This window comes from Cetorhinus maximus, chromosome 10 (assembly GCF_964194155.1).
Source record: "Cetorhinus maximus chromosome 10, sCetMax3.hap1.1, whole genome shotgun sequence".
In the NCBI taxonomy this organism is placed as follows: domain Eukaryota; kingdom Metazoa; phylum Chordata; class Chondrichthyes; order Lamniformes; family Cetorhinidae; genus Cetorhinus; species Cetorhinus maximus.
The window spans coordinates 96,350,417-96,422,505 of record NC_135888.1 but is presented as its reverse complement, the minus strand read 5'-3'; the positions used below and the strand labels follow the sequence as shown (position 1 = coordinate 96,422,505).

The 72,089-nt window shown below is 44.0% G+C and overlaps 1 protein-coding gene and 1 pseudogene across 1 annotated transcript; both read left to right on the top strand.

Annotated features, from left to right (window-relative positions):
• Window positions 1–24,944: 24,944 nt before the first annotated feature.
• LOC144685855 (uncharacterized) lies at window positions 24,945–53,581 on the top strand. The gene is made up of 4 exons (XM_078550808.1): window positions 24,945–25,439; window positions 26,026–26,700; window positions 49,094–49,172; window positions 52,154–53,581. Exons 1-4 carry the CDS (start codon window positions 25,388–25,390, stop codon window positions 52,236–52,238), a joined length of 891 nt encoding a protein of 296 aa, XP_078406934.1. The 5' UTR covers window positions 24,945–25,387; the 3' UTR covers window positions 52,239–53,581.
• A 7,358-nt stretch (window positions 53,582–60,939) lies between these two features.
• On the top strand, window positions 60,940–61,150 carry LOC144685272 (small ribosomal subunit protein uS14 pseudogene; annotated as a pseudogene).
• The last annotated feature ends 10,939 nt before the right edge of the window (window positions 61,151–72,089 follow it).

Below are 72,089 nucleotides of genomic sequence, written 5' to 3'. Positions count from 1 at the left end.
GCTACTGTCGTGCATTACACTAGCATATAAAAAAAAGGAAGTAAAGTATAACCAATATTTTAAAAAGAGGGAAGTAAAGGAAAATGACAGACTGGCAAATTAAAGGGGAAAAATTATTTGGATAAGATTAAATTCCAGTAGTCGATGGTTTGAACAAAGGACTTCCACTCCATATAAAAGCAAAATACTGCAGAAACTGGAAAACAAAATAAAAACTGAAAATGTTGTAAATACTCAGCAGGTCAGGCAGCATCTATGGAGTGATAAGCAGATCTTTGACAATCCCATTTGTCTTAATTGTTGTTCCCATTCTTTACTAACTTGTCACTACCACAACTTTACTCTCTTATGTTTCAATTATGTTTCAATTCAATGGGTTCTGATGAAAGGTCATTGACCCAAAACATCAACTCTGTTTTTTTCTCTACAGATGCTGTCTGACCTGGTGAATATTTCCAGCATTTTCTGTTTGTATATCAGGCCTCCACTTCAACATCACTATGTTCCAATCAAAGAAACGTTGCAAAATCTGAAATTATATGAAGTTCCGGCAGTAATAGTAGATTTGACTTTCCATCCTTCCTCATCCAACGTAATAATATTGCATTCCTGTAAGTAAATATTTTTTGATGGAAAATATAAATGTTTATTTTGACAAATGCACAAAATGCCCATGGCTTGGACATTCAGGTGCAAATTTATTTTTTAAAGTTAAATTAATTAGCTTCTGTTGTTGCTGAAGGGTGAATAGCAAGAAGATTAAGAAAAGCTTTTGCGAAACCAGAAGCAGTGCTGTCTTCCAGCAGAATTGTAACATTTGTTCTTGTTGTTATGGGGTTCCAGTGATTTAGGCAACATTCTAAAAGAGGTCAGTAGCTGGTTCGTGATTCTTGGTGCTGCTCTCTGGATGGGTAGCTATAACTCCAATGGTCAGTTATGAATTAGGAGAGTGAAGTGGTAGTAGTAACAAGCTAGTAAAGAATGGGAACAACCATTAAGGACACTGGGATTGTCAAAGAATGTGGTGAAAATCTGTCAAACCTGAATGGCTAAAGTATGTGGAAACTGCAAGATGTGGGCGTGAGGCTTGCAGCAGTGGCAAGTTTATTAGGGTGACGTGGAGTATAAGAACCCTAGTTATGTGCCCTGATTGCTAGAGATTGCTGGATGGGTAACTAATAGGGGTGTGGTGCACTAAGTGGTGTGTGAGGTTAGTTGTGCAGTGGGTAGAAGATGATAGCATTTGAAGATGTATTCACTGATCTTGACCACTTATGTGAGTGTATTGAATATTTTTTTCAGCACTGCAGCCAAGTCCTTGGGGCCATATTTGTTGCATTGGCCTTCATGGTTTATCTGCTTCATTTTCTTTGCAGTGAATGCCTGGAGGGCCTCTTGGCTCCCTGCAGAATCATGATGTCTCTCCACATTTCTAGCTCCTGGATTAAGAGCTACAGTGCTGTACCAGAGAACCTGGCAGTCCTCTCTCTTGTCTGTTGCTCCATTGTTCCTCTTTCATTCTTGTAAGAGACACTTACAGAGACAGTTCCAATGTCTGCTGCAGCCAGAATGCATCTCCCCTATCAGAGGAGCAGGGTCACTTTAAGAAGTGCAGGCTGACTTCAACTTGGGCTAGCTCCCCACATACATGGGGAGTATGCAGCCACTCAGTAGTATGTTTAATGCTGGGCTGCATGCCACAATCAAAAAGATGTGCAGACAGCATGAAGTGTGTGTTCTGCCTGCATCACCTTGATCAGATGTGGGGTAATTGTGCATCATGATCCCAGAACTCATAGATCAACCATATCCAGTGTTTAGGCATCCATCTCTTATTACTTCATAGCCAGTTGTTTTTTTTTCACTCTCTGATCATATTTTTTCTATTTATTTTAGCTCAGGAAAGATAACTAGTTGACAGGAATTTAATTTTGTTAATTTATTGATGGGATGTGAGTGTCGCTATGTGGGTGTCGCTGGCTAGGCCAGCATTTACTGCCCATTCCTAATTGCCATTGAGAAGGTGGTGGCTCACCACCACCTTGAACTGCTGCAGCCCATGTGGTATAGGTACATCCACAGTGCTGTTGGGGAGGAAGTTCCAGGATCTTGATCCAGTGGCACTGAAGGAACAACGATATATTCCCAAGTCAGGGTGGTCTGTGACTTCGAGGGGAACCTGCAGGAGGTGGTGTTCCCATGTGTCTGCTGCCTTTTTCCTTGTAGGTGGTAGAGGTTGTGGATTTGGAAGGCAGTCAAAAGAGCCTTGGCTGCAATGCATCTTGTAGACACACTGCTGCCACTGTGCATTGGTGGTGCAGGGAATGATAGTTTATAAGGTGATATAGGAATTACTTCAGTTGGAGCATAAATTTTTGTATAAGTTAGATGATGATCACATAGGACAAAATTTTCCAGTCCCAAGAATGGCAGGTTTTATGGTGGATTGAGGAGAGGGGGTGGGGGGGTGGATGGGCGGGAGCAATGAGGTGAAAAATTGTTTCCGCCCATTATGGTGGGTTGCCATTCCTGCCAGGGGCCAGCACGTAACCATTTTGCATCCTGTTAGAGTGATGTTGTTGAAGGCCCGACTGGAATAGCTCCCCCTCTCCAAACAATCAAACTGCCAGCGGGATATCATGTCAGTCTGGAACACACCTGGACCAACGTGGCGTGAACATATCGGGGCTCTCCTGGAAGAAGGCCTGGGGCAGTTTGTGGAGAGTGGAAGATGGACCTTGGAACACCATGTGCAGCAGTGGGTGGGTGGAGCATCTACTACATGGATCTTGGCACTGCAGCAACTTCCAGGATGTGGGTCTTCAAGCTGCAGGCGGAAGACAGCAGGAGGTACAGTTGGGCGGCGATAGTCTGTGCTGGAGGTGGGGGGGAGGGGCAGATAATTAGCCGAGGAGAAGAGGAATGAAGAGATGGGGCGGGTGTGGAGGCCTAGAAGGGGGGTGGAGGAGTTTGCGGGTGGTAGGGGAAAGAGAGAGAGAGATGCTGCATGGGTCATGAAATGGGTAAGCTGGTATGGAGTGGGAGGGTGGGAAGGGTCACGGTGGAGTGCAGGCAGTGGGGTAGGGTACAAAAACAGAATTACCTGGAAAAACTCAGCAGGTCTGGCAGCATCGGCGGAGAAGAAATCAGTTAACGTTTCGAGCCTTCATGGCCCTTCTGCCGAAGGGCCATGAAGGCTCGAAACGTTAACTGATTTCTTCTCCGCCGATGCTGCCAGACCTGCTGAGTTTTTCCAGGTCATTCTGTTTTTGTTTTGGATTTCCAGCATCCGCAGTAGCTTTTAGCTTTTTGTTTTTATCTTTGTGGGGTAGGGTATGCAGGTTTGAACAGGCATGGGGGGAAGAGGGGCCCATGGTGTCAACTGATGAGTCCTGGGCGGCATACTGAGGGAATTGTCGAAAGGAAGGGATAGTGAGGGTTAAAGGAGGGAGTGGGAGCCGGTAGGGAGGTGGGGGTGAGGTTTTGTCGATGGTGGGTGAGGGGACGCTGAGGGTTGTCGAAGGGGATACGGAAATAGAAGCGGATTCTGGGGGTAGGCATGTCTATTGTGACGGGGGGGGTGGGCTCCTCGGGAAGGTAGTGGATGTGGACATTCACTTGCATGGGACGGAGGGTAATGGGGGAGGGTTGTAGGGTGACTGTGGGAATGTCAAATGTTACACATGGTGGGGTCAATGGTTATTGAGGGGAGGGTGTGGGTCACAGGGGAAGGGTTAAAGGTATTGGACTGCACATTGAAGATAACATGAACCATGGCCGCTTGCAACTATCCTCGTGGTGGAGATCTCGAGATGCTGCTTGGGAGTTGGGTCATCGGGGAGGTGGGTGGAGATGCAGGTCATCTCAACTAGACAACTGAAGGGGATTAACAACCATAGTGCACCCGTGCAACCACATGTGAAATCAAAATTTCTCAATCTTGTGTTCAGTACCACTTCCAGGTGCTCCCCCAACATCCTCAGCCTGATGACCAGTTTGCCCTGTTGTCTTGGATGACCTCGGCGGCCAGCCTCTGCAGACCCGAGGCCCGGAGGGCTCCCGCTTACTTTGGCTGTGGGCAACTGCTCCCTCTGCGGTCTCAGAGGACAAAGCCGATGGGGTCACAGGCAAGGGGGATTGGAAGTGCCAGACACCCTCAGAGAGTCCGGAGTGGAGGTCCCAGGGCTGTCCAACAGCCGCTCATCCTCCCTTTGGGTGCCTGAGGGCCCCGGGAAGGGGCACCTGGAGGGAGGTTGAGGTACTTCGACCCCCCTCTCGGTTTAGCCACAGCAAGATCTCACCCATGGCTACAGCAATGGAATGCAGGTCTGCGCACATCTCCAGCGGAAACTGGGCATTCTGCTGAACCAGGTTCTCCATGGTATCTGCCACCCTCCCCATAGAGACCTCAATGTGCACGCAGGTCAATGCCACTTCATCAGAGAGCAGGCAGATGGACTCCTCTGCCTCACGCGCAACTCTGTTGAGGGCATCCACCACCTCTACCTGATGTTCCCCCCGCCTCTCGCTGCATCTCCAGCATCTCGGTCAGGGTCAATCCCAAAGAACATAAGAACATAAGAACTAGGAGCAGGAGGAGGCAATTCAGCCCCTCGAGCCTGCCCCGCTATTCATTACGATCATGGCTGATCTCATTTCGGCCTCAACTCCAATTTCTCGCCCTCTCCCCATAACCTTTCAATCCATTACTAATTAAAAATCTGTCTATCTCCTCCTTAAATTTATTCAGCAACCCGGCATCTACTGCACTCTGAGGTAGTGAATTCCACAGATTCACGACCCTTTGAGAAAAGTAATTCCTCCTCATCAGAGGCTCACCATCCGACTTTGAAGTTGTAGATGCCTCTTCCCCAGCAGCCCTCCGAGTGCCACTGAGCTTGGCTGAACCTGCCTCCTCCTACTACGCTACAGACACATGTCCATGCGGTGAACACCAGAATGTGAGACCCTGCCTGAACTACATCTAGTACCCACCTAGGTGTGTGTCTCTGGGCTGGTGGAGGGTGCAGGTGACTGCTGTGATGGCTCTACAGGTGCACTTTCTTCCTCCTCCCCAATGTCCTCTGTCCTCTATGGGCTGGAGGTACTGCTGAACAAGGCTTCCTCTTCTTCCCTTGCCCTCTTCCTTCTGGCAGATGTGAGAGAGGAGAGAGCGAGTGACTTCATGAGCTGCCTCCAACATGGAGGAACACATGACCCTTAAGTTTCTAAGTGACTACATTATGCGTGGATCCTTACTGGATGGGGGCTGCCCACTGACCTCTCCATCTGCATACCCTCGGTCCTGTTCCTCCCCTGCCAGCTGGGCTGTCCACTCCTTGAACTCTGTAAGGTTCATGAGATCAGGCTGGCCTCATCCCGCCTTCTCTCTCTCTCTCTGTCCTGTTGTGCCTCAATGTTTCCTGTTCAAAGAGAGAAGATGGGATTGAGAACAATTGGATTTCAGGTATCTTTCTCATGCTTCCAGTCTTACAAAAAACCCACTGGATTGTGTGCCATGTGATTGATGCACAGCAGGTTGTCCACAAAGGTTCTTGGGCAGCATCCACCAGAGTGGTGAGCCCATGCAGGTATAAGGATAAGGCTCACAGAGGCATGTCATTGGCAGTGCTTGCTAGTGCCCTCAACACCTACCCCCCTTCCCTCCACCACTCTTAGACAGCATCTGAGCTCCCTGTGTGGAAGGGTCAAGGACCCTCTTTGCCTGCAGACTAGATTGACTGCAGTGGGGCTATGAGACATCACATTATCACATTGAGTGAATCTTTTCTGCATGGACTGCATGGATGGTGCCCTAGGCACTGAGGCCCATGTCCTCTCTACTGTTCAATGAGTTGAGTGTGAGCAGTTGAGGGTTCACTTACCCTGGTGGCATGGATGAGGCCATTCACCCGTTTTCAGCAGTGCAGGGCAATCCGCTCCGTTAGAGGCCGTGGGCACTGACCACCCTGGCAACTTCCTCCCATGCAGGATTAGTCACATGGCTTAACCTCCTCCTTCCATCCTCAGGATACAGGACGACCTTCCCGGCCTCCACTGCATTGAGCAGCATATTGAGGGAAGCCCCCACTGAATCTGGGGGCTGGAGCTCCCTGGGATCAGCGGGCATCTCCTCCTTCAATGGTGGGTCAGCTGATGTCCAGGCACCCTTTAAATATAACGTTTGGATATGACGGCGGGGCATGTGCCATCCAGCCCACCCCGCCATGCAAAACATTGGCGAACCCCCAACTGCGGAATTAATTAGGCCAGCATTGTGCGATTCGGCACAAATTCTCACCGGCCTCCGCAGTGGGAAAGACTCCCGGTTCCCACCCCCACCACGGGATGTAGCCCCGGAATGGAAAATTCTGCTCTTAATTTTTTTTTAGTGATGCTGATTGAGGGATAACCAGGTCCACGAGCAGCTTAACCAGCGGTCACTAAAGGGATTGTGGTAGGCCATTATTATAGAGCTAAGTTGAAAAAAATATTGACCTGAACGTGGGGCCAGGAGGTACTGAAGTCCTCCTCCCACCAACACTGCAATACCACAGGCATTTGGTGGTTCAAAATATTTTTGCAACAGCTGCGATATGCTGTAGCTTTAATAGCTAGAAACCACTTCTGACAATTCAAAGTTGAAATTTCTTGCTGACGGAGGGTTAAAAGGTAACCTTTGGCAAATATTTTCAAATAACTTGGCAAACAAATACGATATGAATGCTGGGAACTATTTATAGCTCTTTGGGAAAATTTTTAAATGCTATTTTTAGCTTTTTCTAAGTAGGAACAACCTAAAGTGGCAAGCTAAATATGAACAATCCACTTGTGCTCTTAATAATGAACTTTATTTCATTTTCGGATTGAAAGATGGAAGGATTGTGATCCTGATGCTGAATGTGTCATCGAAGCCCATTCTTTGTGAAACTGAGAACAAGAAATCACACTTTATATTCAATCTTGGTACAACTTGCAACTATAAATGTGAAAACATAGGTCTGTGCAATATCTGGACTTAGCTTTTAGCTGCATTTTGTTGTTACTTAAGCTTAAGCTAAGTCTGACCCACACGTCTAAAATAGCATGGAGTTGGATGAAGCAGCTATTTTACAACCCACATGATTGTTCAAAAATGTCAGCATGGCTTTGTATCAAAGAAAAATATAGCTTTTATTGTTCTTTTGATTAGCTTCCACTATTTTCTCTTCGCTTCTTCTTTTCTGTGTGGTCGTCATGCTCAGTAATTGTTAAATTTGGTGCAGCTAAAACAACTTCCTTAGCGGAGGTGAAAGGTGACGTGACTGTGTGCAGTGTCTGCATCAAGTGCTGTATAACCATTTTTGAGCAATTAGATTGTCAAGAGCTGGTGGCAGTAATTGTCTAAAACTTTCAGAACTAGCCACATATTGTGATTCTGCAGAGGCAAAATAAGCCACCTGGGCTGACACCCAATTAGAACAAATTTCAGGGTATGAGGTATGTGACAGTATTATAGTACATACCTCCCAACCATTGCCCGTTATACGTGGCTACCTGCAGAATGCAGATTTCTAGAAGATTTGCACTGCAATCTGATCAGATTCATTATTGTCTTGACCCGGGTATCAAGAAATAAATATAATCTGTTACGGTCACACTCACTTCAGCATCTAAAATTTCTCAAATATATCCTCCTGTCATTTTTGGTTATTAGTGGCATGTGAGTATAATGATGAGAAGAAAATTGCTCATATTTTATTGTAACAACCATCATTATAATGTCTCTGTGTTTACCTTTTTCTACTGGAATTTTCCTTCTACTAAGATGGACAAATTAACAGTGTCTTTTACTTCCTTTTTTGATACAAGATTTGGTTATGAGAAAGATCAGATGTTTTGTTCCACTTAAGTTCTTCTGAAACTGTTGTTCCTCTCAGAGATTCAGCAAAGAGCAAGTTTAACCTTTTTCTGAGGAAGCAGGCACTCTTGCCGACACTTTCAAAGTTGGCTCTTGGGGATCACAGCCCTGCACGTACATCCCTGCATAGAGTTCTTAGCAACGGAAATGCAGATTTGCAGTTTGCAGCATAAACTATTCAGCCACCATCTTAGACTTATGATGTAGCAGAACTGTAATTTGAATGACTTTAATCTAATTCCTCGAGAGGTGACCATCCAGGAGCCCTCGAAAAATAGGATCCTGTAATAGCCCAAAAAGTTTCTTTAAAAAACTGACATACTTTAGATTTTGTCTCCTGTATTCTATCCATGATATTTGCAGTTGACTGTTATTTAAAGAATGATAACTATTAAACCTAAAGATGAGCAATCTACCTTTAAAAATTTACTATTTCCTCTACCTCTCTACTTCCCCTACTGAAAAGGATGCAGACATTTGCTTACAAATATAATCATGATGAGGTTAATTATATTGAAGTGTATTGTCATGCCAATTATGGCCTGAATTTTTCAGATGGCGGGGTCTCGCTTCCCACCATCCGGAGAGTTAGCAGGGAACGCATCCCCGCTGACTCCAAGTGCCCTGCAGCTACTTCACGCTTGAATGAGTGTGAAATCTGATTGGCAAGCAGCTCTCCATTCCCTGCAGTGACAAGAGCTGCAGTGGACTGCTGAGGAAATGCAGAAAGACTCTTGAGCCTTGAGCCTATGTCCGGAGGCCCAGGTTAATGTAAAGAGTCCCAGGGTCAGAATTTTACGCTCTCCCACCAGTGGATTTTTAGACAGGTCGGTGGGGGGGGTGGGGGGGGTGTGAAATTGAAGGGTTGGGATTCCTTCTGGGTTCCTGCCACCCTGACCATGCAGCAGTTCTACACTGGGATGGGTAAGGCCTCAGATTGAAGCCTACCCTTGTCCCCATTGAGGCCCTTAAGGGCCATTTCCCGCCAAGCAATTTTTAGTCTGGTGGGGAGATTAAAGCTGCGTGGGGGAAGCCTGAAAATCAATGGAGTTAGATCACGGGCTGGAAGCGGGGGACGCCTCCATCAGAAGCCCCTTTCTGAAGTTGGGTGCCCCTCCCCCCCCCCACCCCTTTAAGGTCCAGTGGCCTCGGGACCTCCCTCCACCCCCCTGGCCTCTCTCCTGAGATTGCTTCCTTCACGTTCCTCCAGGCCTTAGTTGCTACGATTTTTGTGGAAGAAATTTGGACTCATCATGGCACGTACAAGGGCTCCTAGGTTTATGGATGCAGCTGTGAAGAGGCATTATTGGTACAGACCAGGACTTGCAGAGAGATCTTGACCCCTTGACTTAGAGAAAAGTGACAAGACAAACTCCACAACAGGCCTTGGAGGAGAGTGCAGAACGTGTCAATTCTGCCATCAATCATCCCCAGGATAGGGATTAAATTCAGGAAAAAGTTCAATGACCTTGCCCATCCTGCCAAGGTGAAATTCACTTCTTGCTCTGTCTCTTTCTGTGCATCTGATCTCGTTAGAGCAATTCCATCCCCTTTACACTACAATCCAAGGATATCCACTTGCTCCTCCTCCCAAGATCATAGCAAACTGCATCCATTGTCCTTTTTATTAAGTCATTCTCAGGAGCTGTCAGCAGACACTTACTCTACTTTCACCAAGTAACAGCTGGAAAGGTTTTCACTCTTCTCCTAACTGCTATCATGTGTCACCCGCCCACAACTTTCCTGCAGTTAACCACCTCCTCATTATGTGCAATATTTGCTAAATTTCACTCTCAGCATTCACAGTATTCCAGGATGCCACATACATATGCACAATCCTTTTCTCCAGCCAAACACTACCTTACTCCCCTTTTTTCCGCAAGACAATCTGTTACATAACTCAAGTGACAGTACCAGGGCCATCAGAGGGTCAACTTCTCTTCAATCCCTCATCCCCATGTCAGGAGACATTTGGAAATAATGGGACAGCCCTCACCAGGAGTGATTGGAAGGTAGAGGTTGGAGGTTTTGTCCAGCAGGGTTACTGCTCTTTCTTTCTTCGTTTCTCAAGTAGGAAAGCTTACAAGCAGTAGCGTAACCTGGTGCGACCTTGTTTGTCTACATCTCTGCTGCTCTCAAACCTCCCCATTACCTGTTGACGTTTGTCCATCTCTTTTCACAGGTCTTTTGGATCATGTGATCAGTTTTAAGAAGGTACAGTTACCTCACCTATTTTTCCCAAGAACCCGCATTTTAATCAATATCATGTGCAGTGTTGTCAACAATGATTAGATATATTCCTGGAGACTTAAACATTTGACATTTGACCACCTGCCATTTGATCAAGTGACATTTGCCTGCAGGTTGTGAATGTTTTGACGTGACTTAATAGCTATTACAGAGACATGGTTGCAAGGTGACCAACACTGGGAACTCAATGTTCAAGTGTACTTGACGATCCAGAAAAATAGGCAAAAGGAAAAGGAGGTGGGGTAGTTTGTTAATAAAGGAAGGTATCAGTGCAGTGGTGAGTAGTGATATAGGTGTAATAGATCGTGATGTGTAATCAGTTTGTGTGGAAATAAGGAATAGCAAGGGGAAGAAGTCATGGGTAGGAGTCGTCTATAGGCCCCTGAAGAGTTGGCTCACTGTAGGACAAAGTATAAATCGGGAAATAATGTAGGCATGTAAGAAGGGTGCTACAATTGTCATGGGTGATTTTAATCTGCATATTGACTGGACAAATCAGATCGGCAGGGGTAACAAGGAAGACAAATTTGTAGAGTGCATCAGGGATTGTTTCTTAGAGCAATACATTGTAGAACCTACCCGGGAACAGGCTATTTTGATCTAATAATGTGTAATGAGGTGGGATTAATAAGAGATATCATAGCTAAGGATCCTCTCGGGGGTAGCGATCACAACATGGTAACATTTTGAATTCAGTTTGAGGGCGAGCAACTTGGGTCTCAAACCAGTGTCCTCAACTTAAATAAGGGAAATTACACGGGTATGAAGAAAGAGTTGTCTAAAGTGGGCTGGAAAAATAGACTGAAGGGAAGGTCAGTGGGTGAGCAGTGGCAGACATTTAAGTAGACATAATGCTCAGCAAAAATTTATCCCAGTCAAAAACAAGGACTCGATGAGATTAATAAAGGTGGTTAATAAAGGTGGTCAAGGAGAGTATCCAATCAAAAACTAAGGCATACAAAGCAGTGAAAGCTACTGGTAGGCCAGAGGATTGGGAATTTTTTAGGAAATAGCAGCGAATGACTAAAAAGCTAATAAAGAGGGAGAAAATTGATTATGAAAGTAAATTGGCAAGAAATATAAAAACAAACAGCAAGAGCTTCTATGGGTATATAAAAAGAAAGAGAGTGGCTAAAGTGAGTGTTAGAGGATGCGACTGGAGAATTGATAACGGGGAACAGGGAAATGGCCGATAATTTAAACCAATATTTTACATCGGTCTTCACGGTGGAGGCCATTATAAACATCCCAAAGATATCAGATAAGCAAAGAGCTAATAGGAGGAAAGATCTTGTAACAGCCTCCATCACGCGGGACAAAATATTTAACAAACTAATGGAACTAAAGGCAGACAAGTCACCAGGACCTGATGGTCTGCATCCAAGGGTTTTAAAGGAAGTGGCTGCAGAGATAGTGAAGGCATTGGTCGAAATATTCCAGAAGTCACTGGATTCCAGGAGGGTCCCAGCGGATTAGAAAACCGTGAAAAATGTGACGCCCCTGTTCAAGAAAGGAGGGAGACAAAAAGCAGGAAACTATAGGCCAGTCAGCCTAACATCTGTTGTTGGAAGAGCACTAGAGTCCATTATTAAGGAAGAAATAGCAGGACATTTAGAAAAGATTAACACAATCAAACAGAATCAACATGATTTTGTGAAAGGGAAATCATGTTTGACAAATTTGCTAGAGTTCTTTGAGGATATAACAAGCAGAGTTGATAAAGGGGAACTGGTAGATGTAGTGTATTTGGATTTCCAGAATGCGTTCAATAAGGTGCCACATAAATGGTTATTGCATAAGATTAGAGCTCACGGTACTGGGGGGTATTGTATTAGCATGGATTGAGGATTGGTTAACACACAGAAGACAGAGAGTTGGGATTTCCTGTTAGAAGGACATAACTAATGGAGTGCCACAAGGATAAGTCCTAGGGCCTCAATTATTTACTATCTATATTAATGACTTGGAGGAGGGGACAGAGTGTAATGTATGAAAATTTGCTGACGGTACAAAAATAGGTGGGAGGGCATGTTGTGATGAGGACTTAAGGAATCTGTAAGGGGATATAGAAAGGTTGAGTGAGTGGGCAAAAACGTGGCAGATTTTTCTTTAATTCATTCATGGGATGTGGGCTTTGCTGGCTAGGCCTGCAATTATTGCCCATCTCTAGTTTCCCTTGAGAAGGTGGTAGTGAGCTGTCTTCTTGAACTGCTGCAGTCCATATGGTGTAGGTACACCCACAGTATTGTTATGGAGGGAGTTCCAGGATTTTGACCCAGGGACAGTGAAGGAACGGCGATATATTTCCAAGTCAGGGTGGTGAGTGACATGGAGGGGAGCTTCCAGGTGGTGGTGTTCCCATCAATCTGCTGTCCTTGTCCTTTTAGACGGTAGTGGTTGTGGGTTTGGAAGGTGCTGTCGAAGGAGCCTTGGTGAATTCCCGCAGTGCATTTTGTAGATGGTACACACTACTGCTACTGTGCGTTGATGGTGGAGGGAGTGAATGTTTGTGGATGTGGTGCCAATCAAGTGGGCTGCTTTGTCCTGGATGGTGTCAAGCTTCTTGAGTAATGTGGGAGCTGCACTCATCCAGGCAAGTTAGGAGTATTCAATCACACTCCTGACTTGTGCCTTGTAGATGATAGACAGGCTTTTGGAAGTCAGGAGGTGAGTTACTTGTTGCACGATTCCTAGCCTTTGACTTGCTCTTGTAGCCACAGTATTTATATGGCTAGTCCAGTTCAATTTCTGGTCAATGGTAACCCCCCCCAGGATGTTGATAGTGGGGGATTCAGTGATGGTAATGACATTGAACATTAAGGAGAGCTGGTTGGATTCTCTCTTGTTGCCTCTAAAGATTGCCTTTCACTTGTGTGATGCAAATGTCACTTGCCACTTGTCAGCCCAAGCCTGGGCATTGTCCAGTACTTGCTGCATTTGGACATGGACTGCTTCAGTATCTGAGGAGTCGCGAATGTTGCCGAACATTGTGTAATTATCAGCGAAGATCCCCACTGCTGACCTTATGATGGAAGGAAGGACATTGATGAAGCAGCTGAAGATGGTTGGGCCAAGGACACTACCCTGAGGAACTCCTGCAGTGATGTCCTGGAGCTGAGATGACTGACCGCCAACTCCAGATGGAGTTTAATGTAGGAAAGTATGAGGTCATGCACTTCGGTAGGATCAAAAGGCAGACTATTATTTAAATGGAGACTCCAAAAAAGTGCAGCACAGAGGCATCTGGACGTGCTTGTGCATGAAACACAAAAAGGTAACTTGCAGGTGCAGCAAGGAATTAAGAGGGCAAGGGAATTTTGGCCTGTATTGCTAGGGGGTTGGAGTTTAAAAATAGGGAAGTCTTGTTACAACTGTACAGGGCGTTTTTGAGGCCGCATCTGGAGTACTGTGTACAGTTTTGGTCCCTGTATTTAAGAAAGGATATACTGGCATTGGAGGCAGTTCAAAAGAGATTCACTTGGCTGATTCCTGGGATGAAGGGGTTGACTTATCAAGAATGGCTAAACAGGTTAGGCCTTTATTCATTTAGAGTTTAGAAGAAAGAGGGGTGATCTTATTGAAACATACAAGATTCTGAAGGGACAGGGTAAATAATGAGAGATATTTCCACTAGTGGGGCAATCTCGAACTAGGGGGCATAGTTACAGAATAAGGGGACACTCATTTAAAACTGAGATGCGAAGGAATTTCTAATCCAGAGAGTTGTGGAGGCTAGATCACTGAAAGTATTTAAAGTGGAGGTAGATAGATTTTTGAAATATCGGGGAGTTGAGAGCTGGCACGAAAGAGGGGTGGGGTTGAGGCCTGGGGCAGGTCAGCCATGATCTTATTGAATGGCGTGGCAGGCTTGAGGGGCCGTATGGCCTACTCCTGCTTCTGTTTCTTATGTTCTTGCGTTTGCACACTTACCCTTAGAACATTGGGCCTCTGTGGTTGAATGCCTTTGTTTGTGCTAAATAATACTTTTAGAAAAAAATACAATAGTTAAAATAAACCCATTTTGTGTGAAAGTAGATTTAAGTATTTGCCGTAACTTCTGAGCTCCAGGGCAATATGTCTGGGGGGTACACCAAAAAAACGCTGGGGAACCATCCCCAGCCCACCTGAAGTTTCCAATTAAGGATTGCATGGCAATTGCCCGGGAAGTTCAAACTTCCGATGGGCAATTGCTCTGCACTGGGAGCCATCCGAAATGTGATTTAAATCATAAACTTTGGATGGTTCCAACTGTCTTACAGCAATAATTACCCAGAAAAACCTAGAAGAATTAAAACCACTTCCAGCTTCAGGTAACGAGAACACTGACCCATCCTGGCTCCAACAAGACAGTCCCCACACCCCTGACCCTCTCAGGGGACTTTTCCCACCCACCCTCTGGGACTACCACACGCCCCCCCCCCCCCGCCCCTGAACTGAGGATTCCCGCACCTCTCCAATAGCCCCCCCTACCGGCTACCTTACCCCTTCACCAGGCGCAACGCTCGACTTCCACTGCACCCACCCCACCCCCAACTCCCAACCCGACTCCTGACCGCCATCCCCACCCAGGCCTGACTCCTGACACCTGACCCCACCTCCTGTCCCGACTCCCCTCAAATCCTATCCACTTACCTTATACACTTAGCTTCTCCCTGGCTTGTCAAAGACCTTTAAACTTGGCTGGACTTTCAAACTTACCTGGCTTACAGCAGCTAGTGCAATAAAAAGGTGTAACTTACTTACATGTGACTGAACTGCCCTTGACTGCCGCTCCGAACAGATCTCACCCGGCCTGAGTTGGAAGGTCGGGTGAGATAGGATTGGCTGGATTTCCAGGTAAGTAATTTCGAGCAGAGTGGCAATCTGACTCAACTGCCACTCCATCGGAAGTTACGGCCCATTCTATTTCATTTGTAACCATCTTGTCTGTTACAAAGGCAGGATTTATAAGGTACATTCAAATTTTAGGTTTGTTCATTTAGTAAACTTAGAAGTTGTATCAGTTCAAGTTGATTTCCTAAAGTGAGAAGATGTGAGTTATTTAGTACAAAAGAAATCATAATTTGTCCAGTTTTCTCTCCTGTCTACTTTGACTCACTTTTATACATGGACGGTATTTGGACAGTTATCAAAATCCAAAGGCGTCATGTCGATTGAATTTTACTTGTAGAGCTGAACAAATACTTGTGAAGATTCCCAGTTTCATCAAGTGTTTTAGATGAAAAATGAAGGTGGAGTGCAATTCAATGGTTGTGCATGTGTTTTTGCATTCTATTTGTACAACACATTGTTGTTAAGAACCATAGTTTGAAGTTAATTCTAATTTTAAAATTTGTTTAAATCGATCTTTTATTTGTGCCTTATGTTTTGTGAATCCATCTCATCTCTTGTCCAGTTTTGGACTTAATCCAAATTTGGCAATCCCACTCGTGCCATTTCCCTGGTTTTGACTGCACTGCACACTGAGTACAATCTTTTGAGGGTCCTTCCTCATTACCCTGAGATGCACAAGCCTCAGACCTAGATAGAGTGAATAGAAAAGACCCATTTTTTTTTAGCAAGGTCAATAACCAGAGGTCATTGATTTAAAGTAATTGGCGGAAGGATTGTTGAGGAGTAATGTTTTTTCTCCCAGAGGGTGGTGGGAGTCTGCAGCTCATTGCCTGAAAGGGTGGTCAAGACAGAAAACCTCATCACATTTAAAAGATACTTGCACTTAAATTGCCATAATCTGCAAGGCTACAGACCAAGAGCTGGAAAGTGGGATTAGGCTGGATTGATATTTTTCAGCCAGCAAATTCACAATAGGCTGAATTTTCTGTGCCTGCTGGCGGAGGACATGATAGGTGGCGTGAGCAGATAATAGGTGCGGCCAGTTTCATGACGGTGGGAAGGCAGGTCATGATTGTCCGCTCAGCCCGCTGACGGTGGGCTGTGTTTCCCGCCATCGGTTGTTGGGAACCTCATTGTAATATATCAGCAGATCATTATCAGACCATCCCACCAGGCTCTTGCACCCCTGCTGTATCATCCACCGACGTGTTTCACAACAGCACGGAGGCGACATGCACTTGGTGGCCTACACTTTGGGTGAACTGGAGGTGGGTGCACAGCAACGTTCTGCAGAACTCGCCAGGGTAGCCTGTTGCTTTGCAGGCTTCAGGGGCACTGGGAGGTCGGGATTAAGTGCCGCCCTGCCTGACTGGTGGCGGGGGTGGGGAATCAGGGGCCAAGTGCAGCCCTGCCCCTGAGGTGACTTTTGAGGGTGAGGGGGCGCACTGTGACAGGACTTCAGGGAGGGTGCCTCCAGAAGCCTCTTCAGAGGTTTCTTCGGAGTTTAATTGGGGGCCCTGGGTCATGGACTCAGTCGGCTGTTTGGCTGATGTGCCTGCAAAAGCAAGGAGAGATAATTCATGCATTGCAGAGGCCTGTGAAAGAGGTAACATCACTCACGGCATGGTTGTCTGATGGATGTTGCACTGCCGGATCCTCATTTGGTAGAGCAGCGCCGACCTCTCCGTCAGCACAGGACCGGTCCAGATCCTCGCCAGCCTGCTGGATGGCTCTGTTTTAAAAGTCTGTGAGGACCTTGATTTCAGGCATTCCGCCACCGGTCTGCGACCTCTCCCTCTTGTTGTGTGCCAGCTTGTCCTGCATGGATAAAGATGGAGAAAGTGTAAGCAGGATGCCTGCCAGTCCAGATGACAAGTATGCCTGGCCTGTGTGGGTGGTGAGTGGTCCCATGGACGGGATGAGGACAATGACAGTGAGAGAGTGAATGCTGATGTCCCTTGAACCAGCAGTGAGCGAGGGCCCTGTGGATGTTGATGGGTTTGTGAGTGTGTGAGCTGAGAGTGATGGGATGAGTGACTCACCCTGGCGAAATGGAGGAGATCATTCAACCTCTTGCAGCACTAGGTGGCTGTCCTCTTTTGCAGGCCATTGGCACTAACCATCGCTACCACCATCTCCCAAGCCGGGTTAGCGCTGTTGCTGCCCATCCTGCGGCCAGAGCAGGGGTAGAGGACATTCCAGCGGGCCTCCAAAAGTCGCTCGAGAGATGTGTTGCTGAACCTGGGGGCTTCAGTCTTCTTCAGTTTCAGGGCCATGTCTTCCATGCAGCAGTGGTGAGCTGGAAGCATTGAGATGTGTGCTTGTGGCTGGACTTTAAACATGGCGCCCGGCATGATGCAACGGCGGGATGATGGCGGGCGGGCGAATGAGAGCCTGTCCACCATGGAAATGGCGTGTTTCCTAGGAGTACATAAATATTGAGGCGGATTCACGATGATATGGCGTGAAAACCTGCCATCACGGCCGGAGGGTAAAATGTCATTTTACCCGCCCGCCATTACACTTAGTGCAAATCTGGGAAAATTCTGCCCAATATGTGGCATAGCTTTCTTCTGTGCAGTAAATTTCTACGATTCATTCTATGATGAAATTCTATGACTGAATTTTCTCCCAGGTTGCCAGTAATTGTCGATTCTGGGAGACTTGGACAATCCAATAGGGTTGACAAGTCCAACCCCCATACCTGAGTGAAAGCAATAGTGAGCTAGGGGTCTGCACATGGTGAACTTGAGACCATTAGAGTGAGTGGCAGCTGGCAGTGTGTGACACAGCTGGTCCAGGTCCAAGCATTGATGAAGAGAACGGAAATCTACCAACCCAGCATTTTAGAAAACGTATTGTAAATGCAAAAGAAAATACTCAAGGCATTGGAGGCAGCCTGCCTAGGAGTATCCGCACCATGTCCTTGAGTATGGAGGAATCTGTCCCTAGGGTGTTCAGTCTTCTGCCATAAATCGTGATTTCTCTGCAGTCTACATGGAATGGGTGGTCTCCTCCATGGAGTTGCAGTGATGCTTGCAGTGCATAAGCCTGGAGTATCAGGTATGGCAGCTTTGATTCAAGATCAAATTGGTAGCATCCAGGCTTTGGCCTCCACCCTCTCCATCAGCCTGGCAAGGTTGGGAGATCACATGGCTAGGGGTTTTGATCATGTCACAGACCTTCTACAGTCTGAGTGAATATACTATTTCACTCCAGTTGTTTGTACCATTAAAGAAATCTTTTGCAGCTGTGTTTCTACGTAGAGTGGTTCCACATTAGCTTCAGAGTCTGCACTGTCATCTAACATGTGCATGAGTGATGGTCAATATTTCGCATTTCATTTTGGGAGGATGGAATGGCTGGACAAGATGTTAGGTCGGGGAGGCGGCGGGGGTCTTGGTGAGGATAGGAGTTGGGGGGGCGCAGGGTGAAATTCATATGAATTGCTGGGCGATCAGACGGTCTCTTACAGGGTGAGCTGTTGGCTGTTGATAACTGCAGTTTCACCTTCAGCTTCCAGCTTCTCCTTTACAGAGTCATGCAAGATTCCCGAATGGCAATGAAAGCTGCTGTGACAGCAGCCAAAAGATTGGGCCAATGGCTAGTATTTTAAATTGGAGATTTGATCATGCATGCAGTTCTCCAGCACAACCACGGAATGTCTTTGCAGAAATGTTTTTGCTGGAACCTCATGTTTGATTGTGTGATGTATAAGCATTTGGAATGGTAATTATTCTAACAATCTTGTGAACCTGAGTGGACAGGCACTGAATTAAAAACTTTCCAGTCAGCTCACCACTTCTTGCCTCCTTTTATGTCCCCTGACCTGACCCCTTCTTCCTTATTCTCATCCTTACTCTTTAACCCCGTATTCCCCTCCCCCTCCTTCCCACTGCTTTGTCCAATACTGTTCTCTCCCCATCTCCTCTTCTTCACTCTCTTCTTCTTCTCCCCATCCCATCCTACTAGTCCTTCTTCCTGCACTACCTTCCTCCCCATTGTTGTATCCAGCAGCGTTGCTCATCACCCTGCTCAGCTTTCCCTGCCTGGTCTTGTGAGTCCCTTTTCTGTCGCTCCCTAACCGTATAATACCTAAAATGTGCACTAAAATTTCTATCCGTGCGCAATGCCTGGGAAATCAACTAATATTATTAAAAATCTTTTGCTGCCACTCACTTTACCACAACGTGCTCTTAACTCAAGGTAATACTAAAGCTTTTATTTACTTATGCTGCTTTGTTCAGTTTTGACAGATTACTCTGCTCGACACCACTACATCTAATATTGATTTTTAATATTTTCCTAGTTACTAATGGTAATTAATAATTGACATTCTATCATGTTTTATGTTAAATTACGTTATCCAAAAAATCAAAGGACAACACTTAAGTAACTAAAATCGCCAAAAGTCACAATTTATATTTATATTGGTGCTTCCAAAAAAGTAAAACATCCCAAGATGTTCCACAAAGGTGTAAGGAATAACAAGGATGTTGAGCCAAAGAAGGAGATATTAGGAGTTGTGGTCCGAAACTTAGTCAATGAACTGGGTTTCTAAGGAGGGTTTTAAAGGAGGAGAGGGAAGTGGAATGCCAGAGGGCTTTTCAGAGGGAACTCTAGAGCTTGTGGCCTAGTAAGCTAAAGTCTCGACCATTACTGTTGGGGATTAAGGAGGTGAAATGTACAAGAAGTTGAAATCAGAGGTATTGAGAAATTTTGGGAGGGGTTTGTAGGGGTAGAAGAGGGAATAGAAGTAAGAAGTGAAGCCATAGGTGGATTAAAACACCATGTGAACAGGTGCTAATATAGGATGGTGAGGATAGAGTGCTGGGCAACTGAGAGTTGGTGCCGATTATGATAAGTAGGCTGAAATGTATGGAAGATAGATCATGGTGAGAGCATTAGAATATTCAGGTCTGGAGGTATTAAAGGCATTTATGAGGGTTTTAACAGCAGAGGGTGAGTCAAATGATGTTGAGGTAATCTTTAGGGTAAAGAGGATATAGGGATGGAAACTCAGCTCAGTATTGAATAGGCCCCTGAGGCTGAAAATAGTTTGACTCAGCCTGAGATAGTGGCATGGAGGGGGCCAGAGCTGAGTACAGAATTTGAGGCAGATGCTGAAAATGAGTCCCCTGTTACTTTTGTAATATGTTTTTAAAAGCTTCTAAGATAACCTCTAGATCACATCTTTGAGACAGTTCAAAAACATTATGAAAATTACAGTGGATGCAATGATGACAACCCTAAAGTACTGTGGGGGAAGGGTGAAGGTTCATGTGAGGGGAGATATAGAAAGTTAAAGAGAATGTACAACCAATAGTGCAAGGAAATGGTGCAGATAATGATAACCAGAGTGTGTCAGGAAAGGACAGAGTGTACAAACATAAGAATGCACCAGCCAGTAAGGTCAGAGCAGGGAAAAATTAAAAAAAAATACAGAATTAAAGGCTCTTTATCTGAATGCACACAGCATTCATAATAAGATGGATGATAGCACAAATAGAAATAAATGAGTATGATATGATAGCCATTACAGAGACACGTTTGTAAAGTGACCATGGCTGGGACCTGAATATTTGAGGGTATTTGACTATTCAGAAAGACAGGAGGAAAAAGAGCTGGGGTAGCTCTGTTAATCAAGGATGAGCTCACTACAGTAGTGAGAAATGATCTTGGTTCAGAGGATAAAAATGTAGAATCATTTTGGGTGAAGATAAGAAATAGCAAAGGAAAGAAGTCACTGGTGGGAGTGGCTTACAGGCTACCTGACAGTAACTATATGGTAGGACAGGTTATAAATCATGAAATAATGGGTGCTTGTAAGAAAGGCGCTGCAATATTTATGGTTTTAATCTTCATATAGATTGGATGAATCAAATTGGCAAAGGTAGCCTGGAAGATGAGTTCATAGAGTGTATTTGGGGCAGTTTCTTAGAACATTATGTTCTGAAACTAACCAGACTAATTTAGACCTGGCAATGTGTAATGGGACAGGAATAATAATTGACCTCATAGTAAAGGATCCTCTAAGTAAGAATGATCATAACATGATAGAATTTCACATTCAATTTGAGGATGAGAAATTCGAAATTAGTGTCTTAAACTTGAATAAAGGCAATTACAAGGGTATGAAGACAGAGTTGGCTAAGGTGGAATGGGATAACAGGTTAAAGGTTAGAGAAGCAGTGGCAGACATTTAAGGAGATATTTCATAACGCTCAACAAAGATATATTTCATTGAGAAAGAAAGGCTCTAGAAGAACAATGCACCATCCATGGCTAACAAAGAAAGTTAACGATAGTATCAAATTGAAAGAAAATACGTACAATGCTGCAAAACTTAGTGGTAGGTCAGAAGATTGGGAAAATTTAAGAAACCAGCAAAGGATGCCTAAAAAAAAATAAAGAGGGAGATATTGGAGTATGAAAGAAAACTAGCAAGAAATATAAAGACAGACAGCAAAAACTTCTATAAGTATATAAAAAGGAAAAGAGTAGCACCAGTGAGCATTGGTCCTTTTCGAGGATGAGACTGGGGAATTATAATGGGAAACATAGAAATGGCAGAGGCTTTGAACAAGTATTTTGTACCTGTCTTCATGGTAGAAGGCACAAAAAGCATCCCGAGAATAGTAGAAAAACAGGGGGTTAAAGGGAAAGAGGAACATAAAACAATCACGATTACTGGTGAAAAATGATTAGATAAACTAATGGGACTAAAAGCTGGCAAGCTTCCTGGACTTGATGGCCTGCATCCTCAGGTCTTAAAGGAAATGGCTGCAGAGATAGTGGATGCATTAGTTATAATCTTCCAAAATTCCCTAGATTCTGGAAAGGTCCCAGCAGTTTGGAAAGCTGCAAATATAACACTACTACTCAAGAAAGGAGGGAGACAGAAATCAAGAAACTATAGGCCAGTTATTATAACATCTGTCATTGGGAAAATGCTAGATTTCATTATTAAGGAGGTAGTAGCAGAACATTTAGAATATCATAATACAATCAGGCAGAGTTAACATAGTTTTGTGAAAAGGAAATTGTTTTTGACAAATTTATTAGAATTCTTTGAGGATGTAACAAGAAGGGTGGATAAAGGGGAAATAGTAGATATAGGGGAGAATTTTCTGAGGCTGAGCTGGAGTGGGCGCGGGCAGGCGCACAACTGATCGCTGCCTGTGATTGGCTGTTCACCGCCATTTTACGTGGGTGGACCAATTAAGGCCCGCTCAGTGTGACGTGCACCCAGGAGCGCTGAGCGCTCCCTGTGCGGGCAGGGGGACTAAGGCTGAGTCGGAGCCTATGCTCTTTCGCACAGCAGAAATCTTCCTAAGGCACAGAGCTGCCTCAGGGAGATTAGTTTGGCATTGAAAAATTTTAATAAAGAAAAAGAAATGTTAAGATATGTCCCCTCATGTGACACTGTCACATGAGCTGGGACATGTCAATGAATTTTATTTAAAATTTTTTTTAAACTTTAAAAACCTTCATGAAACCCATGGATGAGGTTTCATGATAAATGTGTTATAGATCGTTTAAGTGAATGAAGAGAAATTTGGCAGATAGAGTATAATGTGAAAAAATGTGAGATTACCCATTTTGGCAGGAAGAATAGAAAAGTAGAATATTATTCAAATGGAGAGAGACTGCAGAATGCTGTAGTACAGAGGGTTCTGAGTATTCTTGTACATAAAACACAGAAAGTTAGCAAGTACAGCAAGTAATTGGGAAGTCAAATGGAATGTTGGCCTTTATTGCAAGGGGTGGATTATAAAAGTAGGGAAGTCTTACTACAACCATGCAGGACATTGTTGTAACTGCATCTGGGGTACTATGTACAGTTTGTCTCCTTAGTTAAGGAAGGATGTACTTGCATCAGAAACAGTTCAGAAAATGTTCACTAGGCTGATTCCTGGGATGAAAGGGTTGTCTTCTGAGGAAAGGTTGAGATGAGGTGAGAGTGACTGCCCTTGACGTCAAGGCCGCATTTGATCAAGTGTGGCATCAAGGAGCCCTAGCACAACCTAAGTCAATGGGAATCAGGGGGAAAACACTACATTGGTTGGAATCATACCTATCACAAAGGAAGATGGTTGTGGTTGTTGGAGGTCAATCATCTCAATCCTAGGACATCACTGCAGGAGTTCTTCAGGGTAGTGTCCTCAGCCCAACCATCTTCAGCTGCTTCATCAATGATCTTCCTTCCATTATAAGGTCAGAAGTGGGGATGTTCGCTGATAATTGCACAATGTTCAGCAACATTCGTAACTCCTCAGACACTGAAGCAGTCAATGTCCAAATGCAGCAAGACCTGGACAATATCCAGGCCTGGGCTGACAAATGGCAAGTAACATTTGCACCACACAAGTGCCAGGCAATGACCATCTCCAACAAGAGGGAATCTAACCATCGCCTCTTGATGTTCAATGGCATTACCATCACTGAATCCCCCACTCTCAACATTCTGGGGGTTACCATTGACCAGAAGCTGAACTGGACTAGCCACATAAATACTGTGGCTACAAGAGCAGGTCAGAGGCTAGGAATCCTGCGGTAAGTAACACACCTCCTGACTTCTCAAAGCCTGTCCACCATCTACAAGGCACAAGTCAGAAGTGTAATGGAATACTCCCCACTTGCCTGGATGAATGCAACTCCCACAACACTGAAGAAGCTTGACACTGTCCAGGACAAAGCAGCCCATTTGATTGGCACCGCGTCCACAAACATTCACTCTCTCCACAACTGGTGTGCAATAGCAGCAGTGTGTACCATCTACAAGATGCACTGCAGGAATTCACCAAGGCTCATTAGACAGCACCTTACAAACCCACGACCATTATCATCTAGAAAGGCAAGGGAAGCAGACACACCACCACCTGGAAGTTCACCATCCTGACTTGGAAATATATCGCCGTTCCTCCACTGTCGCTGGGTCAAATTCCTGGAACACCCTTCCTAACAGCACTGTGGGTGTATCTACACCACATGGACAGCAGCGGTTCAAGAAGGCAGCTCACTACCACTTTCTCAAGGGCAACTAGGGAGGTGCAATAAATGCTGGCCCAGCCAGCTAAGCCCACATCCCATGAATGTATAAAAAAAAGTTAGGTCAATATTCATTGGAGTTCAGAAGAATGAGCGGTGATCTTATTGAAACATTAAATTTCTGAGGGGGCTTGACAAGGTAGATCTGAGATGATATTTCCTCTTGTGGAAGAATCTAGAACCAGGGAGCACAGTTTAATGATAACGATGTTTCCCTTTTAAGATAGATATGAGGAGGAATTCTCTCAAAGGGTCTTTAAGTCTTTGGAATTTTCGTCCACAGAGAGCAGTGGAGTCCGGGTCATTGAATATATTTAAGGCTGAGTTAGAGTCAACAGTTATAGGGGACAGGCAGGTAAGTGCTGTTAAGATCAACCATAATCTTATTGAATGGCAAAGCTGGTTCAATGGCTTCCTCCTGCTCCTATTTCTTATGACCTTACAGATAGGGATTGTGCTGAAAACATTAAGCAGGGACCATCACCCTTAAATAAAATCAATAACCACTGTAAATACACGGCAAGTCAGGCTGCATCTGTGGAGAGAGAGAAACAGAGTTAATCCGATGACCTTTCATCAGAAGTGTAAGAAGTTAGAGATTTAACAGTTTAGAAGCAAAGCCAGGGAAAAGGGCGGGCGGGGGCGCGGTGGAGACTGAAGTTACAACGCGCCTTTTGAGAGTAACTAAAGATCGTGTTAGATGTAACCGGCTAGTAACCAGCTTGCAGAGCCGGCTAACACCAGCCATTGTAACCAGTGTAGACACTGAGCTGACCCAGGTACCTGACCCCGGCCTACGCTTCCCTCATTGGTGCAACGCCGCGTTGTGCAAGCAAGCAGCCTTTGTTTGGTTGGTTGGAAGACCAGCAAATAAATGTTGCAGCACATCCGCAAAGTAGATTGGCACACCCACTGCAACAGGTTATTTACTGACAGCTGGGCAAAGTCTTTCATGATTTTTCTTTTGGCAATCCCCTCTTAACGTTGCACTGGTGTCCAGTGAGATGTCCTTATATTTCCTTCGCTGGTGGTGGACGTGATCTTGGTCGGCTGTTGGGAGATTGCAGTGGGTTGGGTCTGTTGTCCACCTGACGCACAGCTCCAGTTTATATTGAGGTTAGGACACAAACCTCGGTTAATTCCTTTCAGTTCCGGCTGCAGGCAGTTGCTGCTGCTCACATGGGGTGCGTTGTTCACCACACTGCAATTTCTGTTCTGGAGGATATGGTTGCAGATTTGAACGTTCTCATTTCAGATCTCGCGACCTTGTCTTAAAAGTTTTTTTTTTCTAATTTAACGGCTGGGGTGATTTTTGGAGGGGAACCCAAAGGAATTGGAACCGTCTCAGAAACAATGTGGGCGAAGTTGGCGCTGCTGTTCTGCCAGCACTTTATTCTTTCGTTGTGTAAGTACAAGATATTATTAAACGGTGATTCGCTATTGCATTTAAGCTAAAGGAAAAAGAGACATTTAAATTTCAGTATAGTTCATTACCAATGAATGATCAATTAATATTCTTAAAGGTCCACCATATTCTAAATATAGTTCTGAAATAAAATTGATATTAAGCAAAGAAGACCTCTTTTGCTGCTTGGATCCCGGCCGTATTGTGGAAATAATTATTCAAAAATGAAATGTTATGAGTGCCGATGGATCTTTCCAGCCACGGATGCAGTCATTTCGCGGTCTGTCCCGCAATCCTCTTTAATGCTCGGTGCAGTGTAACAGGACACTTAGGACCTGTCGCTCAGCCAAAGTCTTCTGTCAGCTCTGCTGAGATATTCGAGGGACTGAGCGCTTAACAAGCACCAGTCCTGTCAGTTGAGCGGAGAAGGAGGTTTGTGGGGGGGTGGGTGTTGGGGAAAGAGCTGGCACAGTGAGAAAGTGGCTGTGGTTTAAACTAACAGTAGAGCAGATTAGATTCCGCGTTTCAAAGGTGAATATTTTCCTACGTGTTAAGTCAACAGTAAACGTTTTCTTTCTCTTTTCAGCGGCTGGTAGCCTGACTCCGAGCGGAACAACACAAACTGGTTCTGCAACAAATGCAACTACATTTCTATCAGAAATCTCACTTACCACTTCCAGCTCCCCCACGCCTCTTACCACAACCCTGCAAAACATAACTGCAACCAGTTCAACAACAGATGTAGAAACATACTCTTCACTTTCTTTCACCAGTGCAGCTGTACCCACAGACACAAGCCAGCTGACCAGCACTGTGTTACCCACTGCATCACGGAACTCCACTGCTGAAAGCAGTACACCTCTTAACACGACAACAGTGTTATCCACTTCAACTCCCAACATCACTTCCAATAGTTCAGCCATAGTGACGAGTTATTCACCTAACATAACAAATAGCTCATCTCAAAGTGATAATGCAACTAGTACAACCTACAGTCCGCTGACAAGCAACACGACCCACACAACTTCACTTCATACTATTGCCACCAACAGTTCTTTCACAAGTAGGGAACCAACATCCCCTCCAAATAGCACCGGGCACAGAGAGGTCACCACAGTAAAAACCTCTACCGTCACCTTTGCAACAGCTGCTCCCAGTACCGCTCTATCATCTTCGAGCGCAACCTCCCTACCAAGCACCACCAGCCTCTCAACCAACAGTACGGGAAAACAGAATAGAATTGCAGCCCAAAGCGATGCAGGTGAGACTTAACACGACCACTTCAAAGATACTAAGGTTACGAGGAGTCTGTGCATCAGCACTCAAAGTAAAATCTTTGCAGATATTTACTGTGACCTTTGTCTATTTCCATTGGGCTCTGTGTATTTTCGTTGAAAAAGTGAGAGATGATAACATAATCAGCATTGCTGGCAGGGAGACAGGACAGTGCTAGTGACGTGAGGGCACTGAATCTGTCAGTGCAGTTAAAAGGAGAATTCTTGGAAGCAACTTACTTCAATAACCATGAGGCTGTAAAATGCAAATGGATTTCTAGGCTTCATCTCAAGAGGTACAAAAGATTAAAGCCAAGAAGTAATGATCAGCCTATATAAAACCTTAAGACTTCAATTAGAGTACTGCATGCAGTATTGGGTTACACAGTACAGGGCGGATGTTGAGGTTTAAGAGAGTACATTCTGCATTTCACCACAATGCTTCCTGACATAATGAAATGTCAATGTGAAGAAAAACATGGCTCAGACTGGGCACAGCCTGGCAAAGCTGGAGAGCAACTTTTGAATATTTGAGTTTAGCTGTGCATGTGTCCTTCACCTGAAGTTCCCATACCATTGCCTAATAAATAACAGCGAGTGCCTTTAGCCTCACTGTTATTTTGACAGCAAATGTGACCTGTTATGCCAGAAAATGGATCAGCGCAGACCTGTGAAGAGAGAAGCAGCATTTGCGGGCATTGGCCTTTTATCAGAAGTGGTGTATGTGGAAATGAAAGTCTCATTATAATCATGTTGTTTCTCCAACATTTTTTTCCTGATATTTGTACATCTCCCCACAGCGCCATGAATGTCTGGAAGTCTGAAATAACTCTCATAAGAGTCTTGCATCCTTTACTGTTCCTTAGTTCAATCCCTACTGTGTCCTTCCTTTCCATTGCTGTGATTGTGTCTTTTATCAATATTTCTGCCCTCCTCTTTTCCCAATTTCCCTTTCTTTTCTGAAGAGTTTATAGCCTGGAATAATTGGCTCCCAATCCCTTGTTGCCAGGTTTCTGTAATAGATACTATAGCACGGGGTCAAGTTTCTGCTAGTTATATCAGGTGTAATTGGTCGACTCCGCACAAAAGAGTGAGGATTTGTAAACAATAACAACTTGTAATTATTTAGCGCCTTTAATGTATTAAAACTTCAAAGGTGCTTCACAGAGACATTACTGTGTAAAGCAAAATATGACACTGAGCCACCATAAGGTGATATTAGGGTAGATGATGGTCTGGTCAACTGTGTCAAATGCTGAAGACAGGTCAATAAGGATGAGAAGTGATAGTTTACCTGTGTTATAGTCACAAAGGATGACATTTATGATTTGAGATAAAAGCCGTTTTGATAAACTTGAGTGTGTTATGACCAAAACCACATGCTTTTGTGTTTTCTGTTACCTGTTACACTGGCTCAATATTCAATTCACTTTAATTAGACCGTGCCCATAAAACTGGCTATACCCTAGGATGGAGTTGCGAGATTTTGCTGTTGGTTCAGGGTTGCATTCATTTTCTTAGGTTCACAGGCACTAGCAGGCAAATTTTGTCTAAGCTTTTACATTTTAAATACATTTAATTTAATTTTAAACAGACTATTATTTACCAATGAAATAGTTCAGAATAGTTTTATGAGCCATTTTGGTTACACACATTTGGAGGATTGAACATCTTCATTAAATGCCTATTTTTGCTGCAAAAAGAATGGTTGTAGATGTAGGGAAATTCCAAAATTAGGGGGATAGTCATAATCAGTGGACTGTCATGGGACTTTTAACCAATAAAGAGGGGAGGGTCTGGGCAGGAAAAGAAAAACCTAAAGATTTTAAAAAAAAGAAAAAAAGGTCAGAATACAGAAGGAAATAAGGATAATTTAAATAAATCTGGGAACAGGAAAAGTTACAGGAAGTAACTTTATATTTATATTGTATTAATAAAACAGTACCAGTTTTTTACTCTTCACAACAACATTGAATACTTTTTAATAGGGAAAAAAGAAACAATTGCATTGCACTTCCTGACTGCACTGGTTCACGGAAGATTTTAGCTTATGCCTCTAACCCATATTCTTTACGTTGTGTTTGTGCTTTTACTGTATGTGTTTTACTCCATGCATTCATCAATTTAACTCTTTAACTGCCGCCACCCTGCTCAGATGATGTATTTCTCACGCTTTTTGACTTATCACACCATTGGTTGCTGATAATCTGTGCATGGCAATACAGGAAATGTAGGATGTTTTGATTCTTCATCACACCTGCTTTATATTTAACAGGTATTTCATTATTACTTCCTGTAACTTCTCCTGTCCCCAGATTTATTTATATTATCCTTATTTCCTTTTTATTCTGACCTTTTTTCTTACTTTTTAAAAAAATCTTTGGTTTTTGTTTCCTGCCCAGACCCTCCCCTCTTTATTGGTTAAAAGTCCTATTACAGTCCTCTGATTGTGACTATCTCCCTAATTCTGGAATTTCCCTACATCTACAACCATTCTTTTTTGCTGTTCCTGTGCACCCACTTCCTTCCCCCTACTCCCTTCCCACACTGCCTCCAGTTCCAAGGTGCCCTGGTTACATTATTGTCTATTCTCCCCACAGCTTTGTTCCTTTTTCCCCATGGATAGTAAGTAAATTGTACTTGTTGGAGAGGACCATTTTCTGCAGTTTCCTCCTCCTATGCCGACTGTCATCACATGCTCCTTTTCCTATACTTGTATCTCTGTAAGTGGTGCGACTGTCTTTTGGCATAAGCTATCCAGATATTTTTCTGCCTTCCTTATGTGTGGGAGTGTCTAACTCACACTTCAGCTCAATGTCTCTGAGCTGGGCTGACTCAAGAGATAGAAACTTTCCATATGTGTTCATCAGGCACAGCCCCACTCTCCTGAAATTCCACATTCTACTGTCCTGACACACTGCCTGGGCTGCCATTATCTACTCTGTATTTAGTTGGATCATTTTACTGTAGTCATTTAAGCAACTATATAGTTAAATATTTAAATTGTGAATAAATAATTAAAAAGTTAGCTTTTATTTCTTGGACTCCACTGGTCCTCTGCATTGGTTATGGAGTCACATTTCAGATTCTTCATTTTGTTTCAGTGCTGTTATCACTATGATTCTCTGTGCTCTTTCTAAATATTCCTCTGTCACTGCTTGAATACTGTCTGTTCCTGTGGAGGGCCTTGGGATGTTTACCTTCTTAAAGGTGTTATATAAATGCAGGCTGTTGATGTTGGGCAGAATCTTGTCAGCCATGCAGAGATGGGTTTGGAGGTGGGAGGGTGGGGAATTTTTGAAGGTTACCTATCAGGTTATCTACCTGATGTGTTTTCACCTCTGAGTGATCTTGTGGGTAACCAATTAGTAGCAATTAATTGTCCACTTGGGAGCAAATTGGTGATACTACTGGGATCTTCCCAAAGGTGGATGGGTTTCCCGCTGCTGAGGCTGAGTCCGATGGGCTGGCCTTATAATGATATGCAACTATATTAGAATGAGGTTCCCAACATCCAATGGCGAGAAGCGTGGAGCACCATCGACGGGCTGAGCGGACGATCGCAAACTCGTTTCATGACGTTGTGAAATCAATTTTTGGCCTTCGTGCCATATTGTCTGCTCACGCCACTGAACATGCCTGATGCCAGCGGGCATGGAAAATCTTGGCCAATGCTTCTGTAAGATTCCATCTCTGTCTGAAACTCTTCTGCTCCTGTGTCCATCTGGTGACAATGTGCCTGATTTCATGATGTTAACGGATCATTGGAAAGCTTTTATGGTCACTAATTGGAGGAATATATTGATGAGCTATAAAGGTTGCATATCATGTTTAAACAAATGTATTGAACATCAATCAAACTGAAATATTATTTATAAATTCAAATTTAATATGAAGACAAGGAGCAATGACTAATATTGTTGCTGATTTTAAAAAAATAGTGTTTCTCATGATGGATACAGCTGTATTTGTCTTCAGACAAGTATGTCTGTATAACAGTTTATGAAACACTTTTTTTCACTTAGCCCTCGTTTTATTGCTGGGCTAAATGTCTGTTCATTTGGGGCTCTTAGCATTCAAAATTTCAGGTATAAAAATCCCTGATTGTCGCTATTGAGATGTAAGATTTAAATATTAAAATAATGGGTACACTGGTCGAGCTGTGCAACAGTTTCCTGCCAGTGGAAGTCAATATTTCCAGCAGAGAGCAAAATCCTGGTCCAAAGGGTGTGCATTGATGCTGAGACTCTGTTCATCACTGCAAATAAACATGGGTCAGAGATTTCTGCTCTTGCACTTACCATCCTGTGTTTCTCCTGTTCATTAAGATTAATTGGGGGAAATCAAGGGCTGGTGAGTGCACCAGCAGGAAACCCTGGCCAATAACCGCAGTGAGGTTGAGTTACCTTTCCTATGATTTCCTTTAGTAAGATGTTTTTTTGATCATGAAAATAAACATTAATAGCAAACATTGAAATAAAATGGTGAATGCTTTTTGCAATAAGGCATTTGCTGAGTAGCATACATTCTGATTTCTTATTTAAAATAAAGAACTGCCATAAATGTTTAATATCAACAAGAGTACAGTTAAGATATACATAATAAACTAGATAAGAAGCAAATACAGCCAAGCCATTATGGATGGGTGCTCAATGAAGGTGTTTCCCTTACAGATATGGGGGCCAGGGGGGTGGGGCAGAGGAGAGAATCAGTCACATTGGACCATTTTTGATATTCTTCAATATCTGAATGATGAATTAAAGAAGTATTGGTAAAGACTAAGAAGCAAGTTCATGGTGCACACATATTGCAGAATGGCCTCCAACAGGCTTTAGGCCCCTGATTGGCATATGCAAAGTGCCTAACCCTTGTTTCAGACACAAGCTGTGAACTTTTTGACTATATCAATATAGTGGATGGTATGCTTCTGTCTTTGTAAAGGTCAGACAATTCCCGTCCGCTATATTGGAGTTTTAAGCACATATTTCATGTCTGAGAAACAAGTGTTGTGGCATTGAATTTCTAGGCCATAATGCCTGTCCATCTTGATGAATTCTATGCTTCCGATATTCTAGGGTCTATCCAGCAAATCAGTAATTATTCAAACTTACCTCACAAAAAAGATCGTCTCATCCACACAACAAAGGACAGCAGGGGATGCGGGCCTTCATTTTTACTGTGTGTGATAGTGTAAAAATGGGTAATAATGAATTGGCAGCTCCTGTTTTACATCTCCCCAAATTTATATTTCCTTTGACTTCAGTCATTCAAACAAAATCATAATTTTAAAAAGGTGATATTTAAGAAAATTGGAATTAAATTGAAGGAAAATCTCCTTTGACTTCAGTTGGAACCTTTTGAAGAAACTGTAACAGGCATTTTCAAGAATACATTACTTATAAACAAATACATTTGACTTTGATTAGACAGAATTATGGATGGTCAGAGAGCCAAACCACACTGTGATTCAAGTGGAAAATCCCTCTTTAAAACGGAAGTAAGATGTTGAAAATGATCTTTTATGAAACGTTGGAGACAATTACAAGTGTCCAGGAGTAACCTTGTCATGCATGGATTCCATATAATAGACCAAATGAGACTGTAAATCAATAATACTCAGTGAGTGATGAGAAAGTGTTTGGAAATTACTTATTCTATGGGTGCAGGGTATAAGTGCTTTATTTGAACGGGACTTTCCAACAAGAGAGATGTATACTTTGTATAAACTTGTTAAGAGGACTTTTAAGATAGTAAAGGTTTTAGTGTGGCTATTCATTCTACTGTAAGGAGGTACATTTCTAGCATTTAATTTTCTTGAAAATACTTGAAAAGTTCCAGTCATACTCTTCAGCCCCTCAAGAAAGAAATATTAGTTGTTTACCGTAGGAGTAATTTAAGAGCTGCATGGGAAAAAAATTAAAGTTTTGGAGTGAGGACTTGTGCCTGCAATACTGTTATTTTTAATGAAATAACTTGGTTGAAGAAATAGTTGCACTGCTGATTACATTTTATAAGTTTGTTCATTTTGCTACAAAGAGAGACATGTTTCTGAAACGTTTTGTCTTGCACTCCTCAAGATAAACCTAAGAATGCCAAATTTCAAATGATCGCAATTTATACAACAGGAGAAAAGGGTTGTGATTGGTTGGCAAATCGACTCTGATTGGCTGATGTGTTGCCATGGAGAAAGCAACAGGGAACCATAGGCTCCCCAAGCTCCTAGGTAATTCAAAAAAGGCACAAGGTTTGAACATATTCCTTTTGTTTGCTGGGAATGGCTCCCTGCGTATGAATGTATGTCACTTCTAGCAAGTGTAACTCTTGTGAGTACTTTCACAGTTCTTGACTTTTTTTTTCCGGGAGTGGGACATGAACCCACAACCTTCTGACTCAAAGGCAAGGGTGCTATGAACTGAGCCACAGCTGACATCTCAACTTCTAGCAAGTGTAAATGAACCATGTTACGAGCTTGACTGATTATCATAAATTGGTTGTTAATGTAGCTATTAACACACTCCGGATCGTTCAGCAAGTGCTGCCCAATCACAGCATCACATCTAATGGTAGATGTTTTGTTTTGGGTTTTGCAAGCGTAGCCTGGTTGAGTACAGTCTGTACCTTGTCTATTTGAACAACAAGTTAAAGCAAGCTGTTTTACACTGCTACTATGCTGGGGCTACGCAAGAAGTATTTTCAACTAACAAATGCTGCCAGCAGTCCAAAAACATGTTCTACCTACCACATAATTTAACAATATCATGTATGAATTTTGGTGCTGGTGTGATGCCAGGGGCATGGGCCCGACGATTGGCTGATTGAGTCAAACAGCATGTTCTTTTGGTTGTTCACAATAGGCAAAGTATGGATCATACTCAACTTTGCACTTGTAAAAACCCAAAACAAAATGTCTATTCTTAGAGGGGATTCCATGATTGGGCAGCACTTGCTGAACGATCCTGAGTGCGCTAATAGTTACACTAACAACAATTTAAGATAATCAGTCGAGTTCGTAATGTGGCTCATTTACACTTGCTAGAAGCGACATACATGCATATGCAGGGACTCATTCTCTGCAAACAAAAGGAAGATGTTCAAGCCTTGCACCTTTTTTGAATTACCCAGGAGCTTGGAGAGCCTATAATTCCCTGTTGCTTTCTCCCTGGCAATGATTTGGCCAATCAGAGTCAACTTGCCAACCAATCAGCACCCTTTTCTTCCATAGTATAACTTGTGTTAGTTTGAAATTTGGTATTCTTGCATTTTTCCTGATGAGTGTAAGACGAAAAGCTTCAGCAACATGTCTCTCTTGTCAGCAATATTCGAGCTCCATATTACCAAGAATAGTGAGTCATCCTACAAAAGGCCATGTTTGCAATATGTTACAATGTGTGACAAATTCTAGGATACATTGACGGAATTATAAGTATGCATGAGGGAAGCGATCTTGGCATTAAATGTGTTTTATTAACATGAGATGAAACTTGCATGCAACATTGATACTTTCTAAATGTAGGAATAAGTGCAGGCAGAGAATGGTGCAACTGGCAAACTTGTAATTTCATTTGCTTCTTTTCTCAAAGTTCCATCTTTGCCCTTATGATGGGAGAGGGACAAAAGGAAATTTCATATTTCACGTTACATCCATTTTTAATGAAGATGAGATTGTAGATGGTCCAGTTATTCCTTTTAAGTCTGTCTTTTTCTTTTTTTCCCAGTGGTGTTTTTCATCTGTGGTTGAGGGGGTGATTGGGAAAATATACTCCCAGGCATATATCTCTGAAAGGGGCCACTACAAGTTCAAGTTGTTGTTGTTGTATAATGGCCTCAGCGTAGTCTCCCTCCAATTTCCTTCCCTGTTCTGAAGTACTTTGCTGTCCATTTGATGATTGATCATAGAAACATTCTTGAGTTTTGGAGCCTGGTGTTCAGTACATCATGTGTATAGGTTGTGGTGCCGTGCTACTGCCCAGTAAACATTTAACATTCATTTATTTAAAAGAAAAATGTTCTAAAGGGTGTGGGTGATATTAGCAAGGCTGCAATTACTTCCAATGGTAGTTGCCCTGAAAATATGTTATTGTTCCTTCAATCTGAATCACTGCTGTCTTTTGTGGTACAGGCACTGGTAGGGTTCATTTAAAAGTAATTACCATTTTTAATTATCCTATAATTTTGTCTTTGCTACAAGTAGGCAAAGAATGCATTCTAATTCAGTAAACAGTTGTGGTTAGGTACACTGTATTCCGGACTGTGTTAAGCATCTGGTCTTAATAGGTGGCAACACATCGGTTTGGATTTCTCTCATTTTGCTCCTCCTCTTCTTCCAAAAAGCAAAGATACGGTTGTAATTCTAAAAGGAAGCCCATTGTTCCTTTGCATGAACTGATAGCCAAATAATGCCAGCCTCAAAACAAATGACACAAAGACAGATGTTAAAGCCATTGGCAACTGAAAAAACCCTACAAAATATCCCTCTTTAAAATCCAACACAAACAGGCTTTAAGAAAGGATGTAATTTCCAACCTAATTTGAATAGACTGCCCAAAAACAGACAGGTGCTTCCTGTGGTTGCTGGGGAAAATGGCAATCTGAAATGGAGTCGGCCAGAAAGCCGGAATTCTGACTAATCGGAACTCTGACTAATTTTCCAACTGGGTCTCTGTAAAATTGTAAAATTAAGGCTAACACAGCTTGATTAGATGACAAGGAGGATATATTTTAATTGGGATTCTCCAATTTAAAGGTGTGCATTACACACAAACTCCAGTGGGCAGGAAATGCCAGCATCAAAAGTGCTTGCATGAAATTCAAGGTTATGGTAATATCCAGATCAGGAAACTCAACTTTTCTTAGTTGTTTTTCCCACTTAAAAAAAATGCACTCAAAGAGATAAATGTGCTAATTATGCATTAATTCTGCCCTAGTCGATGGCACATATAAGGTCCGTAACTGCCTAATTAATGGATGTTTGCTGAGAAGGATTCCAATTACAGGGTGTCATGCTTTTAGTGGTACCGTATGAAAGAAGGGGTGTCAGAGTGACCGCCAACAGCAACCTGTATTTATGTGCGTCTTCAACATAGTACTTTGTTACATGCTGCTTCACAGGAGCATTATCAGACAAAATTTGAGAACGAGCCATGTAAATAGCTATTAGGACAGGTTGATCAAAGAGTTAAGTTTTAAGGAGAAACTTAAAGGAGGAGAAAGAGGTAGGAAGATGGTTTAGGGAGGGAACAGGAGAGATCTATGGAGGGAATTCCAGAGCTTGGAGCCTAGACAGTTGAAGGTATGGTCGCAAATGGTGGAGCAAAAGAAATTGGGGAGGTGCAAGAGGCCAGAATTGGAAGATCATACCCTGGGCTTGTCACAATGCCACTATTTATATCTGTAGGCCCTGGCTGTCCATCATGGAGAATTGTCTTCACAAGGACTGGGTTGTCACCTCTGTGTTGTAGCCATGCAGACATCTTGCAAATATAAGGCAGTAAAAGTCAGCTGTGACCTGAAACTTGTCTTAACTTTCTTAATTGTAGACACGCTGTAATTCTCATCTTTGGATAATGGTGCCTTGGAGAAGCATAGAGGACAACTGTCTTTGCAAAAACTTACAGCAGCACCTCCTCCACTTCAGCAGCCATCAGAATCCTGGGCTCCTTCAACATGTGCCTGCAAACTTATGTCTGCACCTTGGCTTTTTGTTCCCCTTACTTTTGTTTGCCAGTTCTTAGGGCAGAATTTTACATTCCACTGCCGGCGTGTTTGTAGGCAGGGAGGGATGACGATGACCATCAAATTTCACAGATGGCCTTCCCACTGGGCTCCCACCTGCCTGGACCTCTCCACAATTTTACACTTGGATGGTGAGGCCTAGGCTGGCCCGTCCACCCTTGCCTCAATTGAGGCCCTTAAGTAGCCAATTATTGACCACTTAAGGGCCGTTTCCCACCCAGGCTGGCGGGAGCAATTCAGGGACAGAGGAGGAAGCCTGAAAATAAACTGTGTTTAGGCTTCAGGTGGGAAGTGGATGGTGCGGGGGCACCCATTAGCAGCCTCCTTTTAACATGGAGCACACCCCCGAGAAGGTCCGGCTCCTGCAGGCCCTCCCCAGACCCCATCTCCTCCCCAGGCCTTTCCACCAACACCTTCAACCCTGTCTGCCCACATTCCTGGGCCTCACTCTGCTCCCTGCCCTGAGACCCCCAAAACTTACCTGGTCCTGCAACCCTGGGATTTAGGCTCAGGGAACTGCTTGCAGTCCCAGTCCTGCCCATTGCAGCTTCGGGTACTGCAGGGACTAGCGAGCTGTCAGCCAATCAGATCGGCTGGCAGCTCTCTGAGTCAGGACTTCCTCCCAAGGGAGGGGTGTAAATCCGGCCTCCAGCCAATTAACATTTGTTGGAGCGTTAAATGGTTGCAGGGCAGGCAGTATCGATGGGGATGTGTTCTCTGCCAGCTCTTCGGATGGCGAGAAGGGAAATCTCACTATCCTAAAAATCCTGGCCTTAGTCTCCTCCTTATTACATTTGGCCAAGGCTGCTCATAAGTTCAGATGCTTTTTGACCCTTAGTTTCCAGAGTGTATCAGAATTTTTGTGGCCCTATTATTTCTTTTTAATTGTTCCCATTTCTTTATGTTTTACTTACATAGAGTTTTCCACTCTGGCCTCCTTACGAACACCAGAATCTGACCATGGTGCCATTCGTAATTTTAATAATGAATTGCCTTTGGAAAATTGGGTGCGAATGACATGCTACCATTCAACTGGGTGCAAAGGATAGGGCATGAATTTCTGGAGGGGGTTTCTCCAGTCCATCGTAACTTTAGCAGAAACCTTAGGAAAATGGCGTAAGTGCTGTCTTTCATGATTTCTGAGGCTCTTCTGCAATTGGCGCAACTCCTACAGAAATCGTGTCTCTGGGCTTCTAACCATTTGCGTGGAAACTGCGCCTACATTGAATGATCTTGGCTCATAAGCCTTACTAAAATAGTATCAAAACATTGCAAGGAAAAAGATGTGAATAACTGCAGCTTATCATGCAGCATGAGTATTTTTAAATTGTATTATTTTGTTATTTCAGCATGATGGATAGTGCAGCTTGTGCTTTGATCAAAAGAGCAACTTGAGTTCTAGGCAGCATGTTTTACCCAGAGCCTTCTGACAAGTAGAAGGCACAATGAAATGGAAATCTAGTACATTTTTAGCTTTGTTTATGATGTTGCTACTCATTGAGACACAGATAAATCAGTTTAACTGGTAAATGAATTTAGAAATTCTAGTTTACTGGTTGGGTAATTTTATTCTTTAAGTATAAGTTTGCTCAGCTTTCTAAGTCAATAAATCATCATGTCATTTATGAATGGCATCAACATGACAAAATGATTCGTGGGTTTTCTGCCTTTCTTATGTGAAAACAATGCTCCTTTAAAGATTATTTGAAGGGGATGGCAGTTCTTCACTGATGGTGTTTTTGAATCAAATAAAGTTAAAATTTGCTTTTCTGGGGCAACATGTTTCTTTATTATTTAATATTAAATGTTGATAGCATCATATGCCAGTTTACTGGACAGGATATACAGTAACTATTTAAATAGATATATGATCTGGTGAACAAAAATATTAAAATATTCCTCTGTTTTAAACAGAGGCATAGGTTTTATGCCTTTTCCTGTCGATTGCCCTGACCTGTATCTCTGAGGGACAGTGCTTCTGACCAAGGGGTCATTGGCATGCTGGAGGTATACTCCTCAGGCCTCTGCTTGGCAGCCTCGACAGAAAGTGGGCAGAGTCCTGATAAATAGGCTTCAAGCACCTGCTGTAATATGATATACAGGAAGCTCTGCACAACCTGAAAAACCAATTTAGTGCACAATTTAGTGACCCCACCTTCACCCTATGCAGATGCTTTGTGGGCACAGTGAAACCTGTCTAGATGAACACTCTCCAAAAACAAGCACCAGCAAAAAAAAAACACACACTTATTTAGAAACCCAAGTAGCTTATATGGCAAAAGAGGCACTACGAAACCAGGTAAACTTGCAAATTGTGAACTACAGGCAGCATTCAGTACACCAAGCCCTTTTACAATGTAAAACACCAGACATGGTCTATTATAAAGCTGCTGTATCTGGAACTTTCACTGATTTGAGATCGCTGATGCTCCCCATGCTGCTTGCTCCCTTTCTGTGTCTCAGTTCTTGCGAGTTCAGTATATCAGCACAAGGCAAGAGTAGGTTTTGTGAAAGAAATGGCTTTTTTGGAATGAAGAACTCTTGACCCAGCATGCACAGAGTTAGAGAAACTGCTCTGTCTCTGGGACTGAATGCTTGTACGCCAGCGTTTTTTCTGTTACTATGGATGCTGGGTAAATAACTTCCCCATTTAATTGAAAAGTTTTAAGGTACATATGAGGACCATTTTGAAAATGAGGACACCTGCAAGATGATACCAATGTTTACGGTGTCTATAATTAACAGATTTCACTGCACTTGCACAGGCCCAGGATGTAGAAAGATGTTTCATCCCCTCCAGTAAACCATCAAATGCAAGACACTTGGGCCAAACATGTTTTGTGTCCAAAATTCAAACAGTGTAAATGGCATAAAACACAGTCAAGGTCATATTTCCCTCATTTGCAAAATATTTTACATATGCCTGGCCTCTTAATCTGCATCCACGGGATCAATCTCTGGAAAATCTTGGGACGGTTTCAATTCCGCATGGGGATTCTGTGGGTACACGCACGGAGTCTCAAGTGTAATGATTTTGCGTGAGCCTAATATAGGTGATAAGGGTTTGTTTTGATGCCTGCCGAATTTACCATGCGTTCTGTTAGGATGTCTGAAGGTGAAAGTAACAAAACTTGCTTGGGACATGGGATAGACTTTGGGAAAGAGCATTATTGTTAGGTTAAGAACTTCAATGAATTTCTATAAAACTGAGCTTAGTGTTGGGTATGAGAGGAGGAGTCATGGTTGTTGGATAAATCACTTGTAAATAGTTTTGGGACAATGTTCCCACAAAATTGTCTTTGTACTGCGTGGGCTACAGATGCCTCTGAGCACAATTTATTTGTCCATGGGCAGCTTCCATTTTAAGTCACTGAACTTTCATGAAGATGAGAGCAACTCTTTTATTTCAATGCATGATACATTCCAGATTACTGCATGGCTGTGCACACCCACATCCTAGAGGGATCATTACTCCCAAGCAATGGGAGGAAAGAGACTGAGTTCCATGTCTTTATTAGTATAAATATCATAAGAAGTGATTGTACCCAACTTGTGCTAAATAGTAAATTAATGTATTTCTTTTATGCAAAAAAACTCAAAAGTGCTGTTTCCACTCCGTACAGTGTGGCCAAGTTTCCTTGGGATGGTTGTTCCCAGCTGTGCTGACCCTGCCAGAGTTCCATGTGATCTGGACAAATATTATTTAACTCACATTTCCTTGAGGGTTCAGGCAACTTCCATGACCTGGAGCTCAGCTAACGAGGTAACCTTCAGAGCAGAATGGCTCACATTGTCATAACTTCATCTACATATGCAGTCCTGACTGAGTTGCTGGAATAGGATCTCCGGCAGTTTCACACCCACACCTGCTTTCTGAAGGACGGATCTAACCATTTTCCATTGTCCTAGGAACCTTGCTGGTCCTCCAGAATTATGTCAGCGGTTCAGTGGAAACCCTGAGTAATTTTGGCCACGATATCATTTGCCATCATTATTTAGGGGGGAAGTAATTTATTTTAGATTGTGGGACCACTTCCCAGACAAAATGATTTAAAAATCTGCCATAGGACTCATATGTCTAGTCCTATTACATCCTAATGACAGGATTACTGTAGAAAAGGAGTAGATAGATTAGTTGAGGACTGGAACAGGCCAGTGAGGAAATCTGGTTTTGTTTTGCTGATATTTAAAACCATGAGAGAAATATGAAGAAGCGTTATTATAGGCAGGGTGATGTAGAGGACCCTATGTGTATGTTTAATTCTGATGTAGTCTTAGTTGGTTCTGTAGTATAGTGTTAGAACTGTTAGCTCAGTCAGCCTTTTTTAGCATGTTTTCTTGGAATTGTATAATGGTGCTTTAACAGTGTTGTCACTTTTGCAAGATAGATGCTGAAACTAACACAAGGGTGACAGATTGCAATAGTTTTTCAATGTTTACACTGGAGAATTAAAATGCAGTTAATGACAATTATCTCTATTATGCGTCCTTGAATTTGAGGTGCCTGAAAGAAATTTCGTACAACACTGATTTGATGTTAGTGATGATATTTTGGAGCTCAACACTCCAGCTGGCACCCTTTCTTAACCTTGCACAGCTGAACAAATGTTCAGCAGCAGGAATAAACCCCCTTCAAGAGTTAAAGGGATCATTAACTACTCATAGGTTAGTTGCTGATTGATTTCTTCTGACTGTTGTTATAATTCTACAAGTGTTTGGTGCTTTCCGTAGTTGTTTCAAGTTGCCAAAGTCTACAGGGAGTGGTGTAGCAGGTGCTAAAGGACTTATTGCTGACTTCAAGGCTTCTGCACAAACCAGTCTCTCCAAGGCATGAGTGCACAAATAGGTATTCCCTTTGGAATACAGCATGACTTGGAGAATGCACAAATTCCATTTAGAGCAGGATAAGCTGCTGGATGAGGGAGGGGGAGAAGGGCTGTCAGTAGAAGGCTATATCTACCAGGGTGTTCAGGGAGTGATTCTCTTATTGAACTTTGAGGTACAGAGGGATCTGGGTTCTGGTACATGAATCAGGAAAATTTAATAAGCAGATACAGCAAGCGATTAGGAAGGCAAATGGAATGTTGTAATTTATTACAAGGGGAATGGAATATAAAATTAGGGATTTTTTGCTACGGTTGTACAGGGTGTTGGTGAGACCACATCTAGAGTACGGTGTACAGTTTTGATCTCCTTCCTTGAAAAGATATAAATGTGGTAGAAGCAGTTCAGAGAAGGTTCACTTGACTGATGCCTGGGGTAGGAGGTTATCTTACGAGGAAAGATTGGACAGGCTGGGCCTGTATCCATTGGAGTTTAGAAGTTTGAGAGGGGATCTTATTGAAACATATAAGATCCCGAGGGGACTTGACAGGGTGGATACTGAAAGGCTGTTGCACCTTGTGAGAGAGACTAGAACTAGGGGACACAGTTTAAAAATAAGGGGTCCCCCATTTAAGACGGAGATGAGAAGACTTTTTTCCCTCTCAGAGGGCCTTGAATCTTTGGAACTTCCTTCCCCGGAGAGCAGTGGAGGTGGATTAATGAATATTTTTAAGGCAGATGTAGACAGATTCTTGATTAACAAGGGAGTCAAAGGTTATCGGGAGTAAGTGAAATGTGGAGTTGAGGCCACAGTCAGATCAGCCATGATCTTATTGAATGGTGGAGCAGGCTTGAGGGGCCGAATGGCCTGCTCCTGCTTCATATGAAACCTCAGTATGTAATGATTGGCTGAACTTTAGGCTCCCCTGGGCAGGTTGGCAGGTGAAGCATGGGCAGGGGATGGTTGTGAATGTGGGGGGGGAAGGTGTAAAATTGGGTGCAATGCCATGAATGCCATCCCCAGTTCCTACTTGCCCACCCCCGATCTCACTGCGATTTTACCTGTGGCTGGAGAAGTGTCATGAGGCTAGCCAGTCTGTGGGCCAATTGAGGCCCTTAAATGACATATTAGTGGACACATTGGGGCCACTTCTCACCACTGCTGGAATTTAACTCGAGCTGGGCAGAGGCCAGCTTTCACTGCTCAAGCTGGTGGCGGACATGTGGGGAGAGGTTCCTTCTTTACAGGCCTATCAGAGACATCCCACCCCAAGGTTTTCCTTCCCCCAAATGCCCTGTCCACCCCAGTCTCCCACTCCCATTGGCGGGGCCTGCCAGTCTGGCCCCACGATACCACCCTCCCTCAGCCTTCCTTTGCATCCAGCTCCAACGCCGATCATTGTTAGAGACAGGGTGTAATCCCAGCAATGGGTACCGCTCCTGGTGCTGTTGCTGGGACCAGAGATGGCCGGCAGCTCTCGGAGACAGGATGTCCTCCTCAGGTGGGGCCAGAGTTCTCAAATCAAGCTATGGCTGCAGGATGAGCTGGCCAAGCAGAGGAGGGCTCACTCCTGACATTTTGCTGGGGGGCGGGTACACCAAGCCCTGTGTAAAATGCAGGCCAAGGTGTGCACTTCAGTAAGAACACCCACTCTGAAATCTGCTACCTGCTGCAAACACAACTGCAACCTCAGAGTAAGACGAGGACTGCACTGCCCATGACCTTGAAGTGATCGTGAGAATGAACTTTTGTGTGTCTGACTTTTTCCAGGCTGGGGCTGAAGATATTTGCAACATTTTGGGGTTTCCTGTCCACAGTCGCATAAGGTTCTCCATCATTGAGAATTAACCATATTTCGTTTTCTCTTGCAAGAGAGAAACAGGCAGAGCAAGGGCACCTTCTCTGGGATTGCAGACTTCCCTTTGGTGCTATTGACTGCACCCATGTCATCTTAAAGTTGTTCCATGTCAACTCTGCCCTACACCTGAACCAAAAGGGATTCTATTCACTCAGTGTCCAGCTGGTGTGTGACCCTAGGTAGAGCAACATGCAGGTCAATGCTAGTATCCTGACAGCAGTCATGATGACTTCATTTTGTGACAGCCTGCTGTGCCAACTGCACTTGAGTCACCATAGCAAACCAAAGGGTGGATACTGGGTGACAAGAGCTAGTCACTGACCACCTGGCTGATGACAAACCATGCACATGTGGGCAGCATCCAGACAATGTAAGCCCTGCTGCCACCCAAAATGTGATAGAACAGACCATTGGCAGGATGAAACAATGCCTCTGCTGCCTGTATTATTGCGTACGCACTCAGCAAGATTTCACAATGTTGTGAAACCAGTTTGCAATTGTCTGCTCTGCCTGTCAATGGCGGGCCACGATTCCCACCATGGGACTTTGGGAACCTCATTATAATACATCTGCATATCATAAACCCAGCCTGCCAGAATCATCCTCCCTACGCTGGATCGTGTGGGAATATCGGTGTGATTGCCGACGTGTTTCACAACAGCATGTATAAGGCGTGCACCTGGCAGGCTGCATTTCGCTTGGGACTTTGAGGTTTGTTGGCCTACCTTGCTTCGAGCAGCACTCGCAGTCATCAACACTAGGCTTCACAGACAGCATCACATCACTTTTAGGGCGGTCAAGGCAGCTCTACCTACCGGACCAGCCATAAGGCGGGGGTGGCTTTTCAACAGCTGCAGGGCTAAGGCTTGCTTGGGGAAGGGGTAGAACTGGCCTCGGGCAATGGAAGAGGCTGCAGGACAAGGGCGTTATTGGGGAAGTGGGGTATCCCAGGGTGTGTGTGTGGGGACACATGTTGATCTGTGCAAGTGGCCTCAAGAGGGTGAGGGCTGAGGAGGCAGTCTCCAGAGGAGATGAGGCCAGATGGAGATGTGAGGGTATGTGTGTGAGAATGGGTGGTGATGTCCCTTGAGCTGGCAGTGAGATACCAGTGAATATGTGATGGGCTTGTGTGTGTGAGTTTAGAGTGATGAGATGGTCGCCTTACCCTGGCGGCACGGATGGGATCATTCATTCTCTTTCTGCATTTGATGGCATGCCTCTTCTATGCAGCATTGGCACTGATCACTACTGCTATTGCCTACCAAGCTGGAGTGGTAATGTTGCTGCCTCTCCTGCGGTCAGAGCGGGGGTAGAGGACATCACAGCGGGCATCCATGGCGTCCAAGAGGCACCTGAGGGATGCGTCACTAAACCTGGGGGCTGCAGTCTTCTTACCTTTCGAGGCCATGTCTGCTTTGCAGTAGTTCTCAGCTGGAAGCACTGGGAGCTGTGTATGTGGCTATGCTTTGAACGTGGCATCCAGCGTGATGAAGCGGCGAGGTGATGGCGTGGCAGGGAATTGGAGCACACCCGCCATTGAAACGACGTGTTTCCTGGGAATGCATAACTAATATGGCAGGATTAGGATGGTACAGTGTGAGAAGCCACCATTGCGGCCAGCAGGTAAAGCGTCATTTTTCCCGCCCGCTACCATACTTAGTGCAAACCTGGGACAATTCCGCCCTTAGAGTCTCACTTTGTGCAGATTCCCCTTTTATTCCATCCTGTAAGAAAGTGCAATGTTATTATGCGAGCATGTGCCTACGAGTGTTAAATCGAGTGATGGTGCTAAGTCTTCATCAGCACTCTCTTCTTGATATTCCTCCATTGCCTGGTCAAGTTGCACCTCTTGTGTATCTGAAAGGGAAAAGACACAAAGGTAAGGTTGTGGTGTGTGGAGTAGGTAAAGAGGAAAAGTAAGAGCTTCATGCTTACATCGTTGCTCATCTACAACTTACAAATCAGAAGGGATTGTGGGATGAGGGGAAGTGGGATGTGAGAAGGTTATATAGGAGGGCACAATCTTCTTTGATGTTCTCATCCCTGTCACTGGCCACTGCCTTAACAATGGGCATCCCAATAATGGCCAACATGGGGGTCATGACATTCCAGTGCATGTGTTCCTGATGCCTCCAGTGTGCGCCACCTTGTTTTACAATAGAGAGGGAAGTGTGACAATCAGCGTTGTGCAGTCTGTTTGGCTGAATAGCTGGCAGTGTGTGTGGGCTGTGTGAGGATTGCAGCAGTGCTCTTGGTGTGGCGGTTCGGTAGAGCATATGAATGTTAGGAAAGAGTCCTGATTGAGAGAGATTGTTGATAGGTGAAAGATGGGGTAGTGGTGATTTGAGTACCATCTGCAGCTAGTGGTGCAGCTGGTGGGATATGGCACTTGAAGATGCATCCACTGAGCTTGACAACTCGTGAGGTAACTGAACTTCTTGTGACACAGGTCCTCAGGGCTTGACTCCTGGCATTAACCGCCATGGCTATCTGGCCCCACTGCTTTCTGACCACGTGTCTGGAAGATCTAGGAAGGTGCTAAATGAAGCATGGTGCTTAGAATACAAAAGGAAGGAGGCCAAGCTAAATTTGTACAATTTAATTAGCCTGCAGTTGGTAAGTTATATACTGTTTAAAGTACAACATTATGGGAAGAATATAAAAGCAATGGGAAGGATGTATTGTATATTCTCCAGAATGTTACCAGGGATGAGGGGTTACAGAGAAACGCAAGAGCTTCGGCTTTCTTAGCTCCAGTGAAAAAAGCTCCATCAGTGACCTGAACAAGGCCTTCAAGGTTACGAAGAGTTTTGCCAGGGTAAATAGTGGAAGATTTTTTTCCATTGGTTGGTAAGATAGAAACAGGACAGAATATACTGTACTTAAGACAACACCAGGGTATTGTCGTGTAGCCATTATGTGACTGAACCAGTAATCCAGAAGACTGGACCAATTATCAAGAAACATGAGTTCAGGCCCCATTGTGGTGATTGAAGAATTTTTAAAAAAGTATTATTTGTTCTCAGGATGTGTGTGTCACAGCCCAATCCTAATTGCCCTTGAGAAGACATTGGTCAACCACCACCTTGAACTACTGTAAACGTAGCTTGTTAGGCCATTTAAGAGTTGCTTTGGATCTGGAGTGACATGTAGGCCAGACCAGATAGAGACAGCAGATTTCCCTCCCTTATAGGATTAAGTGGACCTTAGTGTTCCAGATTCATTTTTACGATAATCCAATAGTTTCACGGTCACCATTACTGATAGCAGTTTTATTTTTAATTCCAAACTTACTTAATTAACTGAATTCATGGCCGGGATTTTCCAGCCCTGTCGCGGGCAGGACCCGCCGCGGGCGAGGTGGCGCCCCAGCTGGAAGTCCATTGACTTGCGGCGGGACCGGGAAGATCCCAGCAGCGGGCGGGTGCAGAATCGCCCCATAATCTGCAGCTGCCATGGTGGGATTTTAACTTATGGGCGGGGTTTTTTGGCCCCACTCACTACCTGGATTGTTTGGTCCAGCCATGATGCGGCCGGAAAGTCCTGGCCTATGCCTCTGGATCGTTAGCCTCGAGCTCTGGATTATTAGTTTAATCACATAACCACTATGCAAATATGCCCATTGACTTCAGTTTTTAAAAAAAATGTAGAAATGAATAGCTGGTATCAGTAAAAATGACCATTGATGTAAAATGCCCAGCATTCCTTAGAGTCAATACCCATTTGTGACTCCAATTCCATGTCTGTGTAGTTGACTCTGAACTTCCCTTTGGGGTGACCTAGTAAAGCACTCAGTTGTATCCAAACCACTACAAATACAGTGGTTCAGGAAGGAAGTCTGCTAGCAGATTCTGAAGGGAATCTAGAAAAAGGGAACAAATCCTGGCCTTGCCAGTGATGCCCAGATCCTGAAAATGAATAATTAAAATAAAGCAAGAGGAGCATAGGAAAAAAAGCCTTCCCACAGAGGGCAGCTAGAATATGCAATTTTCTTGCAGAAACTGATGTTGAAACAGAGCCAATGAGCAGGATTTTTTGTTTTGGGTCAGGACTCTGATGTCGGGTGGATCCCTACCCAGCACTGTGTTGCGAGCAGTCATCTGGCAGTGATTTAGTCTGAATAGGCCAATTAGTGGTTAGAAGACATGCTCGTCATCCAATTAAGATGGTGGGCGGGCTGTCACAACTAGAGGGTTAATAGGAGGACTTCCATCATGGAAGGAGCTGTAACCTACCTTTGCAGGTAAGGCAGAGAGAGGGTGGCCTCCATCTTGAGGCACCCTCTCAGCAACTTTAAAAATTCTTATGATAAAAATGGCCACAGGTGCCAGACCACCATTGCGAAGGAGGAACCCCTCCACAGGGTGGTCTGTGACGACAGCTGTGTCCAGGTGGGTGGAAGGGATTTCAAAGGCAGTCTGGAGCCTTGACTCCCCAGTCTGATGTTAGGAGGTTGTCTCCAGGTAGCTGTTGTACTCCTGAAGTCACAGGAAAAATCCAGGCGGCCTCTGATAATTGGCATTTAAATTATCCTAACAAGCTACCTGCCACTTGAGGGCAGGTAGTCGTTCCTCTCCTGAATCTGCCTCCACCAAAGTGGCTAAATCGGCATGCTGGCTGATGGTGCAAAGTTATTTGTGGGCACAGTTTCCAGGCCATCATTGTGAAGAAGAAAACTCTCAGCAGGATGGCCACTGATTGCAGCTATGGCCCTGTGACAGAAGAAGCTTCAGGATGCGGGGGAGGAAGTGGATGTGGAGGATAAGTAAAGGAAGCTTTGCTGGACCCGCCCTCCCTGGCCTGCAACCAAGATGCTGTCTCCAGGGACATACCAGGCTTTGCCCACAGAATGGCACCCATCCATTATTGGTAAGGTCCCAATATTGCCCCCAATCTGCCCCAAAGTGTCCAGTTAATTGACATTAATTGGTTACCCTCTGCTCCCAGGCTGGTAGCCTCTTCTACTGCTCACCCATTTCCAGTAAGATTGGCTTGAGGCAGGGAAACGTTGCGTGGTCAACCTGACCCACCATTTTCAAAACTCCCCCACCCCACCACCCACCACGAAACCTGTAAGGTACCACCCGAAGGGTGTGAGCTGAACATCTGAGTAGCAGCTGGAACCTAGATCATTTTAGAACATTGTCACATATTTTAATGTAATTGTATAATATTTAACAGCTTTTTATATTATAAGATTGTTCAATTTAATGTAACCCAAACAAAGTTGATTTTGGCATTATTAATAAAGTTACACCACTCTCAGACAAATGGTCATTTTATGTTTCAAAACAGAATGTTAAAGGGCACTGAAACACTGATTAACCTCCCAAACTCCACTTGGTCTTAGCTGTATGCATGTAGTCTCTGCCTTGAGCTATTGAGGTTTACATTGGAATTTCTTCCACAGACATGTACTACTAACTCAGTTTTGCTGTTATGTTCTTCCTTTTCTGTGATACAGCAGTTTAACTGATTTAGTGATGCCATTGTATGGAAAATGTAGCCATCAATTTTGTGGCTAGTTCAGTTTCCTATTTTATGTCCAAAGCTGTAAGAACAGTTAATGCAGATTTCAGAATTGGATTGTCTGTCTCCCAAAGCTTTTCCAGATTTGTTTATGATTAAATTTAAAGAAAACATTCAAATTGTAAGTTAACCTTATGTAAAGAACTCTAATTACAAATGCATATAATTGTGTTTCCTGCGCTCTTAATTGCACAAACTTAAGACTCACAAAAATCTTTATTTGCATACAAAATAGTATTGAACAACTGAAGTTGAAGCAGAAAAACATTCCAGTAATAATAGGTCATATAAATGACTAAATAAATCAATAAATCAAAAGACTAATTGGGGTTTATTACATTGTAGTTACTTTAGATCATTTTTGAAAGGTGGCTATTCATTTATGGTGACATATTATGTATTTAAGGCATTAATAATTTTGTATTTTTGTTAACAGGAACAGCTGTAACTGTTATAGTGTCTTTGGTACTCATTGCCATACTGGTACTGGGCTTGGTGATATATTTAAAGAAAAGGTAAGTTCATGCACTTCAATGGGGACAGCGGAATAACGCGAACCAGAATTCACAAGAGAATACCAACATGTCTATTATTTATTTTTCTGTTTGCGCTGTTGAAGTGGGGAATGTTAGTGCTGGGGACCTGGTACTCAACGTCTGCAGTAAGCTGCCAGTTGGATCACTAGGCCATACTCTCCCTACACTGTCCTATGAGGCAAATCCCAACACAGGCAGATATTAAACAACTCAGATGGAGAATAAAAGTCTTCCTATGTTGCCTCAACAAATTGCCTTAATCCCAGTAGCAAAATGGCCTCCAATTATACCACGGTGCATTTTTATATTTCTATACCAGCTGCCCTTACATGAGAATGAGTAAACTTGCTTGTAACAAATTCTAGGCAGTTTTGTACAGTAGACATGTGACTACTTGGAATTGGGTAGAATTCTCATAGACACCAATGAAAGGAAACCTTCATAGCATTAATAAAAACAGAAAATGCTGGGAAAACTCAGTAAGTCTGGCAGCATCCGTGGAGAGAAATAGAATTAATGTTTCAAGTCTGTATGACTCTTCTTCAGACTCGAAACATTAATTCTGTTTTCTCTTCCCCCAGATGCTGCCAGACCTGCTGAGTTTTTCCAGCATTTTCTGTTTTTATTTCAGATTTCCAGCATCCATAGTATTTTGTTTTTACCTTCACATCATTAGTCTGTATCAAATCCAAACCCAGTTCCCAAAAATTAAAGAATAGTGGTAATAGCTTTGGGCTTACCAGAAAATAACGGTCAGTATCTATCATATAATGACAAGATAGATCCCTATAAATTAGCTGTGATTCATAGGCTGCAGTTTGGACATCCCTGCTCTAGGCCATCCTAAATGAAGATATTGGAGTGGAGTTTGCGTGCAGTGGTGTGGGTTTTTATGGCGCCATTTGACAAAAATTGATGTAACCCCATAAAAGATAGCGGAATTTTAAACAAAATTACATTCAACGCAAATTGAGTTTCTGCAGGCCTTTGTTGAGACTACAAAATTAGGCTGTTTTTTTAAAAAAAAACTCTTTCGGAGTCAACCAAATAAACTAAATTAACAAAATCAGGGACAAAATAAACACAACCCCTAAGTTAGGGTAACTGTAAAACCAAAGACAAATTTTAAAGGAAACTTACAAACATCAAATCAAAATGTGATTATCAGGGTCGATAAAGCACCCCAGTTCCCGTGTTGCCCACTGGGCACAGAAGGCCTCGATGGTGCCGGCAGACACTGCGTGCTCCCTCTCCAGGGACACCCGCCCGCGAACGTAGCTGCATTAGGCTGTTTTTATTTGCACACAAGAGCTTTAATAGGCACATTTTAAAAGCTTTCAAATGTAATTTTTTTTTAAAGTATTTACTAAGGGCTGTATTTTACATGCCCCTGCCAGGTGTGTTGTGGGTGGAGGGGGTATGTAAAATAGGATGGGTGCCCACCCACCCCCGAGCTCACCCCCATAATATGGGGTGTGGGCGGATGCCAAGATTGGTGGCCTGCCCACCATATTCAAACAGATAATCAAGGGTTAATTAGGCTTGTCATCAAACCAATTGACCCTGATAGTATGCTGTGCACACCATAAAACGTTTGGCATGGGCAGTCAGGCAGGAGCGGGCAGCCCAACCTTTTTTAAAAGTTCTTCAAAGGGCAGGAAGGAAGTGGGGTTTTCCTCTTCGGGGACTGCCCTTTGTTGATCACAGGGCAACCCTCCCCTAAGGTCAAACCACGCCTTTCTTCCTACCAGCCCACAGCCTTAATCCCAAACCCTCCCTACCCAAGACCTCGAACATATTGTGCTGGGGAATCCATGGGTTTTCTTCTCCTGCAGTACTGGCCGTGGCCACTGACATGCTGTTGGTGCTGCTGGAACTGATGGAGCTCCAGAGGGGAGGGCTTCCTCCCTGGTGAGGGATGGAAGTCCCACTTGGCCTTCATTTAGCTGCCCTGCAGCGCTTTATGGCAGCGGGGCGGGTTGGCTTGGAACATGTTGGCCCCAGGCTGACTTTGCTTCCGGGAGGAGTGTGGGGGTGGGGGGGAGAAGCAAGCTGTCTGCCACCCCCATAATATTCAACCCCCAAGAAATTGGTTACTGTACCCCAATATAACTTATATATTTTTGAAAAGTAATTTTCAGTAATTTAAAATCAGGCTGTTTAGAGGCGGTGGATTGATTTGATGAAAATGGTTGTTTTTTGATAAGCCTATTTTCGGCTGTATTAACCAAACTGCAACAAGTTACTACTTCCAAATGTATCAAGGATATTTTTTGAAGCAAATTTTGAATAAAATGTTTGAAAATGCTGGCTTATTGCATTTGTTCATTCCAAATTCTGCATTTTCTGATATGAAATTGAGTTTGAGCAGAAACTTGAGGGAAAAAGAACACTTCTGAAAACAGGTTCAATTTTGGGGCACATTCTGCCCAGATCACCAATTGCACCCAAAATGTAAACTCCGTCGCAATAGTCAGGGTAATCCTGTGGAGCAAAAAGTAAAACTGCTAATTTAATAAAACAACAGTGGTGTTTAGACTTTGAGATGCTTGCCATTGGAATTTGCCTGTATCTTGACAGAAATTAACTTCGCTTGTTCTTACCTGGTCCATCGGATTGAGCTCTTTGTTGTAGCAGGACTGTGCTTTCTGTTTGGTGAGGTTTAGTCTAGATTTTGTTTAAACAGACAATAAAACATTTCCGCTTCCTTTCTCCATCAGTCAATTCTAGTTGAAATAACATTAAGTAATAACTGTATCATTAAAAATCCAAAGGTTGTGGCTCCCACTTAGAGATTGTATTCAGTACAGATGTTCAGTTTATATCCACTGATTTATATTGGTTCAATTTGAGAATTCGGAGCTGAAAGTGATTCGTTGTTGTTAGTGAAATAAGAAAATGTGGACTGATCCCTTTGGCCAGGAGCAGAAAATTAAAAGTCCTTTTTGTCTTATTTGTAGGAGAGTGTTCTATAGACGCCTACAGGAAGACAATACAGCTGGATCTTGGAGCAATTACAACAACCCTGCGTTTGAAGATTTATGACAAAAATTCTTTAAATTGTAACTTTTATTTACAAATAGGCATTAAGCCACAAATGTACATAGCAGGTATTTTCTTGAAACTGCATAAAGCTCTGAATGTGTTTCCTTTTGTTCGAAGCTGAAAAACAGGGTGTAATTAGTCTGAGGTGCTAGCAAAAATGGGCAGATCCGATTCAGCCCATTTTACAACCCACTTGATTTTTTTTTTCCATTTGCTTCAATTGCGAGTTTTGTGTTACTGCCCAAGACCAATTTTACTCCCAACTGGTACTTTATACCTATAATTATTTTTTTAATTCTCAGAATCTATTTGAGGGTTTTTCACAATGTTTAAGTTAACAACATCAACAGTACTTAACCAAGCTGACAAATTATAGTGGCAGATCCTGGTATATAGCCACTGCAACCTGAGCTGATACTTTAGGTATCAATCAAGCAGGCTTGTTTTTGCAAATCTAGGCTACATTTTGTCCAAATCTGCTTAAGCAGGAACATGCTTAGTTGCATAGTTGAAATGCTTTTTAATTTTCTGCTGATCTAGATAATGTTATCCTGTCAAGCTTTGTTATAATAACTAGTCAATGTGGTCATTGTTACATACACACTGCAAATTTGACTGAATATAGACTAGCATGTAGAAAATCCGTTACTTTTCCTAAGGGGAGTGTGAATCCTTTGTGTTTCAGTGATCTATTGATGTTATCAAAGATACAACTGAAAAGATAAACACATTGTGGGCAGTATAGGGTAGGTCAACCTTGGATGCACAGTATTTATCCTAAAGTTTCTTTAAATAAAGGGACTTTGATTTCAGGCAGACTTGATTTATGACTGACACATGATTATAACATCAGTCAAGTTTCTATAGATCTGAGGACTTTAGAGTTGACCTAGAATAGTTCAAGTGGATTTCAAACTACTGTAAAAGACTGCCTTTTATTAAGGACTTCAGCTTCATTCTGTGAAAATACCTCAACCAAAAAAAGATTATTAAGCTATAAAGACTGTCAGGAATCAAGATGTAGACATTTTAATTATATATTTATGCAGGAAAGGGAAGCATGGTCATGCTCCTTCTCAAAGATGTGCTGGGTAATCATAACCTATTCTAATTTCTTTAGATTGCTTTTCTAATATGCAGAGGGAACAGCTGAGGTGTTTGTAGTGTGCAAAGTAATAAAAGTCGCATTATATTTATGATGTGGTGACTGGGCTCACTGCTTAGCTTGAAATTTTAAGGATTCTCAACACCAGGTATAAAATTGAATGTAGTATAAAATAATATACTCATTAAATGGTGTTTTGAGTCTTTTATCCAATAAACGTAATAATTTTTGTATGTTATCAATGATTTACATGTGATTATATTATCAATTATCCTGAATGTTACTGCAAGTATCGTGAATACAGTGAGTAATGTTGGGCTCCATTTTGCTATAGTAAAATAGAGTGAATGCACTTTGGAGTGATAGTGTTGGAACAGTGCTAGCACGGGATCAAATGTTTTTGCCCTATGCTTGCCAGCAAAGAGTGGAAGAAGAGCTGTGCTCCCTTGTGCTCGGGCATCCAAAAATTCTACAATATCTTAGCTGAGCCTTGGTTCTTACCATCGACTGGCGAGACAAGAGTTAGGTGGAAAAATCTATTTATTCTTCTATATTTTATGGAAAGATAGGAACAGAGTAGATTTTGATCCCTACTGTAAACATAAACAATTTTCCCATTGCTTGTACATTATCATTTACGTACAACTTTTCTGGCAATTTACAGGGGATCAACTTCTGTAATTTTCCAACAGAATTATAGTTTTCAATAATGAATTACCAATACAACATGCTTGTTTGTAAGTGAAATGATGAATCTTAAAATTATAAAGGGAATGACTAAACAATATGTTCATATTATTCAACATGAAAATATGAACCTTAATATATTTATTAAAAATATTGTTGCTACTTAAAAGTGTTTAATGTAATTTTTCAATAAGACACTAAAAATTAAAATTTTCCTTTCTCTTCTAGCCCCCAATTGAGTATTTTGATTGGTTCAGGTCTCTGGTTATCTCTGTTACCATAAGGTATGTGGTTGACAATGATTCATCCATCTTCCAACTAATGATCTGATTGAAATCAGTTCCTCACTGGGGCCATTAATATGGCCTGTGCACTGGGCTAGTACTGGTATAGTTCAGGCACTCTGTGCATCCTTGAAGAAATGAACTGAGCTTATTACGTAACACAAGGTCATTCATTTGAATACTTTTCCTGCACGCTAGGTGGAGATGGATGGAATTGTGAATGGCAGTAGTCAGTCAAGGGCTGCTGGCGGATTGTAGAGCACCAGTGACATTTTCTGCTGTGGAGGTAGAAATGGCACAGGATGGGAGGCACAGGGCAGTGTTGACAGAGGGCCTGGGGCCTTCAATTTTTTTAAAATTGAGGCCTTCCTTCACTATCTCTCTTCCAAATAGGCACTATGCAACTGGGGCGATGCTGAGGCCCTTGATGGCATTATAGAGAGGAATGCTAATTTAATTTCATTTTGGCGCCTTGGTGAGCCTTCTGCGCAGTTTGTCACACAGGCTTTTGATGTTTTTCACGGTAGTTGATCACATGAGGTGTACTAGAGTTTTTACAAGCTAGTATACATTAAGCACTTTAGAGAGGGCATTATCTTCATGAAAATATATTTGATAAACCATCTTTTGTTTGAGCAAGGAGGAGAATCAGAACAACACTGATGCACAAAAGATGTCAGAATCCATTCTAACCTCATTTACACTATCATTTTAACTATTATTGAACAAAAGCAACATATCCTCCAAATTGTTTTTTCATGAAGGTTATTGAAGAATCATTATGAATGTATGAATTAAAAATTGACAAGTGCTTCAATAATAACTTTCTAAAGGGAATTGTATAAATGCTTGAAGGGGAAACATTTGTAGGGCTATGGGGAAAGGGTCAAGGGAGTCAAACTAATTGGATAGTTCTTAGAATAGGTACAGGATTAATGGGCCACATGGTCTCTTCTTACTGTATTTTATACTTTCTTCAACTTCTGGAACACTGACTGCTTATGCATTCTGCTGTTGAAACACATCTTCACCACTAGGATCTATGTCTCTTTACCAGGCATCCTTCTAACCTTCATAAACCAATAGCTTATTATGTACAGTCAGCAGGGAAGTAACATCAACATCGCTAATAAACACTGCAAAGACAAGATTGGAACTGTTGTCTCTGTGCCAAGAATGAAATTTTAGATGTAGAGCCTTTCACGAATAGATTTATTAGAGAAGTTGACATTCACAGTTAACACATATGACAACGCAAATGCTGCAGGCAACCTCACATTATAATTGCTGAACTAAGTCAAGGTAATCAGCTCTTGGATCACCCCAACTTTGTACTATAATAGTTTTGCTTTTATCTTTCATTGGAAATGCTGTTGCATCATGTTGTGCATTTTGTGAACTTTACACATGGTTTATGTTAATTATCATTATCTCATCATTGCACTGACTTAGTTTCAGTGGGTGAAAGTTCTATCACGGGTCTCAGGACATAACAAAAACTGCCTTGAAAGGCACAGAAAAGATGAACATATTGACCACATTTGTGGTCAGGGTGAAATGGTACTTGCCATTTATTGTGCTGACGGCTGCTCATAAAGTTTTCTCAGGCTTTTGAACAGAGACTGACATTATTCTAGCATCTGGTCTGGCATGGCGTTCTCTACAGGGGATCTGTGGAGAGTGTGAGCAGGGCATGTAACAGTGAGGCTCTTCCACCAGATTGAAGAATCCTTATTAAGACACAGAGGGCAGAATTCTCCCTGACCTGGCCTGCAGGCAGCGGCTCGGTCAGTAAGTCGGTGGGGGGGGGACCCACAATTTGGGATACCAGTGGTCAATTTGGAACATAGATCTTAGGAGCAAGAATAGGCCATTCAGCCCTTCGAGCCTGCTCCATCATTCAATAAGGTCATGGCTGCCCTGTCTGGAGGCCTAGCTTGATTGACAAGTGGGGCTGCAGTTGGACAAGAGCTGGTTACTAAATATAGCAACAGCAGGTAAGTCTGCACTGGAAAAGGGGTTCAATTGGTGATTGGGGGAGGTGGCAGGCAGGTCTGATTGGGGGTGTGGCAGTTGGGTCAGGGTATGACTGGGGAAGGGATGAGTGATCAGCTGGCTACGATTGACAGGTGATTGAGCAGATGGTGTTTTCGATCCTGGAACATAGGACTTAGGAGCAGGCATAGGCCATTCAGCCCTTCAAGCCTCCTCTGCCATTCAATAAGATTATGGTTGATAGGTGGTGTCTCAACTCCACTTTGCCATAATCCTTGATTCCCTTGACTATCAAAAATGTGTCCAATGCTGCCTTGAATAAAGTCAATGATCCAGCCTCCACAGCTTTCTGGGGAAAAGAATTCCACATACTAATGACCCTTTGAGAGAAAAATTTCTTCTTAAATGGTGGACCTCTTATTCTTAAACTGTGTCCCCTGGTTCTAGTCTCTCCCACAAGTGGAAACATCCTCCCCGTATCTACCTTATCAAATCCCGTCATTCATTTAAACTCCAATGGGTGTAGGCCCAACCTGTTCAATCTTTCTTTTATAGGATAAGCCCTTCATCCCAGGATTGAGTCAGGTGAACCTTCTCTGAGCTGCTTCTAATGCAATTATATCTTTTTTCAAATAAGGGGACCAAAACTTTACACAGTATTCCAGATATGGTCTCACCAAGGCCCTGTACAGCTGCAGTGAAACCTCCCTACTTCATATTCCATTCCCCTTGCAAAAAATTCCAACATTCCTTTCGCCTTCCTAATCAGTTGCTGTACCTGCATACTAACTTATGATTCATGTACCAGGACACCCAGATCCCTCTGTACCACTGAGTTCTGCAATTTCTTTCCATTTAAATAATATACTGCTTTTCTATTCTTCCTACAAAGTGAACAAATTCATATTTTCCCACATTATACCCCATCTGCCAAATTTTTTCCCACTCACTTAACCTGTCCATATCCCTTTGCAGATTCTCTACCTCCTCTTGGCAGCTTGCTTTCCAACCTATCTTGGTGTCATTGGCAAATTTAGCTACCATACATTAGGTCACTTCATCCAAATCACTGATCCAGACTGTAAATAGTTGAGGCTCCAGCACTTATCCCTCTGGCACTCCACTTGTTACAGCATGCCAACCCTAAAAAGATACATTTATCCCTACCCTCTGCTTACTGTTTGCCAACCAATCCTTCATCAATGCCAATATGTTACCCCTTAAACCATGTAATCCTATTTTGATGTGGCACCATATCAAATGCCTTCCGGAAATCCAAATACACCACATCTACAGGTTCCCCTTTATCCACCTTGTTTGTTATTTCTTCAAAAAACTCAAAAAATTAGTTAAACACGATTTCCTTTCACAAGCCCATGTTGACTCTGCCTGATCACATTATGCTTTTCTAAGTATCCTGCTATGAGCTCCCTAATAATGGATTCTAGCAATTTCCCTTTGACAGATGTTAGACTAACAGGCCTGTAGTTTCCTGCTTTCTGCCTCCCTCCTTTCTTGAATTAAGGTGTTACATTAGCTATTTTCCAATCCACTGGGACCTTTCCAGAATCTAAGGAATTATGGAAGATTATAACAAATATATCTACTATCCATACAGCCACTTCTTTTGAGACCCTAAGATGCAGGCCATCTGGTCCTGTGGACTTGTCAGCCTTTCGGTCTAATAGTTTCCCAGCACATTTTCTCTAGTGATGGTGATTGTTTTAAGTTCCTTCCTCCCGTTCAACTCTTGATTTTCAAGTATCTTTGGGAAGTTTTCTACAGTGATGACAGACACAAAATATTTGTTCAACACCTCTGCCATTTCCTTGTTTTCCATTAACAATTCCCCAAACTCACTCTCTAGAGGGCCAACACTAGCTTTAGTTACTCATCCTCTTTAAATATTTGTAAAAACACTTACTATTACTAGCAAGCTTTCTCTCGTACTCAATTTTCTCCCTCTTTATTTTGTTTAGTCGTTCTTTGGTGATTCTTAAAATTTGACCAATCTTCTGACCTATCATAAATCTTCACCAACTTGTACAGTGTTTCTTTCAATTTGATACTATCCTTAACTTCCTTATTCAGCGATAGATGATGCATTCTTCTCAATGAGTCTTTTCCTCTCACTGGGATAAATCTTTGCTGAGAGTTATTAAATATCTCCTTAAAGGTCTGCCATTGCATCTCTACTGTCCTACCTTTTAACCTGATTTCCCAATTCAATGTCACTAGATCTGCTTTCATACACTTATAATACCTTTATTCAGGTTTAAAACACTAGCCTTGGACTCACACTTCTCCCCTTCAAACTGAACATGAAATTATATCATGTTATGATCGCTGTAACCTAGAGGCTCCTTTACTATGAGGTTATTGATTAATCCTGTCTCATTACCAGGTCCAGAATAGCCTTCTCTCTTGTGGCCCTAGAATATACTGCTCTAAGAAATCGATCTGAATACACTCTATGAACTCAGGCTACCTCTGCTAATCTGATTCACCCAATCTATATGTACTTTAAAGTCACCCATGATTATTGCCGTACCTTTCTTACTCAACTCATTTATTTCTTCCAGTATACCCTGTCCTACCGTGTAACTACTGTTAGGGGGCCTATAGACTACTCCCACAAGAGACCTCTTACCTTTCCTATTTCTTATCTTCACCCAACTGATTCTACATTTTCCTCTTTTGAGCCAAGGTCATCTCTCACTACTCTACTAATGACATCCTTAATTAACAGAGCTACCCCACCACCTAGCTTTCTATCTTTTCAAAATGTCAAATACCCTTCAATATTCAATAGGGATGGGCAATAAATGCTGGCCCAGCCAGCAAAGCCCACATCCCGAGAATGAATTAAAAAAAAATTCACATCCTAGCCTTGGTCACCCTGCAACCATGTCTCTGTGATGGCTATCAGGTCATACATATTTATTTCTATCTGTGCTAACAATTCATTCATTTTGTTATGAATACTATACACATTCAGGTCCAGAGCCTTCAATTTTGTCTTTTTGACATTTTTGTACTATTTGGCCGTATCTGCTGATTCACTCTTAAGATTATCCGTTCTGTCCCTTGCTGCCAAATTCTGGCTATCATTACCCAAATCGCTACTCTGCTCTATTACCTCGTTGTTTCCCTTTCATTTACCACAACTCCTCTCACATGATCCCTTCCCTCCACTGTTTGGTTTAAAGCCCTCTCTGCCACCCTAGTTATATGACTCGCCAGAACACTGGTCCCAGCATAGTCAGATGAAGACGGTCACAAAAGTACAACTCTCATTTTCCCCTGTACTGGTGCTAGTGCCACATGAATCATAATCCATTTCTCCCACAGCAGTATTTGAATCACGCACTCATCTTTCTAATCTTATTTGCCTTACTCCAATTTGCTCGTGGCTTAGGTAATAATCCAGCTATTATTCCCTTTGAGGTTCTTCTTTTTAATTTGATCCCTAGCTGCTCATAATCCCTAAAAAGAACTTCTTTCTTCATCCTATCTATGTCATTGTTACCAACATGGGCCATGAGAACTGGATCCTCCCCTTCCCACTGCAAATTCCCCTCCAGCTCTGAGCAGATATCCCAAACCCTGGCACCGGGCAAGCAACACAGCTGTCTGGACTCATGCTCTTGGCTGCAGAGAACTGTGTCTATCTCTCTGACTATACTGTCCTGTATTCCCACTACATTCGTATTAACTCCCCTGGCTTGAATGGCTTCCTGTACCATGTGCCATGGTCAGTTTGCTCATCCACCCTGCAGCTCTCACTTTCATCTGCACAGGCTGCAAGTACCTCAAACCTGTTGGAATATAACAAAGGCTGAGGCTTTGGAGGGAGGTCGTTTCCTGAGAGAGGAACGGCCTTGGTATGGGAGGGGATGAGAGGCCTTGACTGGGAGGATTCAGGACCTGGTTTGTGGGTGAGGGGGTGGAATCAAGGTTTGCGGGAGGTTGGAGGTCTTGGGGAGGGGGCTGTGAGGTGGGGCGGGAGTGGGGGGGGGAATGCAATCATGGAGCCTCTCCAAGCAGGTTCCTGGATCTGGGGAGTAAGTGTGAAGGCATCTACATCTCGAATCCACCATGTGCTCACCTTGAGGAAGCTGCCGGACTTCCTGTGGCTCGGGAAACCTGGCTGACAGCAGTAAAAGTCCAAAATTTGCATGACAACTCTGCCACTCGGAAGTGCTCCAAAAATGCCCACGGACATCCCCAAAGGGGCCATTTGCTTGGGAGCCAGAACACCAACCTATTTCAGATGATAGGCACTTTTAATATGCGAGCAAGTACTATGAAGAGCCTGTTTTGTGGAACGTGCACTGTGCATAGTCTGTCCTGTTTTACCAGGTTGTACAGCTGCAAAACAGACACTAAAATGTTAAAGGAAAAATCATTTTTGTGGAAGTTAGAGGAGCATGAGTTCTGTTTTGGGCACCAGGAGATGATGTGGGTTGGTGCTGTCTTGGCATCTCCCCCTCCACTCCCCATGCTCCATCACCACATTTAGCTCCTCCCCTGAATTTGCTTGCTGCTGACAGGATTGGCCTATAGGCTGCCTGACAATGAGCTGGCCACAGCCAGTTAACTGCAGTGGCATCCATTTAGTCTGGTCACCATGGGTCATCAGCAGCTTTACTGGTCCCACCCCATGAAATTCGGCCAGGACTTCAACTCATGCTGAGTTTGTGTGAACCGACATGGCCCGATCCGGCAATATGGCCTCAACATGTGCCAAACATGCTTCAGACAATACGCTAAAGATATCGGCTTCATCAAGCTGGACTAAATTACAAAAAGAGCAAGAATGCATTGCGATGCAGTGTGAAATGGAACAACTTTCTACTGTCTTCACCTGGGAGAAGTAAACTTGTGATGCTCCATTTTTGTAAATAAAATTAAATTGTCCTTTGTGCTCAAAAAAAAACTTGGCATGCTCCATCAGTCAGCCTTCAGAGTTAAAAAAGCAAATGGGGTGTAATTCTGCCTCTTTTGTGAATGTTGTGTTTTATTCTATGGCTTCTACATTCCAAGTGTTATCCACCAAGTCTGTGTAGTTACTCGTGGGAGATTTATCTGCAGGGAGATTTATCTGTATTTCCCTTCTGAACATTTCATGTGGCAGGATGACATTTTGATCAAATGATGGTATTTTGGAAGGAGTACTCTATGTAATACAGGGTTATGCAGCAGATCAACTTTACAAGAAAAAATGCCTAACATTAGCAGAATTAGAACTGTATATTTCTGTGGAGAGACCTTTGATTCTCCCCAATCAGTGTGGGAATATAGGAAATAGGAGGAGTAGGCCATTCAGCCCCTTGACCTTGCTCCGCCATTCAACTAGATCATGGCTAATCTTTTATCTTAACGCCATTTTCCCTCACTATCCCCATATCCCTTGATATCTTAAATATCTAGAAATCTATCGATCTCTGTCTTGGATATACTCACTGACTCAGCTTCCACAGCCCTCTGGGGTAGATAATTCCAAAGATTCACCACCCACTGAGTGAATAAACTCCTCCTCATCTAGTCCTAAATGGCCTACCTCTTATTCTGAGACTGTGTCCACTGGTTCTAGACCCCTCAGCCAGGGGAAGCATTCTTCCTGCATCTACCTTGTCGAGCCCTGTAGGAATTTTATATACTTCAATTAGATCACCTCTCATTCTTCTATAGACTTCTCAATCTCTCCTCATTGGCCAATCCAACCATCCTAGGTATCAGTCTGGTGAACTTTCGTTGTACACCATCTATGGCAAGTCCTTCCTTAGGTAAGGAGACCAAAACTGTACACAACACCCCAGGTGCGGTCTCACAAAGGCTCTATACAATTGAAGCAAGGCTTCTTTACTCCTGAGTGGAGGAGACACTTAAAATAGAACAACATAATTTCTTTTCCTGTTCCCGATGATTGCTTATTTTAATGGCCTTGGTGACTGATTAGGCTACCGCTGGTCTCATGATAAATAATAATTTATAGTTTATTGGAGCCTGGTGGAATTTTAACCTGCTCCTGACTGGCATGCAGCTATTCTACCAGATGAAGTTGTTTGCAAGCCACCAAGGCCCTCTATGGTGGGGGAAAAGGGCTTCACATTGAGGGTCCCAGGCAGGAGTGCCCATTCAAGCTCTAAATAGAACGCCAGGCTCTTTTGATCTGGGTGTCTTCCTATTAGCTGTGGGACCTTTGTAACACCCACCGTCTGGACATAGCTTGCTTTCTGGAGTCAGTGGGCGTGTCAGAGTTGCCCAATCTTCATGTCTCTTACTCCCTCATGGACCAGCTGCTGCTTTCCACATGAAATGATATGCACATAAGGCCAGATTGTTAGAGCCAGCTGAATATTCGACAAACACTCCTGCACAGGTTTGCTATCTGTTCCCACAGAGATTAAAATCAGTCAAGTGTAGGTTTATTTATGCATTCCTATATGTTTTCGTTATTTTTAGCTTCTTTAGAATATGATAATGAACTGCAATAGAAACAAAATTTATATTTAGACAAATGATAAGAAGGAAAGAAAGTGTACTACATGGGACAATGTTATTTTTTAACAATTGAAGAATCTTGTAAAAAAGGACAGGATTTTACCGTAGGCATTGGGACCAATTAAAAGAGGGCCTGGGGCCCAGACTTGCCTGGAGCCAGACTGGGGAGGGCTATTTTCCTGGAGGCAGCCTCCTAATTGGCCACCTCCAGGCTCACTGTCCAATTAAGGATGTCAGGCGGCGACTCTCAATACTGCTGACCCAATCAAAGGGCCGGCAGCTCTAGAGACTTGGCCACCCCACCAGCAGAATTAAGCACTGCTCAGGCAGCTAGAAGAACGCAAGGGCATAAAAGTAATTAAATATTTCATAGGGGCCAAGCATGCAGGCTCCTCTGATCAAAGAGGAGATCCCTCTGGTAGTGTTTTAGGCGATGAGGGCAATACCATCTTTGGGCCATTGAGGTGGTGGGGTGGGGCACTCAGCTGCCAGAAAAATGCCACTGAGTATTCCATATGGCCCTTAATTGGGGTCTCAAATATACAAATCGGCTGCCCGCCTCTGTGGAGCTGGCAGCTGATCCACATGCTGACCTGCCACCTAGGAAGTTTGTCCGGTGGTGAGAATGCATCGGGGAGCCATCTTAATGCAGCTCCCTGCTACTTTCCCACGCCCACCTCCCCCCACCCCCACCAGCTCCCAGCTTGCCACCCCGGGGCCGTTAAAATTCAGTCCTAAATCTCATGGCTTTAAAATTAAAATGATCATCCAAAGATTTCTCCACATTGGAGTTTGGCAACACCATAAAAAATATTCCATCATTGACTTTGTGTAATGAGGTTCTGTCATTGTAACATTTGTGATGGGGCAGGGACTTGGAGGCAGGAGGGGTCTATGACAATATTAAAACAATTCATTATATGGCCAGGATATGTAATGAGAGATGCCAAAGCATGAAGATCTGTGAATTTTATTGATATGCCTATTGTTGGTAAAGCATTGCCTTATTAAGTAATGTACATCATATTTATTCTTCAGAACAGGAAATACATTTGTGGCTTCATCGAGAGCTTTTCGTCTTTTTTAATGGAAAAATCTGGCACTTTGACCAACTCTCTTGCTCTCATTTTTTTTAATGCTATGGGAATACAAACTGCATTAAATATAAAATTCCAGGGAAAGTTGAGCTAATCTGCACAGGGCTAGGCTGTGGGAAGCTACATCCTTCCCACAATTTTCCCATAAAAGTTATTGCTACACATTTAACTGACAGAGTAGAGATGCCGTATGTGGCAACTATCTGGCATCTATTAGAACTCACTCCTGTGACAGGCAAAATGAGCAACTTACTAAATTCTTTGTTTTACAAAAGATTTTACATATGATTTGACAGTAAACTAGGTATCAAAACCAACTGCAATTACATCCCATTAGTTTGACTGAATTAATGCCAGGCTGAAAATTACATTCAAATTTTTAAACAAAAAATTCTTAATCATGCTTGCATATAATCAAATGCATATGTTGTACTATATATTAAGTAGCCTACTACCATTAAGAATGATGTATAACAGCTTTGTATAAGTAAAACTATATTTATATGTTTATTTTTCAGAGCTAAAGAGAAGTAAAAATGTGATGAAATTTATACTGTTTAAGGGGGGGTGGAGCAGGTGAAGCTGGATAGAAAGCCAGTGATAGGTGGGGGCAAAGGAGAGATTGCCAGAGATGTCATGGACAAAAGGACAAAGAAAACTTCTGACCTTAATGCCACCATCAACACTTCCTTTAGCCAGCACCACTATCATTAACACCCTTTTGTCCATGACATCTCTGGCAATCTCTCCTTTGCCCCCACCTATCACTGGCTTGCTATCCAGCTTCACCTCCTCCAGCCCCCTTAAACAGTATAAATTTCATCACATTTTTACTTCTTTAGCTCTGAAGAAGTCATAAGGACTTGAAACGTTCACTGTTTTTTTTTCTCTCCACAAATGCTGTTAGACTTGCTAAGCTTTTCCAGCATTTTCTTTTTTTGTTTCAGATTTCCAGCATCCGCAGTATTTTGTTTTTATCTTATTTATGTGTTTATGTATTATCTCTTATTTAACCTACATTTGTCTTAATGATAGCAGCTTTCCTGTAACATTGTTCAAGCTGAATTGAAGGATATACAATTCTACAATATGGCTGGGATTTTCTGTGCCTGCTGGCGTTGGGCGTGTTTGGTGGTGTGAATAGACAATATGGTGCGATTGGTTTCACAAGGGCGTGAAACCAGTTTGCGATCGTCCGCTCAGCCCATTGATGGCGGGCTGTGTTACCTGCCATTGGACGTTGGGAACCACATTGTAATACATCTGCATTCATTAATAGGCCAGCCCATCGGAATCATCACCCCGCTGGATCGTCCACCCACGTCGGTGGGAAAACGTGCTGTCGTGTTTCAGAGCAGCACCTGGTGGGCTGCACTCGGCTCGGGACTTCAAGGTTTGTTTGTTTGCCTTGCTTTGGTCAGCACTCGCAGTCATCAGTGCCAGGCTTCACAAACAGCACATCACTTTTAGGAGGGCACACGGCAGGTCCCCACCTACCAGTTCAGCCATATGTGGAGTGACTTTTCAATGGCTGCAGGGCTAGGGCTTGCTTGGTGAAATGGGATAAATGGCCTCAGGCAAGGGAAGAGGCTGCAGGGTGAGGACTATACTGGGGAAGGAGGGTATCCCCAGGGTGCGTATGGTGGCACATGTTAATCTGTGCAAGTGGCCTCAAGATGGGGAGGACTGAGGAGGCAGTCTCCAGAGGAGATGAGGCCAGATGGACATTTGAGGGTATGTGTGTGAGAATTGGTGGTGATATCCCTTGAGCTGGCAGTGAGTGAGATGTCAGTGAATGTGTGATGGGTTTGAGTGTGAGAGTTTAGAGTGATGAGATGGTTGTCTTACCCTGGCTGTACAGATGAGATCATTCATCCTCTATCTGCATTGGATGGCCAACCTCTTCTGTGCAGCATTGACACTGATCACCACTGCCATTGCCTCCCAAGCCTGGTTGGTCACACCGCTGCCCATCCTGCAGCCAGAGCAGGGGTAGAGCATATCATGACAGACCTCCAAGCCGTCTGAAGGCATTCCGGTGACACGTCACTAAACCTGGGATTGTAGTCTTTTTGCCTTTCATGGACATCTTCTCTGCAGTATTTGTGAGCTGAAAGCACCGAGATGTGTGCACACGGCTGGACTTTAAATATGGCGCCCGGCGTGATGAAGCGACGAGGTGATGGCGTGGGGGAAGAATGAGAGCTTGCCCGCCATGGAAACAGCATGTTTCCCGGGAATGCATAACTAATGCGATGGGTTTGGGACGATACAGCATGACCCGCCCACTACCGCACAATGCCAACCTGGGACGATTCTGCCCTAAAATGTGTTATGTAACTTATTGCAAAATATCTAATTATCAGGGTCGGGTCACAGATTTAAGTTGACTGAATAGCTGGGATTTTCTGAGTTGCTCTGATTCGGGGTGCTTCTCAGATCTGCTAGGACTCCTGCATGTCACAGAGATGAACCCTTGAACCCAATCAAATTTTCAACTTTAGGTTTTTATATATACTAGGGGCAGGTTCCCTACCTTTGCCAAGGAGTGCTCCTGAAATTCGGATGGAAAGGGCAATTAGTGGTGGGAAATAAATATTGGCCTAGCCAGAGATGCCCACATCCTGTGAAAGAATATAAAGAAAGAAATTTGCAGCAGTAAGCTTTGTAGCCTTCTGCAGTATGGGGATTCTGGCAGCCACTGAGCTGCTGGGATAGACTTTTAGAACAAATTTGACTTTGCATTCCCACTCGACAACTCTACTTCCCACATAAGCTTTGTTCTCTGCCCAAATGGCTTAATTCCTGTACTCTATCTTAAATTACCTATAAGCAATGCATTGAGGACTGTACTAGTATTGATGAATAGATCAAAAATCTGCACTTTGTCTGAATTGGGAATAAACAATGGGGTATAATTATTAGAAATTTGCCAATTAGTGCGTTTTCAACATCTGTTTACTCCATTTAGAACAGGCATTAGTTGTGGTTTTCAGGAATTGTTCAATATAACCAAAGGCACGTTATAAGTCCGACCATTGTAAGTGCATCAAACAACATACACAGAAAATAAATAAATTGGAAATGAGACCACAGGGAACATACTAGCTTCATATTGCAGGAGAAACTGGCATATCTCCACTTCGCAGTGTTGTTCATTATGTCGTCTAGAAGAACATTATCAGGTAAAAATCAATGAAGGCAGGTTGGGCTGGGCTTTGTGGTCGGAGAGCCAGCAGGGAATCCCCATCAGTTAAGTGGGGAAGGCTCGATGGAATCAAGTGCCCTTCAGGCATTTAAGTGGCCACTGTTGGGCCTCCCAAGCGATTGAGGTCCCCAGAGGTAGAAGTCTCGCCTGCTGAGAGCTGCTGTCCTCATCAGTGCCAGTACCAGTGAGAGCGGTGGCTGCTGGCACCCATCCTATCAGAAGCCCAGGGATGTCCTGGGACCCCGTGAGGGTGGAAAGGGGGGTTGCGGGGTGAGGATCAGAGGCAAGCGCAAGCTGGGGGCTCTCAGCAACCACCTTCCTTCCCGATGCCAGGTCCCCAGTTGACACAAAGTGCCTGATAATGAGGGATCACCAGCTCTACCCCTCCATCCCCAACAATGGGGAAGCTGCTGGCAAACCCAACATGGGCAACCTTTCAAGGGTGCAGGAAAGCCATGTGTCTCCTGTTAAATCCCTGAAGCACCAGTAAATTGTGGTGGCCTCCAGGATAACGGATGTCACTTGGTTCATTATTGAGCTGAATTGACATGCTGCAGATTTAATCAGGGGAGGTCCTCCTGCCACCGGGAGACTGACGTGGGGCCTCTCCTGCAAATAAGTGGGCCACGCTGCCATGATTCCCGCCAAATCACCGTGATACTGCATTAAATCCAACCCATTGTGTGGAAGAGATAGGAAGGCAGATCAAACAGACATCAGACCATGACCAACAAATACATTCAAAAGTCAAATACTGAGCCATAATTTGTACAAATTGTGTGTGTCAAAATCCCAATATGTAAAATTTATTAGTTTCAGATGAGCTTCCCCTCCTTTAACGCTAATATGCTGGGTAAATGGATTGGACTGTATATGCGGTTGCTATTTAGTACCTAAATTGGCTGACTTCAACCATCCTACCTGTTCAAATAACATTACTTATGCCAGTTTTCTGTCAACAGCATAAGCAAAGTGCAGCACTGGTTAGAAACACTTTGGGCGGAATCGTCCCAGATTTGCACTTAGTGCAGTAGGGGGTGGGTAAAATAACATTTTACCTGGGAATCATGCCATTTCCATAGCATGCGGGCTCCTATTTGCCCGCCACACCATCATTTTGCCGCTTCATCACACCAGGCACCATAGTTAAAGTGCAGCCGCGTGTATACCTCTCAGTGCTCCCTGCTAACGACTGCTGCACAGAAGAAATGGCCCTGAAAGGCAAAAAGACTGCAGCCCCCAGGTTCAATGATGGGTCCCTCGAGTGCCTTTTGGACACTGTGGAGGCTCACCGTGATGTCCTGTACCCCAGCTCTGGTTGCAGGATGGGCAACGACCTCACTAATCCGGCTTGGAAGGCAGTGGCAGCGGTGGTCAGCACCAACGCCCTGCTAAAGAGCACAGCCACCCAGTGCTGCAAAAGGATGAATGATCTCCTCAGTTCTGCCAGGGTAAGTCACTCTTCTTATCACTCTCAACTCATCACACATTCACAGGGCCCTCACTCACTCTCAGTTCAATGACATCACCATTCACTGCCTCACATGCACCTTCATTGTCCTCATCCCATCCATGGGACCACCCACCACTCACACATGCCAGGCATACTTACTATCTGGCCTGACAAGTGTTCTGCTTACACTCTCTTCATCACTATTTATGCAGGACAAGCTGGCACACAATAAGAGGGAGAGGTCACTTACTGGTGGAGGAATCCCTGAAATCAAGGTCCTCATGGACATTGAAAACAGAACCGTCCATCTGACCGGTGACGATCTGGACCAGTCTTGTGCTGATGGTGAGGTCGGCAGTGCTCTATAAAGTAAGGATCCAGCAGTGCAATATCCATCAGACAACCATGCTGTGAGTGATGTGTCCTGTTTCACAGGGCACTGCCATACACTAATAATCTCCCCTTGCTTCTGCGGGCACATCTGGGAAACGGCCAGCAGAGTCCATGACCCAGGGCCTCCCATCAAGCTCCGAAGAAACCTCTGAAGTGGAATCTGGAGGCACCCTCCTTGAAGTCCCGTCACAGCGCTCACCCACACCCACCACCAGCATAAAGACACACACCTAGGTGGGACCTAGCTTTAGAGTAGCCCTGGGAACACAATCTGGTGAGCACGTCACACTTTCTGATCCACAGCAGCGACTTCCCAGGTTTCTAGAATTCGGTGGACTGCTGGAGGCCAGAAATTTGCTGAGTCCAAGTCAGATAACGAGCCTCTGGACTCGGTCATGTCACAGTTGCTGGAGCTGCAAAAGCAAGCTCGGGAACATCAGGAAGGGATGTCTGCTGCACTCCTCAGATAGCAAGATGGAGGAGCCTATCCGCTGAGGTGATAGCGCCGGCATGTCAACGCGCTGAAGTCAACACTGGAGGATGGCGGCCACTATGGAGACCTTGGTCAAGGTCAAGCGCAGGCTGAACTCCATCACTGACATCATAGTTGGCCTCCAACAGTGTGTATGTGAGAGGAGTGCGAAGCAGTTCAGGCTCACTCCAGCTACCTCTTCTCCTCAAGGAGTCAGCCAGGGGCCCTTGGGCACCATTAGGGAGTAGGATCAGCAGGTGCACACTCTGGGGCCATTCACCCAGGTGACTCCGGAAGTGTCCAGCCCATCCTGTGACCCCAGCAACTCCAGCTCCACAGATCAAGGAGGGTACCACTGACACAAAGCAGATCCCCGAAAGCGGGCCAAGGCTTTGCAGGTCTCAGCCCTCCAGAGGACGCCTATCAAGGTAATCACAGACTTAGCAGTCAGCAGGCTGCCTCCCCACCTCTGCTGTGGATGTCCAAGAAGCACCAAGATATAGCGGCAGGGTTGGGAAGGTTAAGAAGATGTACTTATTTTGAGTGCAACTAAATTAACAAATTGAGGGACAAATTAAAAGGCAGCCCCTTAAAGGGAAACTTCAAAAACAAAAGACTAAATTTAAAGGAAACTTACAAATCAAAATGTGATTAAAGGGGTCAATAAAGCACCCCAGTCCCCATGTTGCCCAACGAGCATAGAAAGCCTCAACGGTGCCAGTGGAGACCACGTGCTCCTTCTCCAGGGACACCCGGCTGCGAACGTAGCCGCAGAAGAGGGGCAGACAGTTGGGCCGGACGACCCCCTCGATCGCCCACTGCCTGGACCAATTGATGGCCAGCTTGGCCAGGCCCAAGACCAGGTTCACGAGGAGGTCCTCCTCCTTCCCCGGCCCTCCGCACATGGTGCCCGTAGATCAGCAGCTTGGGACTGAAGTGCAAAGAAAACAAAAGCATAAGATTTTTCAAGTAACTAAAACTGGAGTGCAGCCGACAACAACTTACATATGCGTGGTCCACGGACTCCAGAAGGCTGCAAAAAGACACAGGCACCTTGGGAGTCTGTGAACCAACACATCCTGTGGCTGTATGAGATTGCTGCGTGCAACACTCTCCACTCCAGGTGCCCAATTGTAAGGAGGAGGACTCCCGTGTAGAGAGCCCTTCACCGCTGGACAGCAACAAGACATGCCAGGGCGTGACCGGGCAGCAGGCAAGGGCAAGGAAGTGAAGGGTGTGCAGCAGCAGCCCATACAGGAAACCCCTCTGCGCGTGCTAAAGGGCATGGAGTTCATTTCCACAGGGTGACTCAGGTTGCGGGGCTCTGGCTCTTGATGGGGGATTCGGGGTTTGGGGCCAATGTGGAATTCTGTCTGAACAGGGATATGCTCGGAAGAAAGACCAACGCCCACCTGAGCCACCAAGTCCCAGTATGACATCGGGGCCTAGCACGACTGTCCTAAGGTATTGAGTGGCATTGGCCGTGAGCTGGGCATCCACCGACACGCCATGCGCTCACTCCTGTGGAAGCATCCAGCCCACTCCTCTGCCACCCAGCATGTCCCCAATTCTCGTCACCCCAGTAGCCACAGCACTCCTCTCCACCAGCCACTGAAAAGGACGGAGGGGCGGATTCCTGAGCTGCGGCTCTCTGACAATAGCCGCTGCTCCTGACGGCGGAGAGCTGCGTCGTGAGGCAACCATGTTCCTGACTTTGATCAGGTCCTGGTAAAAGACAGACAATGCCTGCAAGGCCTTCATGGCCACCGCTACCCAATGACCCAGCAGCTGGGGAATCACCATGGTCCCCCAACGGGCCAGATGGCATCTCAGGGATGCAAGGTGGGTCAGGGTGGCGTGCATCCTCAAGGGTAACACCCTCACCGATCCCTGCTCGGGGGACTGCAGTGAGACACTCAAATCCTTGCCCTCCCCAGAGGGCAGAACGAGGATTTGAAAGACAGAGACACCACCTCCTCTTCACCTGAGGAGGAAACAATTTTGGCTCCAGGAGTCGTGAACTCCCCCACCCCCCATCCATCCATCCAAGGAATGGCACCTCTTCTGGGGGAGACAAGAGGCCGGGGAGACCTCCATGTGTGAGGCTCTCGTTACCTCACCCCCTTCCCCGGATGCTCCGCCCTCTGGGCTTTTGGCAAGGGCATCTTTTTCAGAAAGACCACCAGCTCAAGGTCCCATGCCCCAACATCACCAGACCCGGGACCGCACGTAGAGATGACGCCGGGCCCAGCACTAGGCAGTGAGGAGCCAATGGGCCTGGGAGCATGCGCCACAGAGACACCGGGTCTGGATGTTTCTATTTCCCCCGAGCAGAGGTCTTGGGGGGGTCTGGGGGTCAGGTTGGGCCTGGGGGACGGATTGGCATGCATGCCCTTCCTCTGTACCTTCTTGTGGCGTGAATGCTCTCCCCCCACTTCACCAGTGGCCGAGGTGGCATTAGCCACCGGCGTCACCTCCCCTTGTGGGGAGGAAGATGGATTGGTGGTGGGGGAGATGGGGCGGTGCCAGCCACGGCTGGCTGGGTGGTGCTGGTGGCCTTGGAGGCAGGGCAGCTTTTCCTAATGTTATTACCGCACGCCGTCGGCTGTTCTAAAAACGCAGTAGACGGCCCCCTCATGCTCAACATTAA

Coding starts and splice junctions, on each gene's coding strand:
- LOC144685855 (XM_078550808.1), top strand. CDS start 25,388: ATGTGGGCGAAGTTGGCGCTGCTGTTCTGCCAGCACTTTATTCTTTCG. Junction 25,440..26,025: donor GCACTTTATTCTTTCGTTGT/GTAAGTACAAGA, acceptor TTCTCTTTTCAG/CGGCTGGTAGCCTGACTCCG. Junction 49,173..52,153: donor GTGATATATTTAAAGAAAAG/GTAAGTTCATGC, acceptor TCTTATTTGTAG/GAGAGTGTTCTATAGACGCC.